General features: G+C 37.8%; 7 protein-coding genes across 7 annotated transcripts; 5 read left to right on the top strand and 2 right to left on the bottom strand.

The window, feature by feature from the left end:
- The first annotated feature begins 10,003 nt into the window (after positions 1–10,003).
- Positions 10,004–11,455, top strand: LOC126786805 (40S ribosomal protein S11-like). The gene is made up of 6 exons (XM_050512736.1): positions 10,004–10,096; positions 10,195–10,235; positions 10,327–10,427; positions 10,764–10,908; positions 10,993–11,082; positions 11,190–11,455. The coding sequence occupies exons 1-6, from the start codon at positions 10,085–10,087 to the stop codon at positions 11,281–11,283; spliced, it is 483 nt and encodes a 160-aa protein (XP_050368693.1). The 5' UTR covers positions 10,004–10,084; the 3' UTR covers positions 11,284–11,455.
- Positions 11,456–17,409: 5,954 nt separating this feature from the next.
- On the bottom strand, positions 17,410–19,231 carry LOC126786727 (GDSL esterase/lipase At5g37690). The gene is made up of 6 exons (XM_050512649.1): positions 18,991–19,231; positions 18,750–18,877; positions 18,523–18,649; positions 18,319–18,431; positions 17,841–18,090; positions 17,410–17,678 (listed from the first exon to the last, which is right to left on the bottom strand). Exons 1-6 carry the CDS (start codon positions 19,229–19,231, stop codon positions 17,467–17,469), a joined length of 1,071 nt encoding a protein of 356 aa, XP_050368606.1. The 3' UTR covers positions 17,410–17,466.
- Positions 19,232–20,362: 1,131 nt separating this feature from the next.
- On the bottom strand, positions 20,363–22,599 carry LOC126803567 (uncharacterized). Its single transcript, XM_050531355.1, has 4 exons — positions 22,084–22,599; positions 21,420–21,954; positions 20,998–21,317; positions 20,363–20,854 (listed from the first exon to the last, which is right to left on the bottom strand). The coding sequence occupies exons 1-4, from the start codon at positions 22,597–22,599 to the stop codon at positions 20,363–20,365; spliced, it is 1,863 nt and encodes a 620-aa protein (XP_050387312.1).
- A 5,530-nt stretch (positions 22,600–28,129) lies between these two features.
- LOC126803558 (thymidine kinase a-like) lies at positions 28,130–28,735 on the top strand. The gene has a single exon (XM_050531346.1). It carries the CDS (start codon positions 28,130–28,132, stop codon positions 28,733–28,735), a length of 606 nt encoding a protein of 201 aa, XP_050387303.1.
- A 3,799-nt stretch (positions 28,736–32,534) lies between these two features.
- On the top strand, positions 32,535–38,751 carry LOC126786686 (uncharacterized). The gene is made up of 5 exons (XM_050512589.1): positions 32,535–33,334; positions 33,416–33,474; positions 33,564–33,692; positions 36,015–36,150; positions 38,105–38,751. The coding sequence occupies exons 1-5, from the start codon at positions 32,636–32,638 to the stop codon at positions 38,429–38,431; spliced, it is 1,350 nt and encodes a 449-aa protein (XP_050368546.1). The 5' UTR covers positions 32,535–32,635; the 3' UTR covers positions 38,432–38,751.
- Positions 38,752–55,899: 17,148 nt separating this feature from the next.
- LOC126786814 (microtubule-destabilizing protein 60) lies at positions 55,900–58,538 on the top strand. The gene is made up of 6 exons (XM_050512749.1): positions 55,900–55,962; positions 56,092–56,157; positions 57,417–57,521; positions 57,609–57,668; positions 57,790–57,884; positions 57,985–58,538. Exons 1-6 carry the CDS (start codon positions 55,930–55,932, stop codon positions 58,094–58,096), a joined length of 471 nt encoding a protein of 156 aa, XP_050368706.1. The 5' UTR covers positions 55,900–55,929; the 3' UTR covers positions 58,097–58,538.
- Positions 58,539–66,775: 8,237 nt separating this feature from the next.
- Positions 66,776–68,056, top strand: LOC126786796 (universal stress protein A-like protein). Its single transcript, XM_050512725.1, has 4 exons — positions 66,776–67,019; positions 67,134–67,234; positions 67,400–67,518; positions 67,668–68,056. Exons 1-4 carry the CDS (start codon positions 66,851–66,853, stop codon positions 67,765–67,767), a joined length of 489 nt encoding a protein of 162 aa, XP_050368682.1. The 5' UTR covers positions 66,776–66,850; the 3' UTR covers positions 67,768–68,056.
- Positions 68,057–71,669: the final 3,613 nt, after the last annotated feature.

Below are 71,669 nucleotides of genomic sequence, written 5' to 3'. Positions count from 1 at the left end.
CTCAGCTGAGCTGATCCACCTGATCATGGTGAAGCTCAACAGGTAACGCCGAAAATATTCAGGCTCCGTAGCGCGGTGAGTAGACCATCTGATTGACAAGAAGTTGTTGGTGTGCAATCATAGAAGACTATATTTACAATGTTGAGCAATAGTGTTGGTGTGTTTGGTAAAAAACAAATATGTGTGTGTGTGTGTTTGCGCGGTTGCTCTAGCTCTTGTCGGTGGCCTTGTTGGCCAAAGATCTTATCCAGAGCGGTGTTCGCTTTGTGGGTACGGTGCAGTGGAGATCTAAGAGATGTCCTTAGCAAGGAAGAAACATATTTAGTGGTGGATTGGGGGATTCGGCCAAAGCTTCCGTGCCTTGGTGTGGCTCAATTATGGAAACTTTGAATTTGTCCCTTTTTGGGTCGACTTAGGATTTTAGATACTACATATTTTCAGGTGCAGCTGTTGTGTTGGAGATGAGTGCCAGGAAGACGTAGATTAACCTACGTCGCTTAAGCATGGAATGAATTCATGATTTTGTTTCTTAGCTTTACACACCAATCGAGAGCTTACGCAACTAGTTTACTGTTGTATGGAAGTTAGATGTTATAATTTTGTACTTTGATGCTTGACGATAGCCTCGAGCGTACTTGTAATTAAAGATGATACATGTCATTGTGGTTGAAGAATCTATGCTTGAATCACTTCGCTTAAGGACGTCGTATGATGTTACATGCTTTCTAACCATCCTTTAAGCAATATATTGGATGCGTTTAAAACAATTAATTGATTACCTAATGAGTCAGAATATAATCTCATATAAATGCTAACTTAATTATTTTCTCTGTTGACTTTGACCGTCCTTATTTGACTTAAAGTCTTACACTGACAGTAAATGTCTATGACTTCCAATTAAAACTGTTGTTCGATCATTTTTATGCATTGTTATTGTAAACTTGATTTCTTATAAGTTATTGAGGTATATATGATCATGGAGGACACATTACATCACTATGGTTTTGTTTTTTTATGCTCCACGATAGCAACAAACGTAATTTACATTAGTGAAAATACCAGTTATGGTGCTTGAACTGTTCGACTCACTAAGCAAGAGGATGACATATGATGTAATACTTTTGGCGATTGTTTGAATAATACATGTGTTGAGTTTCAAAAAAGTTAACTAACCAATATTTATAAATAATCTCCATATAAATGCTAATTTGGCTATTTCCTTGGTTAAATTTGACCAACATTATGGCCCCATTTGGAATGCAGAAAATCATGGTATGGAATGAGAAATAATTTTACTTTTCATTCATTCCGAGGTGTTGTTTGCTTATAAATTGAGACCGGAATGGAAACAAAAAATGAGATCCAATAGAAAATGAATTCAACCGTAAAGCTTGAATTGAATTTCTTAGTTAGAAGTGGTATTTCAATTCCATTTTTCCCATGGTAAACAACAAATTACAAGATGAAATAAATGTGTCTTTATTGAATGATATGGGGGTTTATATATAGGCATTACAAAACCACAATCCCGTAAGAATCGGAGTCCTAATATATTATAGAGATGATAATCTCTTAACATGTAACATATTAGGCTAAGACACACACAAGGGTAGAATGATAATTCTCCCAGAACACTCCCATTCCTAGGTTGTATGGCGCACAACGTTGCCTCGGTAAAAACCTTGTCAAGCGAAACAAAAACCTCTTGGATAAAAAAAAATTTGATCGAAGGGAAAAATAGCACAACACCAACTACTTAAGATCTTAACATGTGATGTAGACTCCCTTTGAAGTCTACCAAACTCTAAAGTTCCAATAAACGACGCATGCCAATGCTCTTCACATGTTTCACAAAAGTAGATTTAGGCAAAGACTTAGTGAACAAATCCGCAACATTGGATTGTGAACTCACTTGATTGATCTGAACATTCAAGAACTTATGTTATTGAACGTTGTAGAAGAACAAACCCCTCATTATTTGTTAACACTAAAAGTTTAGAGTTCCTTTCAATTTCTCGGTATGAAAGATCTCTGCTTATTCTATACTAACGATGACATTTTACATGGTTAATTGTGTGATGCTCGCGCGTCCTATCACAATCCCATGTCAAGGGAACCTTTCAAGTACCGAAATAAATGCTTGATTCCATTCCAATGACGTAGCGTAGGTGTGGAGCTAAATTTAGCTAATAAGTTCACTGCGAAAAGATATGTCTGATCTAGTGCATTGAACAAGATACAATAGTGCCCCAATTGCACTAAGGTATGAAACTTCTTCATCATCCTCTTTAGGATGGAATGAATCCTTCTTGATATCTAGACATCGGACGACCATGAGAGTAGACAATGGACTGCATAGATCCATATTGAAACGTATGGGTACATATATGTATCCAAATAAAAAATCATGTGTCTACACTACCACATAAAGTTGACCTAACAGATACGCTTGGTATATGTTTTTTCATACATTGCAGGTAGACAAGAAATTTTAACATTCATTTAATTAAATGAAACATGTCTCATCCATACGCATCTTAGAATATAACGCGACTTCTTTCATTGAATCCACGTACGCTTCTTTTGCCTCTCGGTTTGGGATATTCTATCATTGCTAGCTGGTTTGATTGAATTAACTTTTTTTCACATCTATCAGGAAGCTAATTTCCCAGATGATGTTGTTGCTAATACGGATCATGTCTCCCCTCATTAGTAGGTTTGGGTTCCCTGCCCTAAGCGATGCATTTGGATTCTCTTATTGGCTGCCTTCGAGGCTCCTTTTTGAAATTGTGTGTTTGTATATAAAAAAAACACAACTTGTTGTATGAGAATTACTCTCCATAAACTTCCGGTGTATCTTATCCTAATTAGTATAGGTTGGTCTAGATAAGAAATGATATATAATCTTTTATTCAACGAGATACTCAATGTAATGCTTATATATAAGGTCTCCTTATCAATGAATAAAGATGATGCTTCTCCCTATTCAGATCTGTATTACATTATTCTGTAACACCTTATCAGCACATAATTCTAACCCCGAGTGCCTAGGTCTAGAACCCTAAATTTTGAAGAAAAAAAATTTCCTTTAGCCATGAAAAATTCGGCAAAAGATGATTGAAACCATTCCTTCTGTCATGAAAAATTTGACAGAAGAAGATGAAAAATCCTAAGAAATTCTTATGCTAAAAATTAGCAAAAAAGAAGAAAAAAAAAACAAAAAAATCAGAACTTCAAATGGGCATCCCCATCTTCTCTGATCTATCCCAAGCCGCGACCCAAGCGCAACTCGGCATCGCCGCGTGCCCAGAATCATGTCGTCAACCACGTGATGGCGACCCACTCCTCGAGATATCGATGTCGCCACCGCAGCCCAGGCGCGACTGCCCATAATATGAAATCGACTCAGATTCACTGGCACAACCTTGATCGTCGCCAAAGCCTATACCGGCGTTTGAAGGATCTCGACGATAACCTTCCAGCCCAGCGCCGCTCCTCCAATACACCTCCTAGATTGAGGACTAAAGTCGCGCTGATATCCTGGGTCATTCCACCGATCCGGAATGAAGAAGAAGCAACCCAGGTTTCGCCGGACCCGTCGACCCGGAATCACGAGTCTGACCCAACTCGGTTAGAGAGAATTATTTACCTCTTGGTAAATTGGTAAAAACAGGGGCATGGTAATTTTCCCCAAAATAAAAAGTAGTTTTCCCTTCACGGGTAAAACATAATATTTACTTCAGTAATTTGATTTTCATTTATTGATTCTATATATGGTAAGTTTAACTAACCATATGTTTTTGTTTTCGTGAAATAAATTACACGCCGATACGAAATTGAATGACGAGAGTTACTTCATAACGTATATTCGTGGATTCAAGCATAACCTTAGAATTAAGCAAGAGCAACTATTACGTTGTTTATTTGGCAAACAACCAAGTATGTTTTAAATTAACGTTGATGCTTTCATGCAATTTAAATTCTTCTGAATTTTGTTTTTCATTAGGGACTTTCAACATCCCTTTTCTTTTCAATCTGATTCTTTCGCTTCTCGGGTGGTATACATGGATATGATTATCCTGGTGCCGAGTTTTAAGAGCGGTTGTGAGTGCCGATGTTACCATTCGTAGCAGTTGTGTGTAGCTACATGTTTGAAAAAAATGGGACAAACATTGGTTTGCGACAGAAATTGTCGCTTCTACCACCGGTTTGTTACTGAAATTGTTACTTATACCATTGTGACGGAATTAGTCACGGTTTATTGAATTGAGTTACCATACTATGGGACTTGACCTCCAATTCAGTACTTGAAAAGTTGTATCGTATTGATACTAATGAATCTTTCCTCTTGTTGACCGCAACATGCGCCTGAAATTTGAAATTTTCATGTTAGATGTGTTTATGCACCTAGTGTGGATTAATTTCTTTTGGTGCAACATCGTTTCATTGAAAGACAGAAACATCATGGTCAAAATATATAAGAGCGAGATATGAGAAGTTCTTGAAACAAGACACTCATTATATGGAAGAACATGAGAATATATTCTCACTATTACGGATTCCAAAGCAATTATACATTACGGTTATTAAAACAAAAATAATGAAGCATAAATGCTTCGGTTAGTAGTCTGAATGACTATATATATGTTTATTCCCAAGTTCATGTGACTAATGTCGATGCAGTTTTTAAAAATTGGTTCATGGTCAAGATCTCAATCCAATTGTAGACTATAAAATTCTCATGTAGTTCAAGTAAATGAACATACAAGAATGTCTCAATGCATTTATGGTTTGATACTTTGATTACCAAAAGCAATATGTTAATGCAATGTAACACATTACATACTACATGACACTATCTACATAAGCCCACAGTTTTAATTGTGGCATAAGTCAGGCTTACACGATCTTTGTGTGGCGCAATGCACACTTATATGATCTTTGATGTTGTTATCATACATCTATTTCGGTTCTCCCTAATCTTTGGTGGATTAGGTCATCATCTATTGATTTTGATCAACACTTTGCAAACTAGCATTGCAAAATGCCGAAGGACTTTGAGCCATGAGCATTTGCTCTCGGCTTTATTTCGAATCGACAATGCTTGTTGTAGCATTTTTATGCCTCGTTGGCATGATGAAGCCTTGATTTATGTCTTGTTATGACATGGTTCCACCTTATTGTGGTGATGATTTGAAGTGTTACACGCCAAATAATGCACTTTATATCACACCATTTCAAAAATATGGTGATGTTTTTCATAAAGTTTGAATTGAACTAACGCTCGTACACGATTAGGGGAGTGGCAAAACATTTGAGCATTCGTATGTATCAATAAGGCGCATGTTGTATCGTATTGATACTAATGAATCTTTACTCTTGTCTCGGCCCCCTAGGCATCCTGCAGCCCCTGCAAAGTACCCCCCCCCCCCCCCCGGCAGCCCCCTGCACGACCCCCCGCAACCCCCTTGCATGGCCTCCTCATGAACTCCTAGCCTTTTTGGCTCTATTTGTTTTACGCTGACAACCCTTTTTGGGCATGTCTAGGCAACACCGATTCTTGTATTCGGATATATGGTGTATATGCATGATATATGCATGTTAAAATCACTCGTGATTGACATTTGAAGGTCTAAAACCCTTAAGTAACTTTATGCGGCCATTTAGGACTATATCACTTTCCGAGTTTTAATTTGTGATATTTTTATGTCTTAACATAAAACTGCTTGTCTCTCTATATTCTTATTTATGAATATGTTCGAGAGACATTGAGTGCATATCTAGAAGAACTTGAAGCTATTAATGGATTTACTTTTTAATCAATTGTGACTACGATGACTAGATCATCATATAGAATCACGAGCGGTTTAAATGCTCAAGTTTATATGCCTTATGACATTATGATTCAAGTCACATGTTTTTATGCATCAAAAAAGCAATTGAACCTATGACATGGTTTTTATCACAGTAGTTGTCTACGTTGTTGAATTAACAATGAAACCAAAAATAAAATTGGTGAGACAATAAGCTACTTGAAGACATTATTTTTGCTAACATTATCACCTCAAAACTCATTGTGAAAGAGTTCTTATGTATCGCTTCTAATGATGTAGCGTATCTCAAGAGTCAAAATAGTGTGAATTGTATTCTTTCACGATACTTTGATTCAGAATAATGAATCGATGACTCGTATAGGTTATTCTTTTGATCAAAAAAGTTATACGGATCAATAAAATTCCTCAAAAGTAATGGAGATATAATATATGCGTTAACAAGTGCATAAACCCTCTCTATGATCCTTCATTGACTATGCTCAATCTATAAGCCTATTTTTTAGCAAAGTTTATGAGTGACATACACCTTCCTACACTAAAGAGAATGAGACATAAGATGGAAGCCTAAATTGGCTTATCATGATTCACTTTAAGGATAAAATATATTATGGTGATACATATATCATGGTTAAACTCAAACCAGAATACTTAGATATTATGGAGCACCCAAAACAATCACAAAAGTTGAAAAAGCCTAAAATTTCTGGTTTACAGATTGCAGACTTGTCATTGTGAGGACCGGTTCACCTACTTTTAGGTGGGCTATTGAGGTGATACTTGCGGCCACTGATTCCTAACATCCAAGGCTACTACTACTCACAACATTTGAGCCCATTTGGAGATCTGGAACATGGTGAACCGCTCAATACAAGTGGTCACTGACCTCCGGCGAGTATGTCGGCCGGTTCGGTGCATTTCGCACCGGTTCCGGTAGTGAGACTAATGACATTGGATTCCTAACACCCATGTTAACTTGTTCCTAAAATTTCATAGCATTCGGGGTTCAGAAAGTGAGTGAACCATTCGAGGAAGTATAAAACAGAGGTTCGGTATTGGTTGTTGATGTGCCTAGGCTTCCAACGAACCAACAATTCTAACCATAAGCTACGGTTTGTAGTGTGTCTTATTTTACGGTATCCATCGATACCTCCATCATTGATATTATGGTTGTAACGATTCGCATGTTAGTGTTTCAAGTTTAACAAAATGCATGTTTGTAACGGATTCTGTTAACGGTTTATCGTCCACATATTTTATGTGTCAAATTGCGCCTCCACAAATGCATAATGATGGGTTATTTGAGGTTGAATTTTGTTTTTAAATAAGACATGAACTTCCACATATGTCCGCTTATATAAAGACCTTAACATGCGATCTCGTTTAGGCACTTTTGATGAGCCAGTCTCCCCGTCATTAGGGGGAGAGAAGAACAAGTTTGTTCAAGTTAAACGACTTGGTTTTGTCATGGTTTGTCCCACTGTGCCTCATCATATTCGTAATAGTCCTATAACGGAAGTGACGAGATTAGAGATACATGTTGCAACTATGCCTGTAAGAATGGATGTCCGACAGATGGACATGTAGTCACTCTTTGTTGGTGACGTGGTGACTCCAGAAATGTGGTAGATTATGTCACTAGGCCGTGGCTCTTACGAAAGTGTAGAGAGGCCACTTGGTTCGATAATACTTGTTGAATGCGAGTTATGGCACAACTTGATATATGATCAATGGTACTCACTCATCTGTTTTCTTGGATGATGGTTATCATTGGGGGACGCCTCAATGTTAATACTAATCCAAATGAGAGATCTCGAAGAATCACGATGTTTAATGAGTTTGATGTCGAACCATACATACTCTGTTGAAGAAAAATTTCAACAATGTAGAATAGCCTACATGGAAAGTGCTATCCGGAAGGAATTGATGATGATGATTGACCCATGTCACCGCCACAACCTCTTGGAAAGCTGTAGGATCTAGTTTTAACAAGGAGATAGGTCATTGGTTAGGTAATGCCAACAACGCACATGTAAATCATATCGGTTATACTTTTATTAGGCGTAGTGAAAAAGAGAAGAGTTTAGACTCACCTTATGGCGCAAACTCTCTAGAAAAATGCCTTGGAATCAAATATGAGACGGTTTGTTCTCATAATACCTTTTCAGTTATATGGTTTCCAAAACAACTGAATTTGTAACTTGTGGTCACTGATCATCTCTATTGGGACTAAGTTAAAAGATGTAGATAAAAATCATGCATTGATTGGTTTTAACCTAATTCAAGTGCCTCTAGATCACAGAGTGTGATAACTTAATTAAGGTAGGGATATTAAAATAAAGTGTGATGGACGGTTGATGAACTAAAAGCCAAATGTTGCTTTATGAAGGTCCTTGCTTAAAACTCATGGCTCGCCACATTTACCATCCAATCAAGTCTATTAGACTGGATGATGCAGGACAATTCACTTCGAAGGCTTTTTATTACATAATCGGGATTAGACATCCCCGTAATCCCATTTTAATTTTGCATGAATGAATGAGCAGGAGCGACAATTAAGCAGTTAAAGCTTATAGCTAGGGCCCTCATTACACGTAAGTAATTTACCCATAACTGTCTAGGGATATGCAATATTGCATGCAGCTGTACCTTAGGAATGAAAAGATCTTGAGAATATTAGGTCTCGAAAACCATGACCGTTATTGATGATGTTATTCATCGGTTGGCTAAAGGCAGTAAGGACGTTAAACCGATACCTATAAGTATTTCATGAATCAGTTGAAGTCAGGAGAAAACGTGTTTCTGCCGTTTGAGCGATGATAAGTCTTAGGAGATGAAACTCTCCATTTAAGTACGATATGTGTATGCATGTATTTGTTGTAATATACATGACTCGACATCTCATTCGGTTTAACTCATCAGGCCAAGATGATGGCTGAGGGCGCCCACACATATGTCAATGCTTGATCATAACACGTTATAACATCAAATCCTAAATCCCAAAATAAAAGACACTTTAATGAAGCAATGTCATAATTTGTTCAGATTCCTACATCAACTTCCACAGGACCTATAAGGCAACTCACTTGTTGGAAAATGATGAATTTGGTACCATTGGAAATCTCTATATGTCTACGTTCTAGGAACACCAACCATTTGACCATATCTATTAAGGGAGTTATAGTTGTTTTAGTAAAATATGACGAATTTGTTCGGAACCTGTAGCTGAGTCAACTTCGACATAGCTTTTTGATCATCAGAACGAATTAGGTTGTGAACCATATATCAATCGAAATCCATGGGTGTCTACTTTCCATAATATTTTACGGTTCATCCATAGCTATTGTATCGAAGAAGTTATGACTGTTTAAGTGGGTGAATGTCATAGCACGCGTGAATCTGTTTTTCATTGAAAACTTTTGTTTTGATTTGTCATGCAATTTTCTTTCTTTTGATCCATGTACGGATAAGTGTATATGTCTGATTTAAGAATGTTTGGTGAGATTTGATATTCAAATCATTGACCAATTGCTACTTTTGAAGAATGTGAAGAGCGTTCATATACGATATCTATATAAGCTCTAAGATTGAGTTACCGATCAAGGGGAGTTGTTTTGTAGACTTCAGGAGGAGTCTATACCACATGTTATCTTCAATTGTTGTTGGTGCGTTGTGCTCTTTTTCCTTTCGACCAAGCTTTTTATTTTACCCAAGAGGTTTTTGTTTTGCTTGGCAATGTTTTTACCGAGGGAACGGTTATGCACCTTGACACATTAGGATCACGATACGAGGGGAAGTGTTGTAGGAGAATTACTCTACGTAATCTTCCGGTGTATTTTGTCCTAATTAGTATATGTTAGTCTAGATAAAGAAATATATATAATTCTTTATTCAACGGGATACTCAATGTAATTCCTATATATAAAGTCTCTTTATGAATTAATAAAGATGACGTTTCTCCTTATTCAGTTGCGTATTACATTTTTCTGTAATACAACTCTGAAAAAATCTCCAATTACCAAAACCCCTTATACCGCTTTGTTATCGGGTCGGGTCGGATATTGGACAAACCCACAAAGTAAGGCCTGGCAAAAGAACACAAGGGCAATTGAGTCATTCACCCAAATTAGGGTTCAATTATATCTGACCTCCCTAAGGTTTAGATGCCACACTTTTCCGCTGTTCCTTCCTCGCGCGCCGTCGGTTTCATCATCCAGTAGTCTCCACGCACAGAGAAACCAACAAGCTCAATCATGGCGGAACAGGTTTGCCTCTCTCAGACTCTCTCTCTCTCTCTGTCTTCATCTTCGTTCTCTCATTCGATTAACCTCTTACTGAATCATCTCTGTCTCTTCTGTTGCAGACGGAGAAGGCCTTCCTCAAACAGCCGAAGGTTTTCCTCAGGTAAAAAGCACCACACCTCATTCTTATGATCTCTTTAGCTTTTCATGGATTCAAGATCGAGAAAATTGACTGTGGTGTGAAATTTTCGCAGCTCAAAGAAGACTGGCAAGGGAAAGAGGCCTGGTAAGGGAGGGAATCGATTCTGGAAGAGCGTTGGGCTCGGCTTCAAGACTCCCCGAGATGCCATTGAAGGTTAACATTCCACACACTTTTACTGTTTTTATTTATTTATTTGTTCTTTTATTTAGATTTGTGGAAGTTCTTACTTTGTGTTTTCATTTTTATGTGTAACAAAAAATACTGACAAACTACTTGAGATTTTCGACAGTAGTTTGGTGGGCTCTCGAATATCATTGTGGTAGTTTGTGTTGTCTTGTCACTGAAAGTCTGAAACTATCAGTTCAATTTTACTTGTGAAACACTGAATCTGTTACTAGAGTGGAATTAGCGAGAATTTGATTGTGTGTATGCAAAACAAATATATTTGGTAAGTTGTGGCTTACATTAAGAATTGGATTTTTCCTGCAGGAACTTACATTGACAAGAAGTGCCCGTTCACTGGAAATGTCTCCATCAGGGGTCGTATTCTGGCTGGTACCTGCCATAGTGCAAAGATGTCGAGGACAATCATTGTTCGGCGCAATTACCTCCACTACATAAAGAAGTACCAAAGGTAATTTCTATTCTTAATACTGCAAATAAGTGTGTTATGTTTAATTAATTGCATCAATGAAATTAATCTGTCTGTACAATGTAGGTATGAGAAGAGGCACTCAAACATCCCAGCCCATGTTTCACCATGCTTCCGTGTCAAGGAGGGAGACCATGTCATCATCGGCCAGTGCAGGTTAGAGTCTAACATTTGGCTTATCTTGACGATGTTGCCCAAGATAGATTTCTCCTCCCCATGTTGTTTTGACCGTGTTAATCTCAACTTTTCTTTCAATATTGTAGGCCATTGTCAAAGACTGTAAGGTTTAATGTTTTGAAGGTCATTCCAGCCGGGTCTTCTTCTGCCTTTGGGAAGAAGGCATTCACCGGAGCATAAGATAGCAATGCAGGCATTATCCTAGAGTTATTTATGCAACTACATTAGATTGAGTTTCTTTTGGAACATCTGGTTTTTGCCAAGTTGATTTGCACCGTTATGTAATCTGAATGTTAAGGTTTTCTTTGGAACCATAATTTTGAATCCCAAAATACTGTGTTTACCTGGTTAAGTTTTGGCAAATGAGTTGTTAATCCCGTGGTGTCGATTCCCATTGCTTTGGTGCACGAAAATATTCATTGTTTGTTTACTTTGTTGAATGTAAACTGTGATCTGTGTAATGGTTTTATGGATGTCATTTTGATGGAAATAGCCTCGACTCGTTTTAATCAGGGATCATTGATCCATCTTCCCTTTTGGCTTCACTTAGCTCTTAAGGGTAGTTTAGTTGCTACTTTGCGTGTATTTAGCGCTTCCCATTATCTGCTGTTCTTTTAATAGTCTCTGCTCTTTTGGGGAAATAATGATCAAAGCCTATGTGATACTGTGGCCAGTAGTGTAAGTCTGATCTGAATGCTCATGAAAGCCGTCATCGGTCATCGGTCATCGGTTCGTTCGACCTTGTAAGGGACATGGATGCCTGAAAGAAACCCTGCAATTCTGTGTAAATGTGTAATCTTACTCGTTTGGGGACAGAGAAATTGGTGCAAGTCCAATACATGCTGAGCAATGGCTATAGACTTCTAAATTCTAATAGACAAGTAATGGTTCTAGGAGGCAACGCTTAAAACTTTGAAAGAATTGTTTTAATGTTCGTCAAACAGGCACACACTTGTGAATTCTTGCTTCATCAACTGAACGGAGAATCGAATATCAACCATTGAGCTCCAGCAGTATCATTTTTGTTATCACTTCGGTTAACCAAATGAGCCATTTCTGATTCTTGAGGAGATCGCTAGTTTGATTTTTTGAGACCAAACATTGTGTTGTTCGAAATGGACTAATAGAGTGCACGTTTGGGGGAGCTTATAAGATGAGGAGAATACCTGTTTGGTAAAAGCATAAAGAACTTACTTATCTTAAAAGCCTAAGTCATTTATGAGGAATAAGCAAAAGTGAGTGACTTCTTCCTTATGATTATAAGTCACCGCGTTTTCGTTTCGGGAATTAAGTGAACTTCAAAAATGACATTGGGTACCCTTGACTATAGTTGAAAATTACTAACTTACTAAAAGCTCAGATGAACAGAAAACCTACCTGCAGAGCGCCTCCATTTCTCTTTTGTTTCGTGGTAGTCTCCTGGTGTGCCTCCATTTTTCAGTTCTCCTTTCCATCTTTGAGGTTTGCAGCTGCTCAAGAGGTAAACAACTCATTTCTCCCCCTTGTTCCTCATTTCTTCTCTTTTTGTTTCTGGGTGTCTTTGAAATTGAATTTCTTTACAAGTGTACTCTATTGTATATCATTCATGAAAATGATACAAAATAATTCCATCAGATGTACTCTATAATATAGTCAAGAAGTTTGTAATCGTAATGGTGATTGTATATAGATTCATATCTACTATAATTGATTCCTCTACTTGTCCTTTTTTTAGGCATCATAGAATTCTAGGTTCTAGGATCATCATCAGCTAGTTTGATCCTCTTACATTTTAGCTTGTACAGTTGAACATATAAACATGGCAACACACACACAAACAAGAAATGAGAGCTAACTTTTCCGTTTCTACCAAAAAAAATTATAAGCTAATAGCTCAAACCGATCAATTATATAACCAGAACCAATTCATATTTGAAATCTTACTATTCTGGATAATCAATCTAGTTATGAATAGTATAACAACTTCCCCAAAAATATCAACTTTGCAATAAAGCTCCAACCTTTCTGGAAACCAAAGACTAATCAAACAAAACCCAAGTTGCCCAGATAAGAAAATCACCTGTAAATTTCATAATTAAGATCTTCAGCAAAAATCAAAGGCATATCTTCACGAGGTGTTCTGAAAGCCAAGCCAAGATTGACATAAAAATCATCCTTTTGTTCTTCAATTCAATGCTCAGGTGGATTCAAATCTTCATGTAGAGAGAGAGAGAGAGAGAGAGAGAGAGAGAGAGAGAGAGAGAGAGAGAGAGAGAGAGAGAGAGAGAGAGAGAGGAGGTTGTATTTTTTCTGGGTTTTGTGTGGGTTTGGTTGGAACAGAAACAGAATGAGCATATTTTATTTTGGTCTTTGATATACGAGTGGTTCGGAGCATGGCCATGAAGTTCTGATTGGAAGTGCTTCAAGGTGGACCAAGTACATACAATGATACAAATCAATTTTGGCACTTGCACTTTTTGCCCTACACTTTGGGGTTATTTATTTGACATCTGTACATGCACAAATTCTTCTTTCTTTCAAGTCCTTTCCTCTCTCTAATTGCTACATTTTTCTGTGTAATTACTAAATAAATGAAAATATTAAGTGAAATTGACACCATTTTTCTGCAAATTCAACTGGTTTTGTTTTTATCAGAATAATTATGTTACATGAATAATTCAAATGCTACTAGGCTACTAGTGAAATACATATTTTTAAAAAGTCATAAATACATAAGATTCTAAATCTAAAAAGAAAAGTATGAAAACCATGTCATTCACCCCTTGGAAATGAGATTGCGTCACCACATTCAAAGCTTTTGAATTGAGACTAGATGTTTGAACAACTTTCTGTTCGTGCTAGTTACAGTAGATACTAATTATTATTTAAGAGTGAGAAGAATACTAGGTGAGGAAATATTGCAAAATACAAACAATTCATACTAGCCAAGATTGAGACTATAGTTCTTTCTATTAGTTTATATATATATATATATATAGTCTCTATCCAGAGTGAAGCTTCATTCTGAAATTTCAGAGTGAAGTTCCAATTTTGGCACACTTTTCGGTCAAATTTTTTCACCATAAACGATTCAATATTTAGGTATGCTATTCAAGATCATCTCTAAAAAGTTTCATCCAACTTGACAATAGTTTGAGCTTTCAAAATTGAGATTTACACAAACGGTTCACGTTGAATAGTTTTAATTCATTCATTGATTTAATCTAATTTCAATACCTTAACGATGTCCGAATTAGGTGAAATTTTGTAGAGATGATCTTGAATAGAATACATAAATATTGAATCGCTTATGGTGAAAAAATTTGACTGAAAAGTGTTCCAAAATTAGAACTTCACTTTGAAATTTCAGAGTGAAGTTTCACTCTGGATAGAGACTGTATATATATATATATACATAATATAGATCATCATAGTTCATATGTGCTATGCATATTTGTGTACTATATAAGAACAACTAACGTACTGGACTAAAATGAAGAACACTAAGATACTTGAACATCAGCCATGTACAAATTAGATATATACATGTACAAATTTATATATGTTTGTATGTTTCATGTTGATTTATGTCAATCCTCATGTTTATATAGATGGGATCAGCCGTATGGAATCCGGTATTAGTAGACCTACTTTGTGACTTAGTTATCAAGGAGGTGGAGGCTAATAATCAACCAAATAGTCATTTGAGCAAAGAGGGATGGCAAAATGTGCTAAGTAATTTCAATAGAGAATCGAATAAAAATTATACAAAAAAACAATTGAAAAATAAAGTTGATGTTCTTAAGGGGGAATGTAAATTATGGAAAGATCTAAAAACAAAACATACCGGCCTTGGGTGGGATCCAAGGCTCCAAACCATTGCTGCAGAGGACTCTTGGTGGAATCGCCAAATTGCGGTATGTTTTTTTACATCTCAATCAGTTTGTTTTTTTTCCTTGTGTTCATCTCATCTTCCTTACACTTAAACATGTTACAATTTAACTTTTTTCCTCTCAATTATCTAGGATGAAAGCAATGTTGCAAAGTTTCGAAAGAAAGGAATTCCCCCCGAGTTTGAAGAGAAGTTGGATAGAATGTTTACTGGGACTTCAGCCACGGGTTTGAACGCATATGCACCAGGTTCATCATTGCCTTTACCTAATAGTCATTTGGAAGAAGAAAACCTTGAAGGAAATGGTGATTCTGAGGAGATATTCTTGCGATTTGTACAACTCAATGGTCTCCTAATTGAAAATTATTATAACAATTATATTCATAAAAATCCTTGCATGACATCATCTCAAACAGGAAATAAGTGGATAATGGAAGTTTTACAAGGTCATGGAAGTCGATGTTACAATGCATTTAGAATGGATAAGGAGGTATTTTTTCGTTTATGTAGTGATTTGGAGGTCGAGTTTAGGACATTGGGTTCAAATAGAACAAGTCATATTGAAGTTGTGGGAATGCTAGTATATATACTAGGACATGGATGTGGAAATAGAGATGCACAAGAGCGGTTTATGCATTCGGGTGAAACCATTAGTAGATATTTTGGGCAAACATGAGATATAGTTGCTTCATTTGGTGATAAAATGATTAAGCCCTTAGATCCAGAATTTAATGGTGTTGCACAATAGATAATGAGGGATACTAGATACATGCCACATTTTAAGGTAAAAATAATTTGTTACTTAACTATAATATTTTTAATAAAGTTAAAATTTATTATTTAAATTAATTAATGAGTGAACATTTGAAGGATTGTATTGGTGCTATTGATGGAGTGCATATTCCCCCTTCAGTATCTCCTCTAAATGCCACTCCGTATATTGGAAGAAAAGGATTCCCAACACAAAACGTTATGACAGTTTGTAATTTCGATATGCAATTTATATTTGTATGCGTCGGTTGGGAAGGGTCAGCACATGACACGAGGGTGTTCAAGTCGGTTATTGGAAATCCTAACATGAATTTTCCGAAACCGCTAAGAGGTACTTTATTTTAATATTTACTTTCATTTTTTCCAACTTTTTTTGAATTATTTCTAAATAAATTATTTTTCAGATAATTTTTTTGTTTTTTTATAGGAAAATATTATTTGGTAGATGCGGGTTACCCACAGATGAATGGATATTTGGGACCTTATAAAGGTCTAAAACAACATTTTCAACAATACAGAGGGCGAGAACCAAGAAATGCAAAAGAGGTATTTAACCGAGCACACTCTTCTCTTAGAAGTGTTATAGAACGAACATTTGGTGTTTGGAAAAAATGGAAGATTTTAAAGGACATGCAAGGTTTTTCATTTGAGAAACAAGTGAAGATTGTTATTGCAACCATGACTCTTCATAATTATATAAGAAGACATGCAAATCGTGATGCCCATTTTGTTCGTTGGGCAGAAAGGGTGGTTGACATACCAAATGATGAGGTAGAGATGGATAATGATGGAGGGGAAAATGAGCATGGTCATGATGCACGAGAAATTGAAGAAATAAGAAATGAAATCACTCAAAGTTTGATGAGTGCGCGTATAACATGAAATTATTTGATGCAAATGAAATATATATTTTATTATTTGGTTTTGTAATTTAGTTGAATGTGTTAAGATATTTTTAATATTATTTGTGTCAATGACAAATGTGTTTTGTTATTAAGTATAAGAAAATATAGAACATTTATTAATTTTACTTGAAGTCAATGAGAAAGTAAAAATTAAAATACTAATGAAAAAGAGTAGTGATAGATAAAAAAAGAAGTTAAAAATTCATATTGTATTTGCAAAGAATCAAGAAAGAAAATATACTCTTGGAAAATAAAAAAAATATTTTAAATTATTTGGTGTCCAAAATTGTCATTATACAAATACAAAGCATAAGCCAGTTTAAGTTTATCAAACACTCTGCACAACTTATGCCACTAAAAGTCATTTAAAAAAGCCAATTTACCAAACAGTCAGCTACTTAACTTATACAGAAACTTATTCTCAGAAATAAGTATAAGTCAACTTATCTTATAAGTCACAGCTGCGCCAAACACACTCAGAGGGTGTATAGGGGTCATTATTTCCGCCACCGCCTGTTGTGTAATTTTGCTTTTTAGGATTAAATTGTTAATTTTCTTGGGTCCGGCAAGTCTCTCTGCTAGTCTTCTTCGTCGTCATCATCATCATCATCAATATTAGCTATTACCGAAAGACATTTGGGGCAGCCTTAAGAAATTATCATCATCATGATCATTGTCCATTGGACTTGAAATTAGAATTGCAAATTCCGTGTTTACAATAGTGTTCTTAGACTGATTTTACATCTCCGGTTTTGCATGATGAATACATCACAGTGGGTTCTATAATTCTAACTGTTGACATGACAAACATGTGAATTAGTGAGAAGGTGTTGGTGCAGGGGAAGGAGGCTTAGGAAATAGTCTCGAGAAGAGTTTGTCAGCAAGAACTGCATTTGCTTTATCTGAGGGGTGGAATGCATCCCAGAATACATAGTCTTTGCGGTTCCGGCATAGTTTGGAATTCGGTAAGCATAGCCCTCCTAGACTCGTGTCCACATTGCAACAAGACGTATTTGAAACCTTAAAACCTGAAAGATCACAGAATTAACGAATGTCAAAGAAGTCACATAAAAGCATATATCAGTAATGCTAGGAGAATTGAGCTGTTCTAGCAGATATCAATTCATTATTCGAGTTGACATAATAGTTGGTGCTCTAGTATTGTTAACTTAAGATATATAGATTAATACCATATGCAGAAGGGTTGCTGATTAAGTCAAGAACATCTGTGTATGTATCTGCAAATGATAATTTTGCTTTTGGGAGGCGTCCGTTAAGCGAGGCAATGAGCTTCTGTACTCTAGAGTTGAATTCCAGCACCCACAGGTTAACTTTCTTCAAGCATTGACCTTTCTTTGATTTAACCCTTTGTGAAGGAATGCAGCCGAGAGGACCAAGACCGTGGAATAACATCGTTCGCGCATCCAGCTGGTATAGAGTCTAACAGAAACATTTTTTTTTTACAAGTGAAGCTAATTAGGAACCAATGGTGAGTTTCATGCAACTGTATTAGGATTTCTGTCCATAAAATTAGAATGTCATTTGATAATTCAAACAAGTCAATCCATACTCATGTTAGTTACCGACCACTTACCAATATGCTTTGAAGTGTGTTCCCTTCTGTACTAGTGATCATGGATTTACAGGAGATTATAAATAGAGTTTTACCTGAAGTTGTTGCTCTAACGTGCCTATTAACAGTTCCACAAAGTCGTCATGAGTGTACTCTTGACCATCAGGTAAAAAGGGTTGCAAGAAATTGTTGACATAATCATTGCTGCCTGGAAGAGTATAAAATTTCAAAAAAGAATTATCAGTCACTCCCCTATTAAACATGAAAAAGAATTCCAGTTGCGCATTAATAAAGAGTACCGATTCCAATGAAATAGAGCGCATTAGTCAGAAGCTTTGTTGCAGCTTCACTCCCAATCTTAGCCTTGATGGCTTCCCTTGTCTTATTGAAACTTTGTATTTGATCGTCGAAGGACAATCTTTCAATCTGCAAAAGAAGAAATAGCAGAAGTGTTGAGCCTTATGTATACATGCATGGTTGGATGAACATAAACAACATCTTGAACTTAAGAAAGAAATGACATTACAAAATAGAGTCCAGTGTCATTCAGTATTCCTGCTCCACCAGATGCATAGTTGACCCCTTTAAGCAGTGCATCGTCATTCGATGACAATGAGAGATAAGGTGGCGGTGATGGAATCCCAAGCTTCGCAGCTGCAAATCAATTTTCCATACATAAACAGAATCATATATACAAGTATATCAAGTACTCACTAACATGATATATCTGCAAGAAAAATCAATAAGAAGAGACTAGAAATCGATACATATTATATCGCCAATAGTTCTTCCATTTGTGAATCTTCCGGTTGCCTGGCCTCCCTCATAATCAACACCGTACCAAGGATAATTTGACTTTGCAAGAGAATACTGCAAAAAATTGTTGTTTCCAACTTCTGTTAACGAGTCACCGAACACAAATGTGGCCGGAGATGCTGCTGATGCCTCCATGGCTGTCATGCTAGTCAAAATGATGATGGCTAGAGCCATCCTGGGAACAGCTTCCATATTTCAAGCACACTGATTAGTTAAAAAATATAACAAATACCTACAAGAATATATAGTCACTTCAGAGGCAGCCCATGTCATTTTCTAGTAGGTGATCACTTTCATCACTTTGTAAAGTAGTAACTTGTTTGGTCTTAATCCGAGCATATGCAAATTCTAAGTCTTGTGGTTATTATGAATAATCTGTCATTAGTTGGCCAACTTACTCCTTTAAGTCATCACCGTTTCCTTTGTTAGGTAATACTAAAGTGTTTATTTGAACTTACTGTTTTACTCGATGGTTCCTTACAAGAAAAGTAGGCACAAACGTTTTGAATTTCACTTTCTAAGCATTTGCTTTCTTATTTGGCTGCCCACTTTGGTTGATTGGTAAACTGATGTGGTTGTGGAATTAGGGTTCGAAAGCATAAGTTTAAGAAAGCTGATCTGGTTGCCCACCTTGAGAACAGAGCTAGTAAAGGCCATACTGTCGTATGCTTATAAGAAGATACAAGACTATTGGTCTCCTACTAAGACGATGCAAGTCCTCAAATCAGAAAGGTTAATTTCTTCATGCATTTCCTTCTTCTTCTTTTTTTATTGAAAGGGTCACGTTTCCTTCAATCCTTCTATTAATGCATGTTAATTGGGAGACGATATCAGTCCTCAAATAGTAATTAGCGAGAAAGGAAGGTTTGAATAACTTGAATTTTCAGAGGGTAGGCAGTGGCGGATCCATGAATTCAAAGCTGTCTAGGCTAATTTATATGAGAACACCAATTTTTTTTTTTGAGGTTTGGAACCCAGTGGAAGGCTCATCCTCACGCCTTTATTACTTTCAAACAAAATATAGACCGAGGGGGACATAAAACCAAACCTCGTGAATTGAAAATTACAAGCATCAAAGCGTTATACGCAACAATAAAATACCTAAAACGTACCCTACGAGACCCGCTCACTTCAAACTCTGTAATCACAGAATCATTATCAATACTATCGGTAAGTTCTTTCTCAATGTAGAGAACCATTAAATCATCAAGAAATTCATCTTCCATTCTGTTTCGAAGTTTGTTTTTTATGATGTTCATAGATGAAAATGCCATCTCCGTTGTTGCTGTAGAAACTGGCAGAGTCAAAACAAGACAAATCAATCTATAAATCATAGGAAAGAATGCTGATTTTCTTGACAACTAACCGCCGACACAAATCAGATACAGATGTTATGTTGGCAAATCTTGAATCCATCTGAATATCTGCTAGAAAATACCCGCACTCCATATCTAAAACAAGCAACTCATATGAAGTAAAATCAGCAGGATAGAATCTCGAAGCAAGATTGTGAACATCTTCACTTCTAAATGATTGAAAGTTATTATGTGGATCAAATGTAGCACTAAGAACAAGAAGCTCCATAGAATCATCAGGAAATCTACTATTCAACTCTACCAACTGAAAGTCAATCACATCATAAAATACATTGACTCGATAAAATTGCTCAATTGTGATATCTTGTTCATAAGCCCTTATGCCTTTCTTGTAAGGAGCAGACATGTCTGGAATAAGAATATCATACTCACAACAAAATGATATGACCTTCATAATCAAAGCATCCCAACCATTATCTCTCATATCTTGAAGTTTTGACTTTGTGAGTGAAAGAAAGTGGAGAGCATTCAAGATGTCTATAGATTTATTTTGCAATGATTGACATAGAAAATCAGTAATCATCATGACATCATACATCAAATGCAAGCAAATCACAAAATCAAAGCGCTTCAATGCCTTACAAACACCACGTGCTTCATCTTGTACTTATTTGGTCCACTTATAACCAAATCTCTACAAGTTGTCCGGGTAGCTCCAAACAACTTGATTAGACTTGAAATAGAACGAAGATGTGAACCCCAACGAGTAGCCCCTGCTTGTTGTAAAGTGGAAGACTGATTAAGCCATGAACCTGTCTTAAGTGTCCCAGCAGCCACTAATTCAACAATTTCTTCTTTTCTAATATCTCTTAAAGTTGAATGTCTTTTTGCAGAAGAATCAACAAAGTTAACAATCATATTTAGAGTAGAAAAGAATCCACTAATACTATGCACTCCTTTAGCTGAAGCATTCAAAGTCAATTGTAAGCGATGAGCAAAGCAATGAACATAATATGCATATGAACATTCTCTTAGAAACAAAGCTTGTAACCCATTATATATACCCCGCATATTGCTAGCACCATCATATCCTTGGCCACGCATATCTTCGACTTGAAGTTCATTTTGGATAAGAACTTTGGTTATCTCATCTTTGAGAGTTTGAGAACAAGTGTCATTCACACTTAGCACTTTGATAAATCTCTCTGTAATAAAACCATGACAATCAACAAATCGAAGAATTATAGCCATTTGTTCCCTGTTGGCCACATCAACCGCTTCATCAACAAGGATACAAAATTTGTCAACCCCTACTTCATCTCGAATCTTTTTCCTAACTTTATTACCAAGTATGTTTACAATCTTTTTTTGGATACTTGGAGCAGTATACTTGGCATTCCCAGGAGCATTTTTTGTAACTCTAGAAACTTCTAAACTTACTCTTCCAAAAGAATTCACAACAGCATCAAAATTTCCACCATTAGGAGAATTGGCTGCTTCATCATGTCCTCTAAAAGCACATCCTTGGTGTGCCAATAGCCTTGCACTTTCTATACTAGTAATAAGCCGGAGTCGGTTATCTGTTATTTCTTGTGATGACTGTGTACTAATCAATTACTCAATGTGATGGGATGGGTTTCTCAACGACTCCCACTAATGCATGGCTCTACTGTGAGGAGAATTGATGCCTCCCATGTGAAAGATTATGCCCGATTTCTTAGAACTAACATTCTTCCATCCATTAAACCCATCAACAGTAAATGCTGGATGATGAGATGGATAAGTAACAAATAAGAAACAGGGGAAACAAAATGCTTTATCTTTCTCTTCAGAATACTCAAGCCAAGGCCATTGCTTGAACCACTTGGGGTTAAACTTTCGACCTTGGCCTCCATCAAATGAAAGTGGGTAAAAACTTGAGCAAGGTTGATAAGGTCCTAATACCACATAATCTTTTCGAATACGGTCACGCATATCAATAGCATGTGATGATATAGGTTGGTGTAATCCCGGATCACACTGAAGAGAATTAATATCAAAACTTTCAGACCTCTTTTTTAATGGAATGGATGGAAAAAAGTTCAAACCAATATCATTAACAGAATTATCGGTCACTAGTCTACTCCCGCTCACACTTTCAATCTCAACATATACCTCATCAACATTATCACTTGATGAAACTACAAGTGGTGATAAAAATGACAACAGATTTTTGAACCTCTTCGGTTTCCGGTGATCAGTCATTTATCCTTACCTATAATATTATATAGATATCACCACTAAGACAAAACATAATAACAAGCAAATATACATGCTCAACAAGATTATTTAAATTAATCAAAATAAACTAACCTCAATTACAGCCCAATTGTTTTACAATCACACATTCAAATAGGCAAGGTGTATGAGTATATTTTATGCAAAAGCCTGCCAAAGGATGAAAGTAAATAAAAATGTGACATAGACAAACAATACATGGCTCAAAACCACAATTCATGACTTAATCAAAGAAAACAAGTAGATATAAGGCATGCTGAGATTTCATTCAATACTCACACATTTAAACTAATAATTTTAGATGATGACATCCATGAAGATAGAGGCTAATAAGAAACATGGAATCAGATGTGATACAGACCTAAGATTTCATTGGTGGTCTAGTATGAAACATGTGAAATAAGTTATACTTGCTTTTGTATTGCCTCCCTACATAGGCTTCTTAATGTAATTTCATTTCTTTCTATTTTAAAAAAGTTTATGAGCTGATATATAGACTTCAGCAACCATCATGCAATTATATATGTAATTTGGGGTTTCAGAAGAAAGGTTCACACCACACAAGCACGTACGTGGTAAAAGAAATTAAGCATAGCCAATTAGATCACATCAATTAGTTCGCATCAGTTAGTTCTCATTCTCTTTTTTCTCTAATAATAACCATGATACAATTAATATCCACATGATAACGATCGATGTGTTGGTCTCTCACCATAGCAGCAGGTATGATCTTCCAAAGTTGCGGATCAAACTGAAGTTTGACTCAAAATCACTATCACCCATGATCGATCAAAATTGAGGACATGAATTAATAGCTACATTTTCAGTACCTGGTCAGGTTCCTCCGGTTGCTGAAGACTCGAAAAACTTCATAAAGCAATGCAAGGTTGAGATTTCCTCCATAGTATCGGTCCCGCTAGATCTCACAAACACACACATTCATTAATACACATCTTATAAATATCAACAATTGATTTTCATCATTATTGGCAATGTAACTTACGGTTAAGAATCATATGCAATCGAACTTCATGTCTCCTTGTCTTGTTTTCAATTGCACAGCTCCTTCCCTTCTCAGACACAATTCTACCTCTTACATTTGAAAACCAATCAATTGGAATCAACTAAACACTTGAAATAGAGGAAACAATAATCTGGAATCAACCCAGAAATCTAGACAAGGAAGATATTGGGTCAAAACCAAGGGATTCAATCAACAAGAAAATATCAAAACCAAGGGATTCAATCTTTTACATAATAGACCTGGAGCTCCTACGATTTTGATGTGCAACTCTCCAGCAGAAAATGAAAGCTCTCAGCTTTTAGTATTGGAGTTTGACGGAAAATGCATGAAGAAAACTACTTTTTTGGATGAATACTCACTCTTGCGGCTGCTGCGGGGAGTTAAGGTTGTTTAATACATATATTTTTTTATAGCATATATATATATTTGATGTTTTTTCCCCCAAAATTTCGTATGGGCTCAAGCCCATAAAGCCTTCTTACTGTATCCGCCCATGAGGGTAGGTGAATGATATGATATATCCTGGTCTGGAAAGAAAGAGATTTTCATCTTGACGAGGAAAAAGATATTTGGATGAATGAATTCTATTGATAGGCAGCAAATATATATATACAGAAGGTTTAGACATTGTGCAATACGAAATCTCCCTATCTTTAGGGGACGAAGAAAGACAACACAGCCTTAAACAAATTTTTATAATCAATATGAAACTTATACAAATCAAATCTATTCATACACAATTAAACTCAATACCATATACTTCCCAATAGTCCTTTTCAAGTTGGAGAGTGTATGTCAATAACTTCCAACTTGATCAATATAGACTTGAAATTTTCATTTCCAAAAAATTTACTAGTAGTATTAGTGAAATGTGACATATTGATCTTTTATTTTGAATACTACGCAAAATTCGAAGTAAGAAGTAGTTTGATATCAGATTAGTTCTTTCTCAAGCCCACACATGCAATTGAGATTCAATTCTTACTTCCATTTTTGCTAGGGTATTCGTATTTAGTTATGTTAAGTAATTTATTTTTCATTTCCAAGAAATTTACTAGTAGTATCAGTGAAGTGTGACATATTTATCTTTTATTTTGAATACTACTGCAAAAATCAAAGCAAGAAGTATTTTTACTCAGATTAATTCTATCTTACCCCACATATGCAAATGAAATTCCATTCTTACTTCGATATTTGCAGTTGTATTCATGTTTAGTCTCGTGAAGTAAATTATTCAAGCTTTTGTCTCATAGTCTGAACTTAATGAGTTAATTTTATTTCACTCATGTGATTTTTTACTCTTAATTTTTTTTGAGTAGATGCAAGAAGAAACACACTAATTAGGGCTGATAATATGAGTCACTCCCGTAAAAACTCAGTACCTACATGCCCCTAGATCCCAAATAAGCAAAGGTACATTCATCTTCTAAATACCGTTTATAGAGCCTTTATTTCGGTAGCCTATGGGCCATAAAGACCCAATTCAGCCAAATGAGAAATCCTGCCAAAGTCACCAGATCAGTCCAAAAGAAGCAAGCCCACCAACCATATGCCCCCAAAGACCAAAAGGGCGAGGCCCAGATCCAAGCAAGCCCAAGACCCAAAAATGCCACCACTATCATCCCTACGTGGACGCCGACATCAGACAAGTTGCCGACGACTAGATACTGCTAGAAACCGATACAAACATCACTAAATCCTTAGCCAGAGAACTTGCCATGGAGCCACTCCAAGGATGGCCAATCTTCGCTCCAACCAAATTGAAATGGCATCATTCCACCATACCTCTAATACAACCTTCCCCGGATTTGATCTGTCAGCAATAGAGCACGATCCTACGACTGCGTCCTTCAAACCCAGAACCTTGGGGGCTTCAAGATCGAAGCAACCCCAGACCACACACCACACAAAGAAGAGGAGGCCGAACCTCGCACAATTTAGACCCTGAGCCAACTTCATACATCAGCCACCTGAGCCGTTGCATCCGACAATTGCTCCGCACCCATTCGACGTCTGGGGAATGGATACAATCGGGCTCATCACCCCGAAATCATCGGCCGGTCATATGTACATTCTGACAACCACAGATTCATTCTCAAAGTGGTCAGAGGCGATACCGCTGAAAGAAATAAAGAAAGAAAATGTTGTGGACTTCATTACGGGAACCATTATACAACACTATGGTATACAACGGTGCATCATCACAGACAACGCCAAATATTTCTCGAATACCGCAACATAAAAGTTGAGCAAGAAATTCCCCTTTCAAGCTTCACTTCTCTTCAATGTACAACGCCCCGACAAACGGTTTGGCAGAAGCATTCAATAAAACACTTTGTAACATTCTGAAGAAAACTGTCAGCAAGAAGCAAAGGGATTGACATGAGAAATTTGGCGAAGCTCTCTGGACTTATAGAATGACGTATCGGACAACCACAAATGCTACACCTTATTCTCTCGTCTATGGTGTCGAAGCCGTGTTACCATTAGAGAAAGAAATTCTGTCATTAAGAATCACTTTGCAAGGTCTCACAAATAAGGAAAATGTCAAGTTGCGCCTGCAAGAGTTAGAAGCTTCGGACGAGAAGAGGCTTGGTACACAACAACACCTGGAATGCTACCAAGCTCGGATGTCACATGCCTTCAACAAAGGTGTTCGAGTATGGTCATTTCAAGTTGATGATTTAGTTCTTGCTGTTCGAAGACCCATCATTATGACGCACAAGATTAGCCCCAAATTCAAATCAAAGTGGGATGGTTCTTACGTTGTCAGAGAAGTATACACCAATGGAGCTTAAAAAATTGTGGCGGAATACGATTTGAGGATCGGTCCCACTAACAGCAAGTTCTTGAAGAAGTACCATGCTTGAAAACGTCAAAGTATCCCACGAGCCTAAACTGCACAAGACAAAAAAAAAAGAAAAAAAAGCAAAATAAAAACGCTCCACGCCTGCGTGAGATTAAACCGCACAAGGCACACAAAAAAAAACCCTTGAACTACGTGATGACTTGATTCTTTCTTTAGAAGGATATGTATGCAGCTTGAGAATAACAACCGTAAGTTCAGTCACTTAAAAAAAATAAGGGTTTGATTGAAAAAAAAGAAGAAGAGCAAATCCTGATCATTCAAGTCAGCTATCACATCCAGGTCAAACCCTTGAAACTACTCCGACGTTCTTTAAAACTGGTTCGCAACTTCTTTGCCTCTTCAATCTATGTTGCAGTCAATTCTGAAATCTCTCGGATTTGACATTTCTTCTATTCTAGATCAATAAGTCTAGCATTGTGAAGAAAAATGTCTGCATCTGGCGAGTCCAACGTCTACTCTAGCTTATGTCATTCTTCATTCAAGTTCTCAAGGAACTCAAGCATAGACTAGCGTTGATCAAAAGTATTTTGTCGAATTTCTTGGGCTGTCGTGATCAAGCGAAGTTCTACAAACGACCTATCCTCGACTATATTGAAGATAAGTCGTTTACGTTCTTCAAACTATTGAAAGCCGCCATGGTGAATGTGATGCGTAAAGCCTAACGTGCTTTTGTTGACTGCTGTCAAATCTATAAAATGAAAGCAGTCAAGCGATTAGGTCGTTTACGTTCTTCAAACTCCTGAAAGTCGTCATGTTGGATGTGATGCGTAAAACCTAACACGCTTTTGTTGACTGCTGTCAAGTTTATGAAATGAAAGTAGCCAAGCGATTAGGTCTTTTATGTTCTTCAAACTCTTGTAAACCGCCATGGTGAATATGATGCGTAAAGCCTAACACGCTTTTGTTGACTGCTGTCAAGTCTATGAAATGAAAGCAGTCAAGCGATTAGGTCATTTACGTTCTTCAAACTCCTGAAAGTCGTCATGTTGGATGTGATGCGTAAAACCTAACACGCTTTTGTTGACTGCTGTCAAGTTTATGAAATGAAAGCAGTCAAGCGATTAGGTCGTTTACGTTCTTCAAACTCTTGTAAACCGCCATGGTAAATGTGATGCGTAAAGCCTAACACGCTTTTGTTGACTGCTGTCAAGTCTATGAAATGAAAGCAGTCAAGCGATTAGGTCGTTTACGTTCTTCAAACTCTTGAAAACCACCATGGTGAATGTGATGCGTAAAGCCTAACACGCTTTTATTGGCTGTCAAGTCTATGAAATGAAAGTGGTCAGGCGATTAGGTCGTTTACATTCTTCAAATCTGCCAGAAATCAACGTGTTTCGAAAGCAGTCAAATGGCTAGATCGACCGCGACTCTCAAATTGCTGTAAAAAAGAAGAAGTCAAAATCAGACCATGACAAAACAAAAAGAGTCAAAATCAGACCATGATCCTAAAAAAAAAAAGGAGCCGCGGAGCCACGGAGCTGAATTGAGTCGCGAAGCTGAATTGAGCCGCATAGTCGAATGGAGTGTGAGCCGTGGAGCCGAGTTGAGCCCACCAAGAGAAACAGAGAGCACTTACACACACACACACTCTCTCTCTCTCTCAAATGTCACACTCCCTTTATTCTCTGCTTCTCCTTTCTCTTCAGTTTGTGGCCGACCTCTCCTCGCCGATTATTCTCCAGTTCCTTCTCTCTCTCTCCCTCTTTCTTCTCGTCCATGAATCTCCTCTCTCCTTCTCTCTTCACCTCATTTCAAATCCCTTCTCCAGCTCCAACCCCAAAACCATAGCATCCTTCAAACCCTCCATCCCCCTCAACACCGACTCCTCCCCTTCCCGCCGACCCTACGGCAAGGTCCACGTCATCATGGGTCCCATGTTCACCGGCAAGACCACCTCTCTCCTCTGCCGCATCAAGTCCGAGGGCGCCAGCGACAGAAATTTGGCGATGATGAAGTCGAGCAAGGATAACAAGTATGCTATTGATTCGGTGGTGACTCATGATGGGGCCAAGTTTTCGTGTTGGGCTCTGCCGGATCTGTCCTTGTTTAGGCACAGATTTGGAGGAGATGCTTCTGAAAAGCTTGATGTTGTTGGTATCCATGAGGCTCAGTTTTTTGATGATCTATATGATTTCTGCTGCACGGTTTCTGATCATGATGGGAAGACTGTGATTGTTGCAGGCCTGGATGGTGATTACTTGAGGACATGAAGCTTCTCGGGAAGTGTATCGAGGAGTTAAAGAAGAAGGGCCAAGAGTATGAGGGTGGATGCCAAAGTGGTCATTAAGTGGTATTCTATGGACTTTGTGACTTTGTTTTTCTTTGCCGTTTCTTGCTAGGTGCTTGCTCTACTCACAGTGATGCAAAGCTTGCGCAACTTGCAGCTAAGGAGCTAATTGATATTGAACTGTGGGATCTCTTGTGAGGAGGGAGATTGAGTACTTTGGCAGGGTTGAGCTTGACTGGCGTGGAAGCTCAGTGAAGTCCCGGGAAAAAATGGTGGAGATGAGTCACAAGAATTGTAATTCTAGCAAGCCTAGTTTCCGGTTAAGGAGGTTCCATCATGTAATCATGTTACTGGATTATTGAGGTTGCTGTGCTGTATCAAAGAGAAAAGGAACTCAACTTCATGATGCCTCCACGTGTGGCCATGTTAAAACATTCTCAGAACACATGCGCTGAACAGATTTTTAATGAAAATATGGTTTGTTAGATACTTAGAAAAAAAAAACTAGTGTTGCTATTGGTGGTTGACAATGGGGTAGCAAATATGAGTGTGGAGATGGAGGCCAGTAAAGAGGGTGGCAATACAAAAGCCCGTGAGCCTAATCATGGTGGACGAAAAAAAAGCAGAGAGATGTTTTGGCCACTGAAATTGCAAGCCTTAAAATGGACCAACAAACAAGCAGGAGATGATTATGATCGACATCAATTGCAAGTTCAAAGTTTTAAATGATGAATTTATGGAGTATAAAGAGTCCACCGAAAAAGTCTTGTTATGAGTGGGTAACCTCACGTCAGAAAATGTAGAACTGGAGGCAAGATGTATGTCACAAAGTAAACGCATAAAAGAATTGTAAGACTAACTAATGAGTCCACAAACTCTCCAAATAAAAGTACATACTTCAAATTGCGTTTTCGGCACGTGACGACGACATGTGTGCAGCACGATTTGAAGTGGGGGCATTTGTAGACACATGAAATTTAATGAAGTAAATTATCTTCGTTAAATGATTAAATCGACCAAGAGCCCGACAAAATTGCACACGTGGCCCAAAAGTCAACAAAGTGCAGATCCGAATAAAACTCGTGTCAGCACATAAATGGATGATCGTAATCGAAGTTACGTGATCCTGACGTGAATCGGAAAATTGAATGTCATTGACGATTCGAAATGGTAATCAGACATTTGATTAAATTAATAAATTCCTTAACGGTTATAATTAAATCATTTGTTTTTGTTTAATTTAGTTATGAGCATAATTAATTTTAAATTATTCAAAAAAATACATATTGATTTAATTATACAATTTAAGAAATTTATTATTTAAGTGTCATTAAAATATTCTACAAAATAGAAGACTTGACACTATAAATACCCCCTTCAACATGAAGAGAAGGGGGACTTGAGAAGAAGAGAGAAAATCACTTGAGCAAGATCACTTTCGACAAATCCCGAAATCTCCCAAGTCCACGAAGAATTATTACGCTGCCAAATCGATCATTCTTCAACAAATCCAAATCTAAGCTCAAGTCCACGAAGAATCATCAAGCTGCCAAATCGATCGTTCTTCATCAAATCCAAATCCAAGCTCAAGTCCACGAAGAATCAGTAAGCTGCCAAATCGATCGTTCTTCATCAAATCCAAATCCAAACTCAAGTCCACGAAAAATCATCAAGCTTCCAAATCAATCGTTCTTCATCAAGTCCAAATCCGAACTCAAGTCCACGAAGAATCATCAAGCTGCCAAATCGATCGTTCTTCATCAAGTCCAAATCCGAACTCAAGTCCACGAAAAATTATCAAGCTACCAAATCGTTCGTTCTTCATCAAATCCAAATCCAAATCAAACTCAAACTCTCAAGATCAAGTGCACGTCACCATTGAGCCAAGTCACATACGGTGATAGAATCAGAGGAGTTCACAAAGATTGTAACCCCGCGCTTGATTATAAAAAAATCACATTTTTCTTTGTACACGTGTCTGCATTCTCGTTTGTTTTCAGATTCTCGTTCTACACTTTCAAAACTCAAAAATGTATAATTTAAATAATTAAGAAAAACATCACTATTCAATTAGATCTAAATAACGCATCACACAAGTCGAAAAGGGTTGCACCCGGATCCGAATTGGAGAGAGAACTCCAAAAGTCCAAAAGAAGGATCTACGTGGTCAAACGAGGAAGGTGAATTTTAGAGATTATGTGAATTGGGTTGGATATGTGATATGGGTTGGCTTCAATTTAAGTCTTGGTATGTGCCTTGCGGTTTGGTTATGATGGTGAATGGTGTTGTTGGGTTCGAGGATGCAATTAAGTTCAAATCTGTTTATGTGTTCCTTGGGTGCTTTATTCATTTTGTATCAACTCACCTAACGGGCGGCTCCCTTACCTGATAGTGTAGTAGACGTTTGAGCTCCAAGTCCTGCTGCTCCACTCTAAGTGATATCCTCCGCTCTAAGGGCTTGACGATTATTGACTTGGTCAAGCTATGGTTTTCCTAGTTTGACCAGGATATTGAGTAAGTAATCTGATTTGGATGTAAGTTAATTACGTTCAGATTACTTATTAATCGTCGATATTAAACTCCGTATAATCTCAAGTAATCTTCGACAAATGGTCGAAGATATTCGATAATCGTAAACATATAGTTTAATTATATTACTTTCTGACATTAATTTAAAATTAGGAAACATAGTAATTTCCAAACGGTGGAAATCCATGTGAACACACTACCCTAATGTTAAGTGAATTAGGTCGCCAATTTGTAAAGTCGAGTTTTGCATAACTCACAGTACAAAGCAAAAACAATAAATATAATGTTTAGTAAAACTGTTTTGGTAAAAAGGTAAAGGTCAAACAGTAAAAGTTAAATGTTAAATCAGTAATTTGTGCTAAGGGCAGAAATCTGAGATGGAGAAATGAAATACTACTTCTAAACTTATCTACAACTTTTGTTATGAATTATAGATAAATTTTATTATATTGTGATTATATCAAGCTTGAGAGACTCGATATCGTTATAATAGATTTGAATCAAATGAATTATAAAAGTATGAATCAATTGAATGAATTTTTAAAGTAAAAAAATAGAGTTTTATTGATATTATTGGAATATAGGCATTTTGGGAAAATTGGGGTGCTATTTTAGTTGTTTGTCAAAATAAATTAGAAGTTTAATTACTAGGATGGTCTAAGTATCGTTTTTGAAGATATAAATAGAAGCTCTCTTATTCGTCAGTTGACAAAGTCAATATTAACTTGAAAAAAGAGGAATGTCTAAATGCTGTATGAATAGAAGCTCCTAAATATTAATATTTTTCTGTAAAATTTCAAATAATATCATTATCTATAAATCATTGTTAATATCTTAAAACAAAATCATGTTTTTTAGTCGCTAATTATTTATACAGCAGTTTTGTTTAGAATTTATTAAATAATTTATTTAAAAACAATACTTGTAAAAATCATATTTACCCAACGAAAAATTATTTTAATTCACAGCCGATTAACATGAGAAGATTTTTTTTTGAAAGTTAAAGTAATACCAACCTAGTTCCAAGGGACACGACACAAGTCACAAGACGTCCCATGTTATTCTTTTGTTTTCCTATCGTCGTGTCCGAACTTAAAAGAGCTCATTTCATTTTCCTTGCCGATATATCGGTTACCTGGCAGAAGAAAAAAACTACAGAAAAAGAAACAAGATGACGAAGCAGAACTACTTTGAGCTCAACAAAACCAAGAAAAGGGAAAGAAAAAGAGCAGAAAAAAGGCCTGAGGACTGATTCACTGTGAGACTCAACCCAAATAACAACCTGCCTTGTTCCCATCACCAATTCCTTTTCTAGATTCTACAGACCTTTCCGCCGCCTCCGCCGCAGTCAGCAATGTCCGTTCTCTGCGGCGCCGAGTGCGTCATGCTGCTGGGCTGCACGCGCTGGCTCTGGCGCCGCTGCACCCACGTCGGCTCCGACGACAGCGACACCTGGACCCTCGCCACCGCCGGCGAGTTCGACCCCGTCCCCCGCCTCTGCCGCCTCGTCCTCGCCGTCTACGAGCCCGATCTCCGCAACCCCGTCCTCATCCCCAAAGGCGGCCACCGCCTCAACCCCGACTGCATCGTCAAGCGCGTCACCTACGAGCAGACCCTCGGCCACGCGCCGCCCTACCTCATCTACGTCGACCACGACCACCGCCACATCGTCCTCGCCGTCCGCGGCCTCAACCTCGTCAGGGAGAGCGACTACAAGCTGCTCCTCGACAACAAGCTCGGAATGCAGATGTTCGACGGCGGCTACGTCCACCACGGCCTCCTCAAGTCCGCCGTTTGGCTTCTCAATGAGGAAGGCGAGACTCTCAAGCGCCTCTGGCTTGAGAATGGCGCTGATTACGACATGGTCTTCGTCGGCCACTCTTTGGGCTCCGGCGTTGCCGCGTTGCTGACTGTCATTGTGGTCAATCACCGGGACCGCCTCGGCGGCATCCCCCGGAGTAAGGTTCGATGCTATGCTCTTGCTCCGGCGAGGTGTATGTCCTTGAATTTGGCTGTCAAGTACGCCGATGTCATACACTCTGTGGTGCTGCAGGTGAATTAATTTCAGGTTGATTTTGTGTATCTGTGTGATTGGAAAATACACAAAATGTAGATTCTTACTCGGTTTTCGCAGGACGATTTCTTGCCGAGAACTGCTACTCCCTTGGAAGACATATTCAAGTCAATCTTCTGGTTGGTAATTTTTCTATGTTTGACCATTATTTGACTAATTGCATTGTGAATTATTGGAGTAACTATTGATCCCCGGCTGCTTTGGACAGCTTGCCGTGCTTGTTGTTTTTGGTGTGTTTGAGAGATACATTCATACCGGAAGGTAGGAAGCTTAGAGATCCCAGGAGGCTTTATGCACCCGGTAGAATGTATCATATTGTAGAGCGCAAATTTTGCAGGTATTCCACCAGACTCAATATTCAGTCTAAAAAATTTTAGATGCCATTTTGTTGCTATGAACAAGGGCAATGATTTCAATGAGGAATTCAGACATATGTGTTGCCTTACTTGCATTCCTTGCATATATTGTAGCCCTGCACACATTTCAAGTAACTCCTTCACATGGAAATTCATACTGTCTGTACAATCTCAAACCAAGCTCATAGCATATCAACTGGAATTCTATATGAATTCATTGAGATGGATTTTAATCCTCAGTAGCTGCTGCAGCTTGACCCACAGGCCTAGAATTTAAGATCAAGTGTGTAATTTTACATACTATGATGAAGAAGAGTGACCAGACTCTTTAGGTTTTACCTAGGAAATCGATGCTCGGTACTTTTTCATAACACCTTTCATATAAGCATCTTAGTAGTTCAAATTATATAGAAACTTCGTAATCTTACTTAGACGGGCATCATCCTATAATGTGGAATAAAAGTGGGGTTGACTGGGGATGTGTTGGGCTTCTTTCTACACAACAGAAGAAAAGTGTATATACATAGAGAAAGAGGTGCACATGAATCAAAAGTAGATCAGAGACAATTATCATAGTAAGTCATTTATGGTATGGTAATTATGAACCTAATGAATATGCTTACAAGATCATTATTCCCTTTTTCATTATAAAATCGCCTTAACTGACAGATAATATATATATATATATAGGCGGGTTATAAAGCAGACGTCCGTAACCCGCCGTTAAAGTGCGGACGTCCCGATTCCGGTGGGCACATAAGAGATCACCGGGAGGTGGGTAGTGCGTCTGTGCCGGTCCGCGGAGACCCACGGCTGCCAGAATCTGGAAAATTCAATTTCTGGGCAAATTTTGGCGACTTCGCGATTCCGACCGCCGATGGAGCTCCGGTGGGTACATATGGGATCGCCCTGCCGTGAGGAGTGCGGCTGTGCTGCTCTGGGCCGCTGCTCCGCCTCGCCGCTCTCGATCCTCTCTCTCTCTCTCTCTATATATATATATATATATATTACAAGCTTGCTGACTACTGTATTCCTAGGTAGGTGGGTGTTCTGATAGAATATAGTGATAAAGTAGTAGGTTGTTTCTTTCAATCTTCTCTTAAGTTACCTTCGATTTCCACCATGTATGAGTTATAATTTAGTCATCAAGTAAGCTATTTCAAAGTGTCCATTGATATCCCTACCTATTTCGGCAATATTGGTATTATATTGATAAAGTATCTGGAATACCGGGCATCACTCATTAGCTGTATTTTAAGATAAAATGTCAGATGATCTTAAACCTGATAACCACCTTTTGGATTTGGGTTCCAATTTCTTGTAGTGCCTTATTGAGTGGGAGCAATAAGCTTTGGAGAGAACAAGAGGAGATATGTTCCTAGGAAGATGTGTTTTGTCCTCCTTGTGGGTGGGATGGATGGAACAGATAGGATGATCTTTTAGGGAGCTTGTTTCAGGAGGTAAATCACTTATGTAAAGGATCTTGAGTTTTGGCTTTAATATAGGTGTTAGTTTCTTTAAAGTTTAGATTTAGTTCTGTAGAGGATATGTCATTTGATCCAAATGCTTTTATCTTGTGTTTACAGACTTCTCTATTTCATTTATCAATTTGAGAATTAATAGTGGATGTCAGGTTATAGAGACTTCAGAGTAGTCATGCCCCACAACAATATCGTAAACTCCTTATGTTAATAAAGAAGCAATTTTCCCTTTCAAAAAATAAAGGCTGTTTCATTTGAAGGATAACCTTTGGGTCGATGAGTTCTTCCCCCCCCCCCCCCCCCCCCCCTTTCAGAATCTTCTACCACATTATTCTTGTTGAATTAGAAAATAAGAAAGCCAGGATGGCTGAACAATTCATGTTTTATGGTACTATGATCTGTCATGGTGGTTGCCGTAAACAGTATTGAATGTCAAAAGATATATTATCATTGAAAAGTTTCTTTGGTTTAGCAAGACTGTATAGGAGTATGTCTTGGACTGTGGTGGATACATCCTCATGCTAGGCTATGGTCTATAATTGAGAAGAACTTTTGGTTATGTAATAAAAATGGTACCAAAAGAGTTATTATAATGCTCAGCTAAGCAACTGCACTTTTGTGCCTTTCCATCCAATGGAATCACATACTATCAGTGCTCAAAGCTTCACTCTCTTAACGGTGAAGGGCTTCTGCAGTTATATATTTCTGATGATGTTGAATAAAGTCGACTTTTTGAAATGACATGTGGACTAGTGGTACGCTGTTATTAAATTCAGTCAGTTCATCACATCTGTCTTGAGTGTCTCATTCTTTATTTTATAGATGTGGGAGGTATCCTCCAGAGGTCAGAACTGCCATTCCTGTTGATGGGAGATTTGAACATATCGTCTTGTCATGTAATGCTACATCAGATCATGCGATTATCTGGATAGAACGGGAAGCACGGAAGGCTCTAGAAGTAAGTGTAACATAACTTTCATCATTGCATAAGTACATAGATTACCATAACTTGCCATGTGATAATATGAATGGTCATTATAATGCAATTGGATATGAAGTTCCTAATGTCCTATATTCTAACATCTACTCCCTGTTTTCTCATCTTACTATTTAATCTGCAAAATTAAAACATGGTCTTGGACTTCCTGCTTTGCTTGACATACTTACTCGGTTAGCTATCTTGATTGATCAAGAAAAATAGATATCTTGGAGAATAAAATAACCGTCCTGACATTCATATATTTTTGTTGTATGGAATAAGCCAGGCAGCAGATACTTCTGTCTTGACCCTTAAGATTGTCCTGTGATTAAGATAACCTTAGCATAAATATTGATTGTTCAAATTTATCTAGGCATTCAGAGCAGATCACTATGAAAATATGGGGGACAAGAGGAGATAACTATAAGGAAAGGGTAGAGAGTAGCTGTAATCAAAAGTATGATACAAGGTGGATTGAAGAAAAAGCTTGCAATTTTATACAATCAAGACGAAATTTCAATTTTAATTATCTGCCATAGGTAGAAAGATTGTAGTGAACTAAACCCCTGAAGAAACCTGAGCATACAAAAGCGTTATAATGGCTGTGGTATATAAATCAAAGTGCTAAATAGCTCTAGTCTACATAATATATAGTGATATATACAATGTTCTAAATATCTCGATATATCCTCGATATTAAGAAAACGATATGATAAGTTGTTTATCGGTCTATTATATTGGTCAATCCGAAAAATCAAGTTAAAGGGCGATATATCGGTGTTTTTAATTTTTAATTTTTAAAACCACGTTGTTTTGAAAAAATAATTTAAAGAAAATGAAAGATTCGTCGATGGCATTCGATGAAAAAAATTTTAAAAAAAAAGAAAGATTCGTCGATAGCATTCGATGACGAGAGAGTTTATGATGAATGATTAATTCTATTTTTATTAATTAATACTATTTATTTATTTATTTTAATTGTCAAAACAATCAAATATTTTTTGTTTATGAAGTTTATTTGGTATATTTTGAAATATAAGTTTTAATTTCTTAAGTTTATTTGGTATATTTTGAAGTATATGTTTATAAATATATTTAATTTAATTAAAAATTAGCAAAAACGATAAATCTGATATAATCCGATATATCTCGATATATCCCCGTTATATCTTTATTTTATAAAACCGATACGATGCTGATAACCGCTATTTAAACCATTAGATATATATATATATATCTATATATTTGTTGTTTTTGTGAGGAATTGTACATAATGTTTTTAGCATGAGATTACTTTATAGTAGCAGGGGTCACTTTGTTGTGATGGTAAAAATATAAGATCTCATTTATGCCCAATATCATCTACAGAATACCAATTTCAGGTTTTGAATTTTCTAGAATGAGCATTGTGGAACAAGAGATAATAAGTAAAGGACAATTAGGGATCATGTTAGTTTGAGCAGAATAGAGCATTGCGGATTATTATCGTTCTCTTTATTTGTCTCGAGTGTAAATGGTGGAAAGAAACTTTAATTTTTCCGGTCAAATTATTAGGCAAAGCAACTGCTTAAAGGAAAAGGTAACCTTTTCCTTTCTTTTCCGATCACTTGTTTCTTCTTCTGAGACATTGTGAAGGTTGTCCCCTTACATTCTACAGTCAGCAGTGTCTAAATTACATCTTTAGCGGATTACATCAAGCTTTATATAGAGACTTACCGTGATATGTATTCTTCCTTCTTCGTACTGGAAGGCGTAACATAACCAGTTGATACAATGGTGCTTTAAATTTAATCTGTATCCCGTACCTCTGAGCACACTAGCCTATAGGAATCATGCTTTAGAACTAACATGTTTTAATTTGCCTGATTGCAATTGGATTATTTAATTAGCGTTATTTCTGCTTAACAATTTACAATTATTGAATTGTTGTCAGAGAATGAGGGAGAGTAGTTCTGAGACCATAACAACTGCTCCAAAGATACAAAAACTAGAGAGGATGCAGACGTTTGAAAAGGAACACAAAGATGCATTGGAGAGAGCTGTTAGTTTAAATGTGCCTTATGCTGTAACAGCTTCTGAGGTAGCCTCCGAGGATCAAAGACCAGATGAGGCTCCGCAGAGTGAGGCTGAAGATGTGTCGGACACAAAGTCAAAGTCCACAAGCGGAAGGACTAACTGGGATCTTGTGGTTCAAAAGCTATTTAAGAAAACCGAGTCTGGAGATATACAGCTAAATAGGGAATCAAATGCCCTGAAATAGTAACACTTTTATTTTAGCTTTGATTGGCTTCAATTTGAGGTCAGATTTTGTGCATAATTCGTTCGTATTTCTTTCTACTGGTTTCCAGTATGTTCGAGATTATACACCTAAGTTCCAAGCCTCAAATTATCGATCTGCTAGTTGGCTGGTCTTGTAGTTCTGTCTTATGCCTTTTACATTAATATACAATGCTGCAATAGGCTAATGGCGTACAAGGGAGCTTGTATAGTAGGGTGTTTGTACTTGAAGTATTGAAGGAACTGCGAACAATGCTGTTCTTTTCATTTTTGTTGAAATGAATATGTAGATACATTATAGTGCATGCTTTTTTACTAATTAATCATTTCTGTAGCTGTTTGCGGTTATTATTATTATTATTATTATTATTATTATTATTATTATTATTATTATTATTATTTTCTTGCAACAAATCGAGCGCCGAAAATTTTGCAATTAGAAGGCGATCATGATGCGAGCTTTACAATCAAAATGATTGAGACAGCTGGTATTAAGACGAGTAGATGATAGCTGATGCTTGTTGAAATAATATGTCATACAACATGGTGTTAGTGATTGATATGAAGGGGTTTCACTCAACCTGTGTGTCTATGGTTGTGGCATGGCTGAAGCATGGTCTACTTGTTGCTACAGTGTTAATACCATACTGTTTTAGTTTTAAGTGGTTTTAATACTGTTGTTTAGTTTCTTACGGTTCTCTTCTACATATTCTAATCTCCTTGTATATCAAAAACTATCAATACAATTTCTAGAGAGAAAATCATCCCAAACAGCTGTGTTGATGTCTTTGTTTTTCCACATGGTATCAGAGCAGGATCATTAGTATCCTGCCTCTGCTTCCGATTCTCTTTGGTTTGTAAGACTGTTTTTTTTGTGCTCATTTTGTTGTTTAGTTTAATCATGACAAAAGAAACTTCTTCATCTGTTAATCCCTTTGGTACTGTTTCCAATTCTAGTTCTATATCCTCAGACAATGATGGAAACACAAACCAATGTCTCTGTTCTGCATTATTGAATCAGTTCAACTATCTGAACTGGTCTAGAGCTGTAACTTTGGCTCTTGGAGGCAAACAGAAGCTTGGTTATATCTATGGGACTGTTGTTATTCCAGATATTGGATCTGATCAGTTTACTAATTGGCTTAGCAATGATCAACTGGTTCGAGCATGGCTTATCAATTCCATGGAGCCTGACATGGCAGGTATCTTCAACTTTTCCTCTTCAGCAAGTTCTATGTGGAAAGATATTGAGGATTTTTATGGAAATCAAAATAATGCTGCTCGAGTTTTTCAGTTAAAAAAGGATATTGCTAGTCTTCAGCAAGAAGGTAATTCTTTTGTTCAGTATCTTGGAAAGTTAACTAGCATGTGGAATGAACTTGATCTTTATAGACCTCATACTGTTGATGGTACTATCTTGCTTAAACGAGCTGAAGAAGATAAGATATTTCAATTCCTTGCTAATCTCAGTCCAGATTATGAAGATTTGAGAAGTCATATTCTCATGAATTCTGAACTTCCTTCTTTTAGAACCGTCTGCAGTACTGTACGAAGAGAGGAGACTAGAAGGATGGTTATGAATCTTGAGGTAAAGTCAAGTCATGCTGAGTCAAGTGCATATATCTCCAGTTTCAAACATGCTGATAAAGGGATGAAGACTGGCGGAAAATGTACTCATTGTGGTGGTAATCATTTTAGAGATAAATGCTGGATTTTGTTTCCAGAGCTTAAGGTTAAGTATTTGGAAGAAAAAGCCAAGAAAGACCTCAAGGGTAAAGCATGGAACAGCAGTGGTCACAAAGCTAATTTGGTTACTACTCCTTCAAAGCTTGGTGTATCTGTGGATTTTACAACAAATCCATGTGCTCTAATTAATGATTTTTCAGTGTATCTTCAACAGAAACAGAAAATTGGTGGAGGTAGTAGTGAAAATCACATGGCCTTGTTGAGCAATTTTGCCGATTTCCTTGCTGAAGCTGATCATGTGAAGAACAGTGATATTTCAGGTATCTTGACTGCCTTTAAAACTGCACTTCAAGTAAATGCTGAGAATAATTATTGGGTTATAGATTCTGGAGCCACAGATCACATGACAAATAAACTTGAGAATTTACATGATTTTAAAAAATTATATTCACATGTTTCTGTTGCAAATGGGAAGGGTGCTACAGTTTTAGGAAAAGGGAAAATTAAGTTATTTTCTGATCAAATAGAGTCAGAAGCTCTATATATTCCTTCATTTCCCTTCCAATTGTTGTCTGTGGGTAGAATCATTAGAATCCTTAATTGTCTAGTCATTTTCTCTCCTCATAGTGTAATTTTTCAGGATATCAACACCAAGAAGAAGATTGGTGAAGGGTTTTTTTTGAATGGCCTGTACTACATTTCTAAACCTTCTCAGGCGTTTCAAGTCTCTTCCTGTAGAAATCCCGAGACACAACTTTGGCATCACCGTTTAGCTCTTCCATCAGAAAAAGTGTTGTCCATTTTGTTTCCTTCTATTAGTCAAGAAATCAAGAACTGTGAAGTGTCTCACTTCTCCAAGCTTACTAGGTTGCCTTTCAATTCCTCTGTTTCTAGGGCTTGTAATCTATTTGAAACCATCCATTCAGACATTTGGGGATCTATTCTAGAATTCTTTGATGGATTTAGATATTTTGTAATCTTTATTGATGATTTTACTAGGATTACATGGTTGTATTTATTGAAATTCAAGAGTGAAGTGTTTGATGTTTTCAAAAACTTCCATGATCTTGTCAATACTCAATTCTCATCCAAAATTAAAATTTTAAGATCTGATAATGGCTCAGAATATATGTCTCACAAGATGTCTCAGTTTTTGAACACAAATGGTATAATTCATCAAACTAGTTGTGTTGGAACTCCTCAACAAAATGGTGTTGCTGAAAGGAAAAATAGAGACTTACTTCAAAAGACCAGGGCAATGATGTTTCATGCTAATGTTCCCAAGAAATTTTGGTCACAAGCTGTACTCACTGCAACCTACATCATTAATAGACTGCCAAGTAGAGTTTTGAATGCTAAATCCCCTCTTGAAGTTTTGAAAGATAGAAAGATTGATCTGTCTCACTTGAGGATTTTTGGTTCTGTGTGTTATGTCCATGTTCAAGCCAAAAATAGAGATAAACTTGATCCTAGAGCAGTCAAATGTGTTTTTCTGGGATATTCATCCACTCAGAAAGGATATTGCTGTTATGATCCAATTGCAAAGAAAAAATTTGTTTCCAGGGATGTGAAGTTTGATGAGTCAACTCCTTATTTTTCTGAGAAATTGGATATTAGCTCTCAGGAGGAGTTTTATAAAGATCTTTTTCCTTCAGCAAACATAGGTACTGATGTGAATATCAGTAACTATCCTAATTTGTCCAGGAATAACAGTAATTTTGGATCTCATCCAGTTTTTGATGAAGTTGATGATGGAAATGTGCAATTCCAACAACAAGAAGGTGATGTTGACCAACCTGGTGCTGTTGTTGACCAAGCTGATATACATGTTCTGCCTAGGAGAAATCATGTTCGCATCAGAAACCCTCCAGTTAGGCATAAGGACTATGTGTCATATACTTCCAAGTACCCAATGGCACAATATATGAGCTGTAAGAAATTTTCTAATGCTCATAATGCTTTTTTAAGTGCAATTGATGATTGCATTGAACCACAAACTTATCAAGAGGCCAGTAAGCATGATGTGTGGAGACAAGCAATGAATGCAGAACTTAAAGCATTGGATGAAAATCATACTTGGAGCATTGTTAAGCTTCCTGAAGGCAAGAATGCAGTTGGCAGTAGATGGATTTACAAAACTAAGCTTCATGCAGATGGGACTTTGGAAAGGCATAAGGCTCGAGTGGTTGCTCGTGGTTTCACTCAGACTTATGGTGTAGACTATAAAGAAACATTTGCTCCTGTGGCTAAAATGAACACTGTAAGAGTGTTGTTGTCTATTGCAGTAAATCAGAACTGGTCTTTACATCAAATGGATGTAAAAAAAAAATGCTTTTTTACATGGAGAATTGCAAGAAGAAGTGTATATGAAGCTCCCTCCTGGACATGATCAATATTGTCAACCTGATGTTGTCTGTAAGCTGCACAAAGCCATATATGGTTTGAAACAATCCCCCCGAGCTTGGTATGCTAAGCTTAGTTCAGTTCTTGAAGATATTAGTTTTACAAGAAGTAATGCAGACTCCTCTTTGTTTGTCAGAAACAGTAGTGCTGGAAAATTAATGGTGCTTATTTATGTGGATGATATTATTATTACTGGTGATAGTAGTGATGAAATCTGTTCTCTTAAACATTCTCTTCAGGCTAAATTTGCTATGAAGGATCTTGGAGCTCTCAAATATTTTTTGGGAATCGAAATGGCTTCTTCTTCAAAAGGATTGTTCTTATGTCAGAGAAAATATGTGCTTGAATTACTGAAAGAAGCAAAAATGCTCGAGTGCAAACCAGCTAGAACTCCTCTTGACAGTAAGCTTGTGCTTGATTGTGAAGGTACATCTCTCTCCAATATCAGCTACTATCAGAGGCTAGTGGGAAAATTGATTTATCTCACTATTACTAGACCTAATATTTCTTATGCAGTCAGCATAGTCAACCAATTCATGCATGCTCCTATAGATTATCATTTGAGTATTGTGAATCGTATTCTGAGGTATCTTAAAGGTTCTGTTGGTAGGGGAATTATTCTCAGAAATAATGGTCACAGTAGCATTGTTGGATTTGTTGATGTTGATTGGGCAGGAAATGCAATTGACAGAAAAAGTACCACTGGCTTTTGCACATTTGTTGGAGGAAATCTTGTCACTTGGAGGAGTAAAAAGCAAAGCGTGGTTGCAAGGTCCAGTGCTGAGGCTGAATATAGAGCTATGGCTTCTGTTTCATGTGAATTAATTTGGCTTAAAAGTCTGTTGTTTGATCTTGGTTTTACATCAGCTGCACCTATCTCGCTTCACTGTGACAACCAAGCTGCAATGTATATTGCGTCTAATCCTGTGTTTCATGAGCGCACAAAGCATATTGAAGTAGATTGTCACTTCATCAGATCACAAGTGCAAGCTAAAGTTATTCAGACAGTCTACACTAGAAGTGAAGATCAACTTGCTGATATCTTCACTAAGTCCCTTGCATCTGCACATTTTTTGAAAATTCTCAGCAAGCTTGGATCTATCAACCTTCTAGATCCAGCCTGAGGAGGAGTGTTGAAATAATATGTCAGACAACATGGTGTGTAGTGATTGATATGAAGGGGTTTCACTCAACCTGTGTGTCTGTGTCTTCAGCATGGTTGTGGCATGGCTGAAGCATGGTCTACTTGTTGCTACAGTGTTAATACCATACTGTTTTAGTTTTAAGTGGTTTTAATAGTGTTGTTTAGTTTCTTACGGTTCTCTTCTACATATTCTAATCTCCCTGTATATCAAAAACTATCAATACAATTTCTAGAGAGAAAATTATCCCAAACAGCTGTGTTGATGTCTTTGTTTTTCCACAATGCTCTAACTTGATCGTATGCCTCCTTTGTAGATATGTACGTAAGTTTCAAATTTTCGAACCAAAGATAATGTAGTGTTGTACGGGCTGATGTGCGATTAATAAGATGATTAGCGTTAGACAGGCTGCCAAACTTTGTGTCTAAAAGCATAGTAAAAGACTAATAATCATGGAATCCGAGACTTCAAGTTTAAGCTTGCACTTTTGATTAGTTAGAGTTTGGATCCCCCATACAAATGACCTAACTAACTTAATTAATGACATGCTACTTAACCATGATAAACCAGAAAGCTCTGATTGAAGGGTTTTACTTACTACTACAAATCACAGTTGGCCTCTAGTCCTATTGGTTGGTTAACGGCTTTAATAAGAAATATTCTGAAAACTACGGGTGACTAACAACCTCTTCAATTTGGAGTGCTGTAGCTCTTATTAAAGCAGTGACATATAGCGACGGCCTACTCACCTGTTCAACGGTTTCACGATGCATGAGAGAGCTCATTGAAGGATGAATCGACTGGATAAGTTAATTGCTAAAACATTACAGCACAACTTTTGTGCGGAGGAAGTTATCATGACGGATCCAAGGTCGATCGGTTCTGCAATCTTGATCGTATTCGTATGACATTTTTGTAACAATCAGCTTGTAATAACCCTAAATTTCAAACAATTTTAAGTTTGATTTGAATTCTATAAAATTTGGAATTTTAATATGAATGAATGTGATTGGTCGTGATGTTATAAAACGAGCGACGGATACGTTCTCGGAACGTTTAATTTGAAAACGTTACGTTTCCGCAACGTATATATCGACTTTTATTCCGTCGATCGGTTGCGAAAACTTCCTTCACGAAAGTTGTAGAGCTCGTCAATACGAATTCGAGAGTATATGACGCATTCTAATCGGACGACGTATGTAAAAGTTATTAACGACGGAAGTTAGTTTCCGATTTTGGGGGGGGTATAAAAGGAAGTGTTTTAGAGCTAGGGTTTCCATAATTGGAAACCCTTTCATTCCTCACTCACTCCGCCGCTCTCACCTCTCTCCCTCGGTTCTCTCTCTTCCTTGGTTCTCTCTCTCCCCGACCTCCTCTCCCTCTCGACCCCGAGCCATCTCCCATCTCCCCTCTCCCATCTCCCTTCTTCAATCTCCCTCTCCCTCTCGACCCGAACTCTCTATTTCTCTCTCGCCTCATCCCCGATCCCACGCGAAAGATCGAAGCTCGGGGGCCTCAACGCCGTGCTCCCCCATCGTCGACGAGCTCGGGCAAGCTCGCCACCACCCCTCCTCACCCTGGAACCCCCGCGCCAAAGGATTGAGCCTCGAGTCACCGTACCTCCACTGCTGCTCGACCTCCTCCACCGGCACCTCAAGTCGATTCAAGGTTCAAGGTAAGGATAGATGATTTTGATGTTGTGCGTGTGCTTGTCTGTTGATTTGAGGGTGATTGGGAGATTAGGGATTCGATTTGGAGAGATTGGGGAAGAAATCGGCAGTGAAAGAGGGTGGGAGATACCGCCGCCTAGAGGCGGCGCGTGAGGAGGCTAGGGATAGCCTAGGGGTAGGCGGAGGCCGTAGGAAGATAGAGGAGGAGGAGGGGGAGAGTTTAGGCACGGCGGTGGCATCACACGCGCAGAAGGGTATTTTGGTAATTTACTTAAATGTAAATGTAAATTTTATTTACGACGGTAAATGTAATTAAATTTTACCTTCGGTAAATGTAAATATAAATTACTTTCAGTAAATGTAAAAAGTAATTTGTAAAAAAGTAATTTAGTAAATTTTATTTACTGAGATTGTATTTACTTTTAAACAGTACGTATACGTACAGAAATACGTATATAATATTTATACGTACAGAAATACGTATAGAATATTTATACTTACAGAAATACGTATATAATATTTATACGTACAGAAATACGTATATAATATTTATACGTACAGAAATACGTATTAATGATATATTTGTACAGTAACCGTGAATAGTAACAGTGAACAGTAACTTCGTAAAACCGAAAATTGCTGAACAGTATCCGATTATTACTGTTTCGGCATTTAAAGGTTTACGAAACGATTCTAAATTCTTTTCTTATCTTTTCAAGGTGATCATTAAATCGAGGAAAGGAATTATCTTCGGGAATTGTGGAATTACGCTCAAGTCAATAAGGTGAGTAAAATCTCACTTATTTACGAATCTACCCTCGCGGTGATTCAAGATTTTACAAGAGTTTTTAATATTGAATTACGACATGTATACGATATAGTGGATTACATATATATTGTATAAATGGTAATAAGTACATATATATATAGTTTGCTATATTATATACTGTTATGAATTCATTGCAATTGGTCATTTCGATGACGAGAATTAAATATTGAGCATGTGATTTGATTTTTGTACAATAAGATGTGAGATTATTGTACGTGTTTGGCAAATCGGAACCTAGCCTTTGGCCGGGCGAAAATTACGATACAGTTAGAGCTCTAGTCTGTCTGCCTTAGTACTGCATGTGAGGTAACGAGTGGTTATCTGCTCATGGGTACTCAGTTTATTTTGGATGTTGGGTAGCGGGTGGCTATCCAATATCAACGGTGTATTACGAGAGGGGTAACAGATGTGTACCAGCGTTCTTGGTACCCGTATTATAAATGCATTGGGTAACCAGAAGGGTTACTTAATTTCCTCATGAGTGTTTTATTTCATATTTCTTTGGGTCAACCAGATGGGCTGACCATTGACTCATGAGGGCATTTATATTTGTTGTTTTGTGATCTTTCGTATATTTTGATTGCGAATTATATTTTGATTTTACTCATACGAGCTATAAGCTTACCGGGTTTGTGTTTACAATCCCGGTGCACCAATTCGATGGTGTAGGGGATAATTCCGCAGGTGCTGATTAGTGGAGGTTGAGTGACGACTACAGAGACTCGAAGTCGTCCGTATCCTACTTGTGGTGAGGTTTTAGCGTGGATTTGTGTGTAAGAATTTGTGTAATTTCATTTGTGTGATTTGTGAGTGATTTGTGAGGATTATTACATTTCCATTTTATGTATGGAGTATAAATTTGGGTTGTAATAATTGGTTCGTTGAGTTGTATTGAGAACTCAGAATTGATCCGCTGTGACGCTTTAATGATTTCGATTTTATTGAGATTATTTGGTGTTTAATGACTTTGAAATTTTGAGGTTTTAGGCTCGAAATTTTAGGGTCGTTACAGTTGGTATCAGAGTCTAAGTGCGTATTTGGCGATTATCAATATCATCCGGGAGCGATGATCCGACTGCTGGCGGGCACCCATCACATGCTCCTCGGTATTGATATGTCGTTGGGTACGCGAGAGTGTTTTAGGAGCCATACCTAATGGTTTGGTCCTCCGAGAAGTATCGTGATGATACTTCGATGATTCATCTTATCCTGAAATTTCATGTTGATACCTATTGAATCTGTTTTAGTTGAATTCGAGATTTCACAAGTATTGACTAAGTGTTTCGTTGTTTGAAGGTGATGAACGCTGATAAGGGCCGAGGACAGGGCCGAGGACGGGCGAGAGGCCGAGGTCGAGGTAGGACCACAGGCCGAGTCCGCAACGTGGAGAACCTTTATGAGGAGGCTGCTCTACAGGAAGAGCAGGTAGGCCGAGGTCGAGGTAGGACCACAGGTCGAGTCCGCAACGTGGAGAACCTTTATGAGGAGGCTGCTCCACAGGAGGAGCAGGTTGAGCCAGCTCCTGCGGTTAGAGATGACGGTCGAGTGTTGAAGCTGATCAAGGATATTAGTGCACTGTCAGCGCCGACCTTTCATGGGGGACTAGATCATATGGTAGCTGACCATTGGATCGAGGGTATGGAGACTTATTTTGAGATGATAGAGTGCACAGAGATTGAGAAGAGAAAGATAGCTACATTCTTTCTCAAGGGTGATGCTCTAGATTGGTGGAAGAGCATGAGACAGACTGTGGATGTGTCTACATTCACATGGGGAGGTTTCACCACCATATTCCGAGAGAAGTATTTTCCAGCCTCAGTACATGAGGACTTAGAGTTGGAGTTTCTGGCATTGGTACAGGGAGACATGACCATTAGAGAGTATGATGCTCGATTCTCGCAGCTGTATCGGTATGTCAGGCCTATGGGTACGACTGCTTTAGCTCAGAAGTATCAACGTGGGCTGAAACAAGAGTACAAGACCATGATATCAGTCCTTTGCCTGACTTCACGGGAGCAGATATTTGAGAGTGCTATGAGTTTGGAGCAAGCAGAGAAGACTCAAGCAGGTGATGTGGGGAACAGAGATGAAAAGGGAAAAGGCAAGGCAATCTATACAGGTAGCGAGCACTCAGGGCCGAAGGATAGGTCATGGAAGAGGCCAAGACCCCACTATCAGGCCCCGACAAGGGCACCACACCTAGCTATCAGGGCAGCACCATTCAGACCATTGGCAGTGGTGAGGTGTTACGGCTGCAACGAGATGGGACATTACGCCTCAGCATGCCCGAAACCGAAGAGAGCAGGATGCCACCGGTGCGGGCAAGTGGGACACATCGCTCGAGATTGTACCCGACCACTTCAGGGTAGGCAGGAACGGCCACAGAGACAGCTACCAGCGGGCCAAGCTAGAGTGTTCGCAGTGGGTCAGCGAGACACAGGAGTGGAAGGTACATTATCACTGTTTGACTACCTTGCTAGAGTATTGTTCGATATGGGAGCATCGCATTCATTCATTGCTAGTTCGGTAGTAGAGATGCTAGGATTGATTCCTACACCTCTTGGGGACGCCTTATGTGTCACTTCACCCCTTGGAGTGTCACTTGAGTTAGAGACAATCTGCAAAGCTTGTCCTATTTTGATTGGAAGTAGAGAGTTCTCTGCTTCGTTGATTGTGATTCCGGACCACACTTATGATGTGATCTTGGGAATTGATTGGTTGAGACCACAGCATGCTGTGATTGATTGTTTTGACATGGTAGTGTCCTTTCATAGACCCGGAGAGCCAGTGTTTCGTTATCGTTGCCTCAAGTCTGATAACGCCATGAGATCAGGAGTTTTGGCACATGTGGAGTCAGTGGATCAGAAAGTATCTATCGCAGACATTGTGGTAGTATCTGAGTTTGGTGAAGTGTTCCAAGAGATACCGGGGCTACCTCCTCGAAGAGTGGTAGATTTCTGCATTGATGTAGTACCCGGTACAGCACCTGTGTCAAAGGCGCCATATAGAATGGGGCAGAATGAACTTAAGGAGCTGAAGGTGCAGATCGATGAGCTATTAGACCGAGGGTTCATTAGACCTAGCGTTTCACCTTGGGGAGCACCTGTTTTGTTTGTGAAGAAGAAAGATGGTTCTCTGCGGTTATGTGTGGACTACAGAGAGCTGAACAAGGTGACCATCAAGAATAGGTATCCCTTATCTAGGATTGATGACTTGTTCGATCAGCTCAAAGGTGCTACGGTGTTCTCTAAGATTGATTTGAGATCCGGTTATCATCAACTCAGAGTGAAGGAAGAAGATATATCGAAGACAGCCTTCAGGACCCGGTATGGACATTATGAGTTTGTCGTCATGCCATTTGGTCTAACGAATGCACCAGCTGTCTTTATGAGTTTGATGAACCAAGTATTTAGCCCGTACTTGGATGAGTTCGTTGTGGTGTTCGTGGATGACATTCTGATATACTCCAAGACACAAGAAGAACATGTGGTGCATCTGAGAACAGTGTTGCAGACCTTGAAGGAGGCGAGACTGTATGCCAAGCTAGAGAAGTGTGAGTTCTGGAAAGAAGAGGTCAAATTCCTTGGTCATGTTGTCTCAAAAGATGGAGTACTAGTGGACCCGTCAAAGGTAGAGGCAGTAAAGAATTGGAGTCGTCCAAAGAACCCTACGGAGATACGTAGTTTCCTCGGTTTGGCAGGATACTACAGGAGGTTTATCGAGGGGTTTTCTAGTATTGCATCTTCATTGACCAAGTTGACCAAGAAAGATACTCCGTTCGTGTGGACGGATGCATGTGAGGAAGCATTCAGCAAACTAAAGACTAGACTGACCACAACTCCAGTGTTGACAATTCCTTCTAGTGGTGGTGGCTATGTCATTTACAGTGATGCTTCGCTCCAAGGTTTGGGTTGTGTGTTGATGCAGCATGGAGGAGTTGTCGCTTATGGCTCGAGACAGTTGAATATTCATGAGAAGAATTATCCGACACACGACCTAGAGCTTGCGGCAGTTGTGTTTGCCCTGAAGATTTGGAGACATTACTTGTATGGAGAGAAGTTTCAACTCTTTTCAGATCATAAGAGTTTGAAGTACTTGTTTTCTCAGAAGGAGCTGAACATGAGACAGAGGAGATGGATGGAACTCCTCAAGGATTATGACTTCACATTAGAGTACCACCCGGGGAAGGCAAATGTGGTGGCCGATGCCTTGAGCAGGAAACCGAGAGGCGTGGTGGCCTCCCTTATGGTCCAGGAATGGTTCATGCTCGAAACTGCATCGGAGTTTGATTTAGTACCATCGGGAGGAGAACCAAGGGTTTTCCTTGGTAGTGTCACGGTGCAACCCACATTGATCACGAGGATCATACAGGGTCAGGCTCGGGATCGACTCTCTCAAGCTAAGTTGGCAGATCTTGTAGTTGATACGCTTGATGAGTGCCCTTCTGAGTGGAGAGTTAGACCCGATGGAGGGTTGAGGTTTGGGGCAAGATTGTGTGTCCCAGATTTTGATGATCTTCGGGAGGAGGTCCTTCGTACAGCACATCGATCACGTTATACCATTCATCCAGGGAACACCAAGATGTACAATGACCTATGCAGACAATTCTGGTGGAACGGTATGAAGAAAGATGTAGCAGAGTTTGTATCGAAGTGCCTTACATGTCAGCAAGTGAAAGCAGAACATCAACGACCAGCTGGCATGTTGAAACCACTGACTATTCCTCTTTGGAAGTGGGAGCAGATATCGATGGATTTTGTGACCGGATTACCTAGATCGAAGAAGGGTCACGATGCCATATGGGTGATTGTCGATCGGTTGACGAAGTCGGCACATTTTCTCCCAGTGTCGATGAAGTACTCAGTGGACGTGCTTGGGAAGCTATATGTGGATGAGGTAGTGAGACTTCATGGTGCTCCAGTTTCTATTGTTTCTGATAGAGATGCGCGTTTCACTTCGAAGTTCTGGGGTGGTTTGCAGAAGGCGATGGGCACCACCTTGGATATGAGTACAGCTTTTCACCCTCAGACCGATGGACAGACGGAAAGGGTGAATCAGGTGATGGAAGACATGTTGAGAGCATGTGTGCTGGATTTCAAGGGTAGTTGGGAAGACCATTTGAGATTGATTGAGTTTGCCTACAACAACAGCTACCATTCTAGCATCGGCATGGCACCTTATGAGGCACTTTATGGTAAACCATGTCGATCTCCGATCTGTTGGGCCGAAGTTGGTGATGAGGCACTGATGGGTCCAGAGGTGGTTCAGGAAACCACGGAGAAGATCTCGATTATTCGAGATAGAATCCGGACCGCTCAGAGTAGACTGAAGAGCTATGCAGACTTGAAGAGGAGACATGTGGAATTTGAGATCGGTGATCATGTGTTCTTGAAAGTTTCACCTATGAGAGGTGTAGTGAGATTCGGCAAGAAAGGAAAGTTGGCACCGAGGTACGTTGGGCCCTTTGAGATACTTGAGAAGGTGGGCGAACTAGCATATCGACTAGCCTTGCCTACTAGCATGTCGGGCGTTCACAACGTCTTCCACATTTCCATGCTGAGGAAGTATGTACCGGATGAGTCACATGTGATCGATCATAGCACCATTGAAGTGAAGGAAAATGCCACATTTGTTGTCGAGCCGGTTTGTATTCTGGATAGGTCCACAAAGAAGCTTCGGAGGAAAGACGTGGAGCTAGTCAAAGTATTGTGGAGTCACCATGATGAGGGTGATGCATCTTGGGAGCTAGAGTCGGACATGATGATCAGATATCCACAGTTGTTTGCTGAGTGAGTTTGAATTTCGGGACGAAATTCCTTTAAGGGGGGTAGATTGTAATAACCCTAAATTTCAAACAATTTTAAGTTTGATTTGAATTCTATAAAATTTGGAATTTTAATATGAATGAATGTGATTGGTCGCGATGTTATAAAACGAGCGACGGATACGTTCTCGGAACGTTTAATTTGAAAAACGTTACGTTTCCGCAACGTATATATCGACTTTTATTCCGTCGATCGGTTGCGAAAACTTCCTTCATGAAAGTTGTAGAGCTCGTCAATACGTGTTCGAGAGTATGTGACGCGTTCTAATCGGACGACGTATGTAAAAGTTATTAACGACGGAAGTTAGTTTCCGATTTTGGGGGGGGGGGGGGGGTATAAAAGGAAGTGTTTTAGAGCTAAGGTTTCCATAATTGGAAACCCTTTCATTCCTCACTCACTCCGCCGCTCTCACCTCTCTCCCTCGGTTCTCTCTCTTCCTTGGTTCTCTCTCTCCCTGACCTCCTCTCCCTCTCGACCCCGAGCCATCTCCCATCTCCCCTCTCCCATCTCCCTTCTTCAATCTCCCTCTCCCTCTCGACCCGAACTCTCTATTTCTCTCTCGCCTCATCCCCGATCCCACGCGAAAGATCGAAGCTCGGGGGCCTCAACGCCGTGCTCCCCATCGTCGACGAGCTCGGGCAAGCTCGCCACCACCCCTCCTCACCCTGGAACCCCCGCGCCGAAGGATTGAGCCTCGAGTCACCGTACCTCCACTGCTGCTCGACCTCCTCCACCGGCACCTCAAGTCGATTCAAGGTTCAAGGTAAGGATAGATGATTTTGATGTTGTGCGTGTGCTTGTCTGTTGATTTGAGGGTGATTGGGAGATTAGGGATTCGATTTGGAGAGATTGGGGAAGAAATCGGCAGTGAAAGAGGGTGGGAGATACCGCCGCCTAGAGGCGGCGCGTGAGGAGGCTAGGGATAGCCTAGGGGTAGGCGGAGGCCGTAGGAAGATAGAGGAGGGGGAGAGTTTAGGCACGGCGGTGGCATCACACGCGCCTTGGTTGGCGTCGGCGCGTGGGACCCACGCGCGGCCGGCCGGAGACGGCGCGTGTGCCACACGCGCCGCCGTGTGCGGCGGTGTGCTCAATTTTGACAGAAGGGTATTTTGGTAATTATCTTAAATGTAAATGTAAATTTTATTTAGGACGGTAAATGTAATTAAATTTTACCTTCGGTAAATGTAAATATAAATTACTTTCAGTAAATGTAAAAAAGTAATTTGTAAAAGGGTAATTTAGTAAATTTTATTTACTGAGATTGTATTTACTTTTAAACAGTACGTATACGTACAGAAATACGTACAAAATATTTATACGTACAGAAATACGTATATAATATTTATACGTACAGAAATACGTATATAATATTTATACGTACAGAAATACGTATATAATATTTATACCTATAGAAATACGTATATAATATTTATACGTACAGAAATACGTATTAATGATATCTTTGTACATTAACCGTGAATAGTAACAGTGAACAGTAACTTCGTAAAACCGAAAATTGCTGAACAGTATCCGATTATTACTGTTTCGGCATTTAAAGGTTTACGAAATGATTCTAAATTCTTTTCTTATCTTTTCAAGGTGATCATTAAATCGAGGAAAGGAATTATCTTCGGGAATTGTGGAATTACGCTCAGGTCAATAAGGTGAGTAAAATCTCACTTATTTACGAATCTACCCTCGCGGTGATTCAAGATTTTACAAGAGTTTTTAATATTGAATTACGACATGTATACGATATAGTGGATTACATATATATTGTATAAATGGTAATAAGTACATATATATATAGTTTTCTATATTATATACTGTTATGAATTCATTGCAATTGGTCATTTCGATGACGAGAATTAAATATTGAGCATGTGATTTGATTTTTGTACAATAAGATGTGAGATTATTGTACGTGTTTGGCAAATCGGAACCTAGCCTTTGGCCGGGCGAAAGTTACGATACAGTTAGAGCTCTAGTCTGTCTGCCTTAGTACTGCATGTGAGGTAACGGGTGGTTATCTGCTCATGGGTACTCAGTTTATTTTGGATGTTGGGTAGCGGGTGGCTATCCAATATCAACGGTGTATTACGAGAGGGGTAACAGATGTGTACCAGCGTTCTTGGTACCCGTATTATAAATGCATTGGGTAACCAGAAGGGTTACTTAATTTCCTCATGAGTGTTTTATTTCATATTTCTTTGGGTCAACCAGATGGGCTGACCATTGACTCATGAGGGCATTTATATTTGTTGTTTTGTGATCTTTCGTATATTTTGATTGCGAATTATATTTTGATTTTACTCATACGAGCTATAAGCTTACCGGGTTTGTGTTTACAATCCCGGTGCACCAATTCGATGGTGTAGGGGATAATTCCGCAGGTGCTGATTAGTGGAGGTTGAGTGACGACTACAGAGACTCGAAGTCGTCCGTATCCTACTTGTGGTGAGGTTTTAGCGTGGATTTGTGTGTAAGAATTTGTGTAATTTCATTTGTGTGATTTGTGAGTGATTTGTGAGGATTATTACATTTCCATTTTATGTATGGAGTATAAATTTGGGTTGTAATAATTGGTTCGTTGAGTTGTATTGAGAACTCAGAATTGATCCGCTGTGACGCTTTAATGATTTCGATTTTATTGAGATTATTTGGTGTTTAATGACTTTAAAATTTTGAGTTTTTAGGCTCGAAATTTTAAGGTCGTTACACAGCTGAATCATCTCGATGAGTACTCGATCAGCTTGCTTATTACACGTCTTAATTATCTATGGCAAACCATGAGCTCCTTTCTTGGTCTGAAATAATGAGTTGATCTACATATAAAATACCAGAAGTACAAGACCGTATTAAAACGTGAAAATTACAGAGCTGACAGAAGACCCGGCAAATAACTGTGCCAAATTAATTACCATTGTATACAGAGGAATTTGCGATTCTGTGATCTCAGATCTGCGTTTATATTTGCTATCAGTTCAAATAACGTGAATAAAAGTTAGAAAAGAGTTATTGAAAGTTGTCAAGTTAGTAATGTTTTACCAAACAAAATATATCAAGCAATATGACTTCTGTAAATTACTGATGAGAAACTGCATGCATTTCAAATTAAACGCAGAGTAAACATGGAGTCATGCAACTTAAATGGTATAGAATTTGCACATATATGAACATAGACTAATTAACCTGTTGTATATCTGTAGATGGAGTCACAGAATCGCAGCAAAAGTTTATATTAGTACGAGACTGACTTGCCGGACTTGGAAACCCATATATGAAATATGACTGAGTGGCACAGAACACTTGCTAATTAATATGAGTGAGATATTCCTTCAGAATACCCAAACCGGAATACATATACATATACATATATATACATATGCCATAACTTTAGACTTTGACAAGTTCTTACATGTTGATATAAATTATAATGTACGCATGCATGCATGCATGCATTAGGCTATGAATTTAGACAATTCAATCTTACTATGATGATTCGACCTTGAGTACAACCAACACAATTACTAGCTTGCCCATGTAATTAGAAGGCTAAAATATTAGCAAATGGTCCTAATGTAATTGAAGCCAAAACGTTTGGAATTGTGTATGTAATTAGCTAAAATCAAGCGCTTAGAGGAGATCTGAAGGAACTTTAACTTCAGAGCTAGGGTTTGACAATTATATGCACGAGAGAGAGGTTTAATCAGACTGTTTGGTACCTGAGAGGGAGACTAATCATATCCAAGTAAATTAAGCATGCAAAATATATATTATGGAGTACGCACTTTGGTGATGTTGCAACCACAAAAGATTACACTCAAGACCAACCACTATATATACTCTGGATCTGGATCACTACTTTCATGAATTCATCCATAGTATTACGCAGATCTACATGCAATAGCTCTAATTTGTTAAAAATGGAGAAAGCAAACACCAAGGCTAGTCCTAAGGTCGTACTACTACTTTATTTAAGTGCTTAGTTTTCTTCGTCTTTCAGTTTCTACACTTGCTCCCTTGATCAGTAGTAAATTTACATGATATTCTGATTCTGTTTTAATTTCTTGTTTCCTGTATTGAAGTCTGTGAAGAGTACTAGTCCTTCACACTCTGCTGTGAGTTCTTGGAGCTCAAATTCTGGAGTAATGGTGAGACCTGCAACATTCCACCTCGATCGAGCAAGAAATTATCTTAGAAATCATGCAATCTATATATATATATATATATATAATTTTTTTTGAAAATATAAGGTCCAGCTCTACATGCATCGAACATTTGATCTCAGATTCATCCGATTTTTAACTAAACGCAATATGATCGGCTTTACGTACGTGCCTGGAGTCATTTTAATTTCTTCAAACACCACATTTTGATTCATGCATGTCCGATTTCTTTTCTTCGATCATCATCTCTGTAGTAGACCATTATTATCGGTAATTTAGCAATTCGATCGTCCCGCATAATCAAGTGACGAACGCGAAGAGTCTCGAATTAGGAGGAAAGAGAGGAATGGTAGACCGCTAACTTAAGAACGAAGCACTTTATATCAACGAGTTTGTACATACAAACTTGCTAGTTTCCCAGAATTCCAGTAGTAATTAACAGATAGTGAATGAGCCAGGTTGAGAGAATCTAATAATTCATTCTTCATTCTTTTCCTTTTATTTGCCTATCCCTTTATGTAAATTTGGTCAAATCTGGCAAGCCCAGCTTTACATACAAGAAGTACCTTATTTTGCACGTATTCATTTTCATTTAGAACATATTGAGCAGAATAAGTTATCATCCAGTGGCAACACTGTTCTCAGTTTTATGAATATATATATGTCCCTGCCTTTTGGAGTAATGTAGTTCAGTAATATGGCACCTTTCTACTTGACAAAGATCAACCAAAGCAGCTACACGTTTGGTTCATTTTATTTGTTTAGGTTTATAATAAACGTTTCTATCTTTTATTATGAGGTTAAGTTTGGTAAACCTTAACTTCTCATTCATCATGTTACGGAAGTGCTCTCATATATGGTTAGTATTTATTTCTTTATAGTCGTCACATCCTTGTTGGATTAGTGCGGAGTAGTGCGCCATGTCATAATTATGTACTTTTTGCTACTTGGAAGAATATCGATTGCCTTCAGTGACCATAAAGGATCAAGGCAAAGATGTGTAAATGTACAATTCGACGTACTTTGTTATGCCTTAGCTAGATCGGTGATCCTTATGAACATCTTGACTTTATATTGCCTAGCTAGATCGGTACTCTTTCTCCTATATATTTATCCACACATAGCTTATGAACATTAGATATGTTGTAAACGGTTCTGACATGTAGTTTGACGTTTCACTAATCAATTCTCCTTAAAATACTTCCATGGTTTTGTAACTTTGTATCCAATGTACATGAAACTAGGCTTCGTATCAGAGCAAGTCTCCTACGAGAGAAAATACCAAGCCGCAAGATGTTAAACTTCACACTCAAGAAAGGGCAACAAAACGGGCAATGTTCAACTACACAGTGAGTGATTAGTTTTCCTATTCTTCTCAGGATATTGATTTCTTTGATCCGTAAAAACTAAATACATTACTGGATAAGCACATGCAGGTTGCAGCAAAGCTGAGCATCTTGGAGCAGCGGAGAAAGCAAGAGGAGATGTTGCATAAGGTAGGAATGCGTTAAGTTTGACTTGGTACGGTGTGCGTATCAAAAAATCATATACATTAATCTTCTATCTGAAAATTAAGTACTAAAGGACATGGCTCTGATCAATGGAGTAATGCTGCAGATGATAGAAGAAGAAGAGATTCGCTTGCTAAGAAAGGAGATGATTCCAAGGGCTCAACTGATGCCGTATTTTGATAGACCTTTCATTCCTCAGAGGTGATAATCAAACTTCATTTTAGGGTAAGTTCGATCCTTTCTATGGAAAAAAAAAACTAATTTGCTCCCGATATGGTGTTGTTTCTGCTATGTTTTGCAGATCAAGCAGGCCTTTGACAATTCCTAAAGAACCAAGCTTTCGCATGATGAGCAACAAGTGCTTCAGTAATATATCTGGTACCCCAGTCTACAGTTTCCAACAGACTACTTAAGTCCCCCATCAAGTAACTATATTATCGCCATCACCGTGATCACCAACAAGGCCGATTCCAATCTAGAGTGAACTCCTCGCTGATGCTGCGAGCCTCATGCTTGTTCCACTTAAATTCTAGATCCAAATTTCTTCTTGTTTGTCGATCCATTTTTAGTCGCAGATATAATTGGATAGCAGCTGTAATTTAGTTGACCCTGAGGGGAATTTCATGCTAGTATCCTTCAGACTGAAGAATAAAGTACGTAGAGATTTGGTTTCTCTCAAGTGCAAATCCATGTAATTAGTTAATTCTCTACATGTATCAAAGCTCATATCGAGTCTTGAGATGTACGTGCGTGCATCCTGCCTTTGAAAAATCGATCAGTTTGCTAGGGACTTAGGGTACGGTTAAGTAAATTTAAAGTTCATTTGGTTGTTGTAAGTATTGGTATCACATATGATTGTATTCGAACCCGTTAAAAGAAAATGTACGTAGGAAAATACACAAGGGACCTACCCGTATACAGAAGTAACAGAACCTATGCATGCAATTCATAACTGCTTAGCCTTAATTAAAGCCATGGCTACTTACGCAATGCAATTAATTTTAGGTTTTGACTAAGTCGAATAATCACTATTTACCATGCCGTAAGGGCAAGTCCAATGGTGGACCTTAAGGTGGTTTTAGTTTTATTTGAGAAGTTCTCGTCTCCAACAAATAAAAAAAAAAGAGTTTTGGTCATATAAATATAGATTCAAGACTCATTCAAAGTCTCATATATGAGCTAAAACTAAGACCAAGACTAGAACAGTAACACGGGCCTGCAAAATTCTGATGGGCCATAATTGAATTCTTTCCTACGCACTTAGATAGGAGAAGAAAGCCACGCGCATTTATTTTGCTGTTTGTGTGTGCGGATGCGCCAAACACATGTGTGGGGGATAAAATAGCTCCATGCGGATCCAGCTGATGCAATGCTTTTCCTTTTCAATTAATACTGAGTTTTCAACGGTAAAAAAATCAAGGGCTTATATTTATTCAATTCAAATTGGTATGGTGCAGATTTTAAGTTACAAACATTTTCCAACGGACCAAAAAAACATCAAAGGGCTGAGAATTTATGAGAATCAAAATCTAACGACCCTTATTAATTATGATAGGATTAATTCCATTTTTGCCTAAAAAAACAAAAAATTACCAGAAAAAATACTTTTTAAAAAATCTACCCGGTGGAACAGTAATTTTGGTTCTACTCTATAGATATCAACTCATTGTTTCCTAATTCCTCACGTCAAAATCTTATCTCTCTCAATACTTCTCATTTTAAAACTTCCTTCTTGTTCTTGAAATCTTTCTAGAGAAAAAAATGGCACCAAGAGGTACTTCATGGAGACACAATGAAGAAGCTATTCTTTATCATAGGAGCGGCAACAATAAGGAAGATGAGGTCATTATATTAACTATTACATAATTTAGTTATGTCATAAAATTGTGATAACTAGGTTGTGATAATGAAGTTATGAATCTTTATTTCTATAATGTATTTTTATCTAGATGATGATATACTTTATATTATTTTATGTAGCTTTTAAGTGCTAAATCGGCCTACTACGACGTGGTTAATGCGGATTTTACTTTTGATCATTGTTGGAGATTCTTGAAGCATACTATTAAATTTGGGGAGACGGCATCAATGGAGAATATGAACACGCCTACTGGTACTCCCATCAGCTTGTATGATGAAGGAACAACTGAATCAAATACTACTACTACTACTACTACAACAACTACAACAAGGCAAGCACGCCCTCAAGGACCAAAAACATCAAAATTAGCCAAGAAAAAAAAGAAAATAACAAGGTGCGGAAGGGCAGTAGGGCTCCCTAGGACCTTGATCAAGTTCTATGCGCGCATAGAGAGTATTTTTGGGGCTTAATTTAGAACCTACAAGAAATGAAAGAAAGGCTTCATCAGTTCATCTTGTCCTCAGGGCCGGCTCTTGGAGAATGCAGTCAATGCGCTTGCATTGGGCCCATGACAAAATTCTACTTTGTTTTTTCTTATTTATCAATAATTTAATTTAATTTAATATATTAAAAAAAGTAAAATCATCATTTTCGGCTTCATAATTAAATTGTTCCAATAAAATTTCACTATTTTCATTCTTCTATCTTCTGATCTCTTAAATTCTTTATACTTTTGTTTTATTATGAAAAAGAATCAAGAAATTTGGCTTCAAGATAATTTATTAAGGGCTTTTTTTTTCCGCACTTGGCCTCTAATCCCTCAAGGCCGGCCCTGCTTGTCCTTAACTCTAAACAAAAGGGTAGTTCGAAAACTCTGCCCCTAATAGTAAGCACAAATAATTGACATGAATGTCGCGGCCCGTATGTCTGTATTGGACAAGATATGATAAATGGACACGTCAAATATAAAAAAATTTCAAATACTGACACGTAATTGATGCGTAAATTATTTTTATTTTTATTGTATATATAATTGAAAAAGTTTGAAATATTTGTTCAATTAAAGCATCATCATTCCAACTCAAATTAAAAAAAATCTAATAAAAGTCTATAACCGAATTCCAACACAAATAAAAGAAACTAATGACATCGATCATTCAACTTTAATATCATCCTAGCCAATTTTTTTTCTTACAGTGAACGAGCCCTCTTGTTTTCAGTATATATTAATTGTGTATCCGTTTAGGACAAAGCTTATCCAATCTGTGTCAAATTAAAGTCGAGTACGCGTTCCCATATCGTGTCCATATTCGATACGGACCGGGGCACATGACCAAAAGGTCTTCACCTACATCTAGCCGTATCATCCTTCAGCTAACCACCCCACCCACCCACCCAACAATCTTGTCAAAACGTGCAATATCAATGATATTAATTACCTCTACTTTCATCACATATAATTTTAATTCTATTAAGGAGATAAATATGGCTCGTCTCTTCTCCCTCCTAACCTAGCCGCTCTCTTAGATGCTTGATTATTTAATGTATTTATTTCTCTTTTCTCAAATTTACATTTATTACATATATATAATAAATATTCATTTACCTGTCTTGTTTGATCAAGATGTATAACATGATTTTATTGAAAATTAATATTCTTTTCCTTACCTGAAAAATGTCTTTTAATTGTTTAAATGTTCATTTATTATAATTTGCTTTTTTGGATTTTTTTCTCAGATTTTCATTATTTCCTTGTCCTTTTTTGCTCAAATTTATATTTTTATGTATTTAATATAGATATTTTAAACGCTTGCATATAGTGTCTACTTCATATGCATGTATTCTCTTTCTTATTTACAACGTTGTTTTAATCAGTGGCGGATCCAGGATTAGAAACCTGTGTAGGCTAATTATAAGTTTTTTTTTAAGGTTTAGAACCCAATCTTAGGCTCATCCAAGGTTTTTTTTTTTTTATAAAGAGGGAACTGCATAAATATATAAATAAACATGAAGAAATATTTTCAGTTTTTTAATCTTCGCATGCTAGTAGATTAGTGAATTTTAAGAATAAGGAGGAAGGTGAAGAAAGTAGAACTAGGAAGAAAGAAAAAAAACAAGGTAAATGTAATATAATTAGGGAAGGCATAAAGGATAAAAGAAGGAATAAAATGGGGAAAATGTTTTGGAAAAGTAGAAATAATCTTCTTGCTCCTAAGAGGATTCGAAACTTTAACCTTAGAGGGGCTATAGGAAAAAAAATCGGTCAAATTGTCACATGAGCTAATGATACTTTCATGTCACATGTGTACCTAGTTAGTTTATATCAGAATTTTCGTCTGGACTGCAGCCTGATAGCATGCTGCATGTATCCGCCTCTGGTTTTAATACGTTTTTGCTGTCTAAACACTCAATTTTTTCGACCATAAAATTATCATGTTACTCACTTAATTAGAGTGCCCAACTAGTGCTCTGCAAGTGTGAGAAGTTTTAGTTCAGTGTCAGGCTCTCAAATTTGAGAATATTAAGATTTGAAGTGAAAGGTGAATTATGTTTTTATATATTCAAATTTGGTGTTTTACAATTTTGAAGATGTTAATTTTAATACTTTATTCTTTAATTGAATAATTTCATGATTTATGTAAGAAGTTATAACATGTTGGTGTAATTTGATGTTGGTATACACCTTGATCGATATGGTTGGATCAGAGGAATACCGAGTTTTTTACCAACTAGAATTGTAATATTGTAGGAAATATGGTTGAAACTTACTGTGGGAGGAGGTTTAAGGCCCACATCATCCATGTCGATGCCGGAGAGGTATGTTAAATTCTTATTCTATGTATTTTCCCTCAATATACTTGGTACTTTTATCTCTATCTTAATATTTTTATATGTTGTACGTCTCTTTTATATTTTGTGTTTAAGGATGTTTTGCGAGAATGTTATCAAATTCACGAAAAAAAGACCACAAGTAACATGTGTGCTTTCTGCAAGTGGATTAATCTCTAATGTTACTCTCCGTGCACATGATGAAACAACCAACACATGCGAGGTATGAAATTTCCCTCTAATAAAGTAATGTTGAAGGGAGTGCTACAAGTTTTACAGAACATATTTTCTCTGTTGAATAAATGTATTGTTGTAGGGTCGTTTCAATATCCTAAGCATGTTGGGATGCTTTATCCCCAAGGGAGACGAGGCGTGGTCCGGTGTGTTAAGTGTTTCTATAACATTTCCTGATGGTCGAGGACAGAAAGACCCTATGAAGCTTCACTGTTCCCTGTGATTTTTTAGGGGGAGGCATTAATGGGAATATAAGAGCTGTCAGTCCTGTAAAAGTGAGGCTTTTCTCATATACATTTTTTTTTTGAGTTTTGATGTTTACATATTAAATTACAGAACTTTTACATTTATTTTGTTAGTAAATCATTACTAGAAATGTTTTTAATGGTATCTTTCTACATACATATCAGGTTGTGGCACCAACTCCATGACTAGCACCAACGCTAGAGCATATTATGGGTGGTGCTAGAGCATATTATGGGTGACGCATCGCTAGCACCAACGCTAGAGCATATTATGGGTGACGCATCGCTGGTTAACATTCAATTTAAGATTTTGATATATAAATTATTAAAGTGTAACTTCACGACTACAAACATGGATTATTTGTATGTGTGTACACTAAGTACATCTTCTATTGTGAATTGAAAGTATGAAAATCTATGAATGGTACTATATAATTAGTGAAAACTTAAATTAGTACTCTTGCACTAAAGTTTCTATACGAGTAATTGTTTGACTAATCTTATTAAGAACTCGTTTTGCGCGGCACTTTGAATGAGGTTTAAATCATCCAGCTTCGTTATTAAACTGGCATATAGCACCTTCAATGTACTTTGAAGGTCATGCAAGGGAACCAAAGCCTTAGAGGAGTGATCATTATAATGTCCTGTAACGACCCAAAATTTCGAGCTTAAAAACTCAAAATTTCAAAATCGTTAAATACCAAACAATCTCAACGAATCGAAATCATTTAAAATGCCACAGCGGATCATCTCTGAGTTCAAAATACAACTCAGTCAAACCGATTATTACAACCCAAATTATAATTCAATATTATAACAATGGAATTGCGTAATCCTCACAACAAACTCACAAGATAGTCACACAAAATCCTCACACTAGCTTGAGATAAATAACTTCAAGTCCACTGAGCGGTACGTCAATTCCCACTAATCCACACCTGCAGAGTTATCCACTACACCATCGAATTGGTGCACCGGGATTGTAAACACAAACCCGGTAAGCTTTACAGCTCGTATGAGTAAAATGAAAATATATAACTCGCATATCAATATATACGAAAATCCAGAAATCAAACAAATATAAATGCACTCATGAGTCAATGGACGGCCCATCTGGTTGTCCCAAAGAAATATGAAAAGAAGCGCTCATGAGAAATTAAGTAACCCTTCTGGTTACCCAAATGCATTTATAATACGGGTACCAAAAACGCTGGTACACATCTGTTACCCCTCTCGTAATACACCGCCGATATTGGATAGCCACCCGCTACCCAACATCCAAAACAATCTGAGTACCCATGAGCAGATAACCACCCGTTACCTCACATGCAGTACTAAGGCAGACAGACTAGAGCTCTAACTGTATCGTAACTTTCGCCCGGCCAAAGGCTAGGTTCCGACTTGCCAAACACGTACAATAATCTCACATCATATTGTACCAATCACGTCCGAAGACAAATCAACATTTTAACAATCTCAATGTTAAAAATCATGTACAATAATCTCACATCATATTGTACCAAAAATCATGTCCGAAGACAAATCAACATTTTAACAATCTCAATGTTAAAATCACGTACAATAATCTCACATCATATTGTACCAAAAATCACGTCCGAAGACAAATCAACATTTTAACAATCTCAATGTTAAAAATCAGGTACAATAATCTCACATCATATTGTACCAAAAATCATGTCCGAAGACAAATCAACATTTTAACAAACTCAATGTTAAAATCACGTACAATAATCTCACATCATATTGTACAAATCAAAATCACATGCTCGATATTTAAATCTCGTCATCGAAATGACATAAATCACGATAAAATCATAACAGTATATTATATAGCAAACCATATATATATGTACATATTTACCATTTATACAATATATATATAATCCATTATATCGTATACATGTCATATTTCATAAACACGTCCGAAGACAAAAACTCGTCCGAAGACAAAACATTTTAACAAACTCATGTTAAAACCACGTACAATAATCACACCTCATATTGTACAAAAATCACATCACATGCTCAACATTTAATTCTCGTCATTCGAAATGACCAATTCCAATCAATTCATAACAGTATATAATATAGCAAACTATATATATATGTACTTATTACCATTTATACGATATATACGTAATCCACTATATTGTATACGTGTCGTAATTCAATATTAAAAACTCTTGCAAAAATCTTGGAATCACCGCAAGGGTAGATTCGTAAATAAGTGAGATTTTACTCACCTTCTTTCCTGCGTGCAACTTCCACGACCCTGAAAGTAATTTCCTCACTCGTTTCGTCATTCACCTAATAGCACGATAAATGATACTTAAAATATCAGGTGACGAGTTCAGCACAGCTAAATGTTGTTCATAAAATATTGTTCACAGAACACTGTTCATGTTTATTAATCACAGTTTTTACTAAACCACTGTTCACAGTTACTGTTTTACCAAAACACTGTTCAAGTTACTGTTTTTACCAAGACAATGTTCACATTTACTGTTACAGATCACTATTCACAGTTACTGTTACTGATCACTATTCATGAGGAGTTACTATTCACAGTTACTATTCATTCGGCGTTACTGTTCACCGACCGCCACCAATCATCACCAAATTTCACCACCACAACCTAAACAACATTTCCAACAACTTCCTAGTTGACACCAAGGTCTAAATCCGAGTCTAAACAGTCCAAACAACGAAGAACATGAAATCGGCACTATTCACATACCCTAGAAATTGAAATTTTGATTCGGGTACTTACACTTCGATTTGGCTCGATTCCTTTTGTGGGAATGTTGCTGGGACTGAGACAAGCAAAACCCCCCAAGAATCTTGAGCCATGGTGGCCGGAGGAGGCGGCGCCGCCACAGCAGTAACTTCCGGCGGTTGCTACACCGTGTGTGGTTGTCGCCGGAGTGCAAGTCGTAGCCCAAAAGATGGAGCTCGTCGAGCCCGTTAGTTTGATAGGTGGCACGACACGAGGCGACGTCGGATAGTGGAGAAATCGACCGGAGAAGGTTTTTTGGGTCGGGTGAACAGTACCCGAGCTCGGGTGAACAGTACCCCGATCTGATTTTTAGAAAAAATATGATTTTCTAATTTTTAATCTCCTCTCATTCCTTTTATACTATTTCCAAAATCGGAAACGAACTTCCGACGTTAATAACTTTTGCATCCGACGTCCGATTCGAACGCATGACGTGTCCACGAATTCGTATCGATGAGCTCTACGACTTTCGTGAAGGAAGTTTTTGCAACCGAGCGACGGAATAAAAGTCGATCTATACGTTGCGGTAACGTTACGTTTTCTAATTAAACGATCCGAGAACGTTTCCGTTTTTGTTTTGAAATGTCGCAAACCTCCAATTGTCGTCTTGAATTAATTTCACAAGTTTAACACTTAAAAAAATACTCGACATTTAGTTTCTAAAAATTCGGGTTATTACATGTCCAGATTCCAGAGGGCTGGATCTAGAAATTAGAACCGGGTGGGACTTATATTTCTATTGCATATCAGACCAAAGAGTGGACTAATTAATTAATAGAGTATAGAAATGATGGTAATACTGTAAGAGCAAACACTCCGTTGGAAAGTCCATTGTATTTTTCCCTCTGGAGAATGGTTGGATAGCCTCATTAGCCAAGTGCATTGTAACTTCAATTATCCTATATTCCCATCCCTTTATGTATGCCAAGTTGCCAACAAATAAAGTTATGGCTCATTACCAAAAACAAAATCCTTTATAAATAAAAGTTAGAGCTAGTTGTTTCGATATATCTGTGTATTTATTTCTCTGTTCTGTATCTTGAGGTAGAATTGTAGAAACACACGAGTGCTTTCGAGAACTTTCCCTCCTTCTCTCCTCCTTTCCTCTCTCTTCTCTATTTATACAATTATATACATCAACAAACAAGAACAGACCCACTGAGAATTATTGACAAGCAGCAGTGATAGAAGAATATCAGAGATGGGAAAGGCACGCACAGTTGGTATAGGCATGGATTATTCTGCAACGAGCATATCAGCTCTACGATGGACGGTCGATAATCTGATTGAAGAAGGAGATCGCATCATATTGATCCATGTTGAACAACCCAAAGCTACCAGAAAGCAACTGTTCGAAGATACGGGATCACGTACGTACGCATCTCTGAACTCTCACCAGTTGATTTCAAGTATTAGTTATGTAGACAGTAGAATCTCAATCGATCAAGTAAAACTTGTTCAGTAATTTGTGTGTGTGTTTGCAGCTTTGATTCCTCTGGAAGAGTTCCAAGACTCAAAGCAGTATGGACTTGCTTATGACTCGGAGGTTCGCGATATTCTTGATGCTGTGTCAAGAACTAAAGGGGTACCTACATACGTACCTATATCACACATACAAAATAAAGATTATATTAAGATATTAAGTATAATTTGTGCAAAGCTTACTTAGCTCCTAGGATGTGATAAACCAATTCGAGTATACGTTAATCTGCATATGCGATCGGAAATGATCATATATGTGAATATATAGGCCAAAGTTGTGGCGAAAGTATACTGGGGGGATCCAAGAGAGAAGCTGTGTGATGCTGTGCAAGATCTGAAGCTTGATTTACTTGTTGTTGGAAGCAGAGGATTAGGCCTTCTGAAAAGGTATATATATGCCTTGTTTAATTTTATTCGGTTGATATATTCTAGAAATAATTAACTCGCACTCTATTTATAATTTTATATCCCTTTCAATCTAAGTTATGATTATTTGACTTGTAGTTAACTGACGAATATCTAACTACCATTTTCAGGGTGTTGCTCGGTAGCGTGAGTAACTATGTGGTGACTAATGCTTCATGTCCAGTCACAGTCGTGAAGGGTGCATCATCGACTTCATCTTCCAAACCATAAGAACTTCAGTGCGAGTGACATCAGAAAATGAGATATATGGTATCTGAATGAAATTGGGGCAATTTCTGCTTTGTTTTATGAATTTTATATATGCATGTATGCTTAGAGAAATAGGAATGGACTTGTACGACTGTCCAAATGTCATTAGTATATATGTTTGCATTGCTTCCTTGATGGTGTGTAATTCTAGAATTCGACGTACTATATACTGATAACTTCTATGTACTCATATGTAGGGCTTTATATGTTATATATAGAGTATCGAGGAAATTTGAAGGTCTCAATTAAAAAATTTCTTATACGATTACTTATTTTAATTTCATTTTTGTTTTTTGAATAATTAGAGACATTGCATTCCAATAATGAATAAAAAATATTATATTACCAGCATAATCCACTGAGAGATCGCCGGCTGCGTCAAAAGTGAGACATGAAAGACAAATCTAAGCCAAAAACCTAGCTTCACCTAAAGCAATAAAATCACAAAAGAACCAATAATTAAATGACGTTGTCAAGGTAGCTCCCGAAACTACGTCAAAACTCTACCTTCTTATTCCAAACAAGAAAAAAAACTTGACTCACCTACACCTGAGGATTATCCCCAGGCACTTTCGAGACTGAGAGGTCTCACATTAACTGCGCGCTAGCGTCTGCACAACCTCCAAAGTTTCTTCCAATGATGGCTCAGCCTCCACCACCACCTAGCTTGCTTCCTCCTCGTTTCTTGGAACTTTTGAATTTCTTCACCAATTTGGCCTCTAGAGCTACATCAAGATTCTTCCGCCCAACAAACTAACTACTTACTCATAACCAAATACACAAGCTTCAACATGTTTATCAACATCAAAGTAAAGAGAGAGTAGAGAGGTGACTATTGAATCTCAAGTTAAGGATGATGTGGATAAGCTCATGGAGGTCTTGACATAGTGGCGATGAAGGTGGTGGTGATGGCGATCCTCAAATGATGATAGACTCATCTTCTTCCTCCTTGCTTGATGATGGTGTATGAAAAATAGTGGATGATGAGGTGATGAAACTTGGTGTTTTTAGAATGAGATGGAAATGTTCTATTCCTCTCTTTCTCTTGGTAGTGATGGAGATGATGGTGGAAAAGGTAAAGAAAATTGAGAGATACTGGTGTATGAGTGGGGTGGTTGGTTATGGAAGAAGTGAGTGATAAAGAAGGAAATTGGTGATCATGGAATGAAGTTGGTGATAAAAGAGGGAAGTTGGTGATCATAGAAAAAGTGGGTGATAAAAGATGGAACATGGAAAAAGTGGATGATAAAGGAATGAAGTGGGTGATTATGGAAGAAAATGAGTGATCATGCAAGAAGTGAGTGATAAAGGAAGGAAGTGGGTGATCATGGAAGAAGTGAGTGATAAAGGAAGGAAGTGAGTGATCATGGAAGAAGTGGGTGATAAAAAAAACATTGAAGAAGTGGGTGATCATGGAAGAAAGTGTGTGATAAAAGAATGAAGTGAGTGATCATGAAATAAATGAGTGATAAAGGAAGGAAGTTGGTGGATGGCTAGGTAATGATGGACCTAGAGGTGATGATTACACCTAAAATCAAATCAGATTTTTGTATAATTTAGGTGTGAATTTTTCGACAATTGGGAGTCATGAGTTTTTGAGAAAGAGAGAAAGTGATCTAGTTGTGATAAAATAAGGTGTTGCTCCTCTATAAAATTAGTCGAAAAATGCATGAAACCACTAAAAGTGGTGGTGCTCCGCCATAGTAGTGCCGCTAAAAGTGGTGGTGCTCGGAAAATTGCTGGGACTTGTCGTTTTTTTCTTCTGGTCAAGATATTCTACTAAACATGGAAATAAATTAGTCTAAATTAAATTAAGCACATAGAATAAGTAAATTCCATGTTTTAAGGCATTAGAATATATGAGAATTATGATCCAACAAAACCACATGCATGGAAAAACCCTACCAATTTCTTGTACTTGAAGCGAATAGCCACTTTAATTCCTTGAAAATCAAAACCTTGGGGAAGAAACACCTGCTGGACTCGCTGAGCGAAGGAGTTAAGGATACGCATTACCACCATAACCTGAAATTTTGGTTTGTCGAGCACCTTCCCTAACGTACCATCAATCATCACCACCGCCTCAATGGTACATAGCCATGGAGGTAAGCCATACATCTCCACCGGCACTGGAAGTGATGAAATCTCCACGTCCTTTAGAGGATGCACCTTGTCATACATGGCCAACGCCAAAACTGATTTGCCATAGAACCAAGGACCACCCTCCACAATTTTTGCCACAGCCCCGAAATTTCGAATGATAAAAATTCGAATTCGAAGCTATGAAAACTCTAAAACAATCTCAAATATATTGAAATCATCTTATAATAACAGTGTATAGAAACTGAGTCCACAGCACGACTCCGTCGACTTGAATAATATATAACCAGTTTATCCCTTAGTCTTATAACCAATGGAAATGTAAAATTCACTCAATCCTCACCAGAAACAGAATAAAGAAATCTTCAGAATAAGTCTTCTGAATCTGTTAATTCCCACCTGCAGAACTATCTCCTACACCATCGAATTGGTGCACCGGGATTGTAAACACAAACCTGGTAAACTTTTCAGCTCGTATGAGTAAACCAACTAGGGGTGGACAAACTGACCCGAAAATCAAAAAAAACCAGACCCGAACCCAAACCGAATCCGAACAAACCGAAACCCGAATCAAACCGAACCGAAAATAAAAAAACCGAACCGAACCGATTCTATTTGGGTTGGGTTTTGGGTTCAGTCCCTTAGAAACCGAACCGACCCGAACAACCCGAAGTCAATGGTCAACGTTACAAAACGACATCATTTTGTCATATTTATAATTTTACATTATTATTATTTTTTAAATAAAAAAAATAGTGTGGTCGGCCTCACAGCCGCACATAATTTCTAACCTAATTGACCTAATGTATAAGAGGCGCATTATTTAGCCGTCTTGCTTCCTTCATAATGCGATAGTTTTATTTTAAACCTAATATAAATGTTATGATACATTAGTTGACATTTAGGAAATCGCCAACTCTAATTCGAAATATGATCAATCGACACCAGCAGATGTGATTGGTATATATATTTAGGGACCCCGTAAAAATTTCGTCCGTTTTGGACATGGTTTGACCGTTCGTACCTACGGTCAACCAAAAAAGAGGCGTTTTCACATATTGAAACCCTATTGACCGGGGCTTTGCCAAATATATTTCTTTAGTGCGACCGCGCATGGTAGATAACAAAAATTAGGTGATTTCAGATATGCAAACAGCTTTCGGCGTTCGCATATTTGTAATAGGTCCTCCCTTATGGCATAATAGTGGTGTTTTCGATTTACCAAAACTTCTGACGGTTAAATGAGGTCCGAATTGGATGAAATTTTTATAGGGTCACTAAATATATATACCGATCACATCGGCTGGTGTCGATCGATCCCTATAAGTTTCTTTCATATAGTCGCTTCATAATGCGATAGTGTTATTTTAAACCTAATATAAAGGTTATGATACATTAGTTGACACTTAGGTGATCGTCAACTCTAATTCGAAATATGGTCGATCGACACCAGCAGATGTGATTGGTATATATATATTTAGGGACCCCGTAAAAATGTCGTCCATTTTGGACATGGTTTGACCGTTCGTATCTACGGTTAACTAAAAAAGAGGTGTTTTCACATATTGAAACCCCATTGACCGGGGCTTTGCCAAATATATTTCTTTAGTGCGACCGCGCATGATAAGTAACAAAAATGAGGTGATTTTAGATATGCAAACGGCTTTCGGCATTCGCATATTTATAATAGGTCCTCCCTTATGGCATAATAGTGATGTTTTCGATTTACCAAAAATTTCTACAGTTAAATGAGGTCCGAATTG

This window comes from Argentina anserina, chromosome 1, assembly GCF_933775445.1.
Source record: "Argentina anserina chromosome 1, drPotAnse1.1, whole genome shotgun sequence".
Taxonomy (NCBI): Eukaryota; Viridiplantae; Streptophyta; class Magnoliopsida; order Rosales; family Rosaceae; genus Argentina; species Argentina anserina.
Note: the sequence above shows the minus strand (reverse complement) of the source record. Positions and strands in the feature narration are given on the sequence as shown.

Coding starts and splice junctions, on each gene's coding strand:
- LOC126786805 (XM_050512736.1), top strand. Junction 10,909..10,992: donor TACATAAAGAAGTACCAAAG/GTAATTTCTATT, acceptor TGTACAATGTAG/GTATGAGAAGAGGCACTCAA. Junction 11,083..11,189: donor GTCATCATCGGCCAGTGCAG/GTTAGAGTCTAA, acceptor TCAATATTGTAG/GCCATTGTCAAAGACTGTAA.
- LOC126786727 (XM_050512649.1), bottom strand. CDS start 19,231: ATGGAAGCTGTTCCCAGGATGGCTCTAGCCATCATCATTTTGACTAGC. Junction 18,878..18,990: donor AACTATTGGCGATATAATAT/GTATCGATTTCT, acceptor ATTGATTTGCAG/CTGCGAAGCTTGGGATTCCA. Junction 18,091..18,318: donor CGTTAGAGCAACAACTTCAG/GTAAAACTCTAT, acceptor TGTTTCTGTTAG/ACTCTATACCAGCTGGATGC.
- LOC126803567 (XM_050531355.1), bottom strand. CDS start 22,599: ATGACTGATCACCGGAAACCGAAGAGGTTCAAAAATCTGTTGTCATTT. Junction 21,955..22,083: donor GGTTTAATGGATGGAAGAAT/GTTAGTTCTAAG, acceptor ATTAGTACACAG/TCATCACAAGAAATAACAGA. Junction 20,855..20,997: donor AGATGAAGCACGTGGTGTTT/GTAAGGCATTGA, acceptor TCACTCACAAAG/TCAAAACTTCAAGATATGAG.
- LOC126803558 (XM_050531346.1), top strand. CDS start 28,130: ATGTCACACTCCCTTTATTCTCTGCTTCTCCTTTCTCTTCAGTTTGTG.
- LOC126786686 (XM_050512589.1), top strand. CDS start 32,636: ATGTCCGTTCTCTGCGGCGCCGAGTGCGTCATGCTGCTGGGCTGCACG. Junction 33,335..33,415: donor TACACTCTGTGGTGCTGCAG/GTGAATTAATTT, acceptor CGGTTTTCGCAG/GACGATTTCTTGCCGAGAAC. Junction 33,475..33,563: donor ATATTCAAGTCAATCTTCTG/GTTGGTAATTTT, acceptor TGCTTTGGACAG/CTTGCCGTGCTTGTTGTTTT.
- LOC126786814 (XM_050512749.1), top strand. CDS start 55,930: ATGGAGAAAGCAAACACCAAGGCTAGTCCTAAG. Junction 57,522..57,608: donor GGGCAATGTTCAACTACACA/GTGAGTGATTAG, acceptor AAGCACATGCAG/GTTGCAGCAAAGCTGAGCAT. Junction 57,885..57,984: donor AGACCTTTCATTCCTCAGAG/GTGATAATCAAA, acceptor TATGTTTTGCAG/ATCAAGCAGGCCTTTGACAA.
- LOC126786796 (XM_050512725.1), top strand. CDS start 66,851: ATGGGAAAGGCACGCACAGTTGGTATAGGCATGGATTATTCTGCAACG. Junction 67,020..67,133: donor GTTCGAAGATACGGGATCAC/GTACGTACGCAT, acceptor GTGTGTTTGCAG/CTTTGATTCCTCTGGAAGAG. Junction 67,235..67,399: donor CTGTGTCAAGAACTAAAGGG/GTACCTACATAC, acceptor GTGAATATATAG/GCCAAAGTTGTGGCGAAAGT.